General features: G+C 36.8%; 2 protein-coding genes and 1 long non-coding RNA gene across 5 annotated transcripts; all 3 read left to right on the top strand.

Moving 5' to 3' along the window:
- The first annotated feature begins 3,056 nt into the window (after positions 1-3,056).
- Positions 3,057-3,808, top strand: LOC115923038. The gene is made up of 2 exons (XM_030983114.1): positions 3,057-3,216; positions 3,433-3,808. The coding sequence occupies exons 1-2, from the start codon at positions 3,083-3,085 to the stop codon at positions 3,725-3,727; spliced, it is 429 nt and encodes a 142-aa protein (XP_030838974.1). The 5' UTR covers positions 3,057-3,082; the 3' UTR covers positions 3,728-3,808.
- Positions 3,809-9,575: 5,767 nt separating this feature from the next.
- Positions 9,576-23,748, top strand: LOC100888657 (T-cell differentiation antigen CD6). 3 transcript variants are annotated; one of them, XM_030983111.1, is made up of 8 exons: positions 9,576-10,061; positions 11,545-11,705; positions 12,967-13,182; positions 13,840-13,914; positions 15,006-15,299; positions 18,404-18,568; positions 20,367-20,454; positions 21,113-23,748. In XM_030983111.1, exons 2-8 carry the CDS (start codon positions 11,618-11,620, stop codon positions 21,810-21,812), a joined length of 1,626 nt encoding a protein of 541 aa, XP_030838971.1. In that variant the 5' UTR covers positions 9,576-10,061; positions 11,545-11,617; the 3' UTR covers positions 21,813-23,748. The 3 variants fall into 3 exon arrangements, with proteins under 3 accessions (XP_030838971.1, XP_030838973.1, XP_030838972.1); XM_030983113.1 differs by lacking the exon at positions 15,006-15,299 and having other exon boundaries at positions 9,582-10,061; XM_030983112.1 differs by lacking the exons at positions 9,576-10,061; positions 11,545-11,705 and having other exon boundaries at positions 13,031-13,182; positions 13,840-13,954.
- A 772-nt stretch (positions 23,749-24,520) lies between these two features.
- LOC115918207 lies at positions 24,521-31,355 on the top strand. Its single transcript, XR_004063733.1, has 3 exons — positions 24,521-25,156; positions 29,926-30,074; positions 31,146-31,355. It is a non-coding gene; the product is annotated as an uncharacterized LOC115918207 (long non-coding RNA).
- Positions 31,356-72,089: the final 40,734 nt, after the last annotated feature.

The raw sequence follows: 72,089 nt of genomic DNA on the forward strand, positions 1-72,089 counted from the left end.
CCTACCGAGAGCTGTGGTGGGACATTACACATAGCTGTCTTTAGAAGTGAGTAGGCCTATTCTTTGATATATATCTAAACCTCGCGCAAGACTAGTCTTGCGCGAGGTTTAGATATATATCAAAGAATAGTAATAGTAAAGAATATTAATAATTATTAAACTGGAGATACCGGACGGAATACAAAACATTGCCAAAAGTGATTGAGTGACTTGTAAATAAAACTTCAGTTACACCACTAACCCGATTTTAAATGGTCTCCAAAGCCGACCGAAGATCATTCAGCCAGGGGCGGATCCACCTGGTCGCAAGAGAGGGGGCCAAAAAGGACCCCACTTCAATCATGATGTCCAATTTTTCACTCAGCTGGGGGGGGGGGGGGGGGGGGGGGTAGTGTTTAATTTGAAAATCGCGCCGACCGACTTTTCGCTCAGTGGGGAAGGGGGGGGGGGTATATCTTCTCGGGCCCCGTCTTCTTTTTTTAAACAAAAAAGAGTTAAATTTAAGTGTTTTTTGGCCGGGGGAGGGCGCCCGGGCCACTGACTTCAACCATTCCACTAACCGATTCTAAACCGACTCTAGCCGTAGCGATTTTTGACTATCCGTGTATAAACCTCAATCAAGGTATTAAATTAATTTTAAACCGACTCTAACTCGACCGAGGCCATTACGTGCAACACCTCAATAATATCATTTTCATACCGGTCTTTCATAGGCCTTTGCAACGCATTTTGTCATGTGGAGTCGGACTTAATCGGAGTTATGGCAGAATATTTGGCCTTATCTGTTCACTTTTGGATATTCATTGTCCTTAAAAAAACAAAAACAAAACAAAGACCGTCTCCCTGATTGCATGGTTGCGAGTATGTGACCGAGAACACGTGAACCAAACTTTAACAGTATGTACTTAATATTGACCCGGCCCCCCACTTAGTGTTATTTAGGGTACGCATATGCTCGTACCCTCTTTTTGAAAGCACCCCCTATCTGAGGACTGCCAACATTTCCGAACCCCCCCTCCTTTCGCGGGCTTTTCGCGGGCTTTTCCTGCCTTGCAGACCCCCCTAAATCAGGAAAAATGCTCAATGTAGCCCCCTAATTTCGGAATAATTTCTCAGGAGTCCAGAGAGATGAGAGAAAAAAAGAAGAAAAACACCCCCTTTTTAAAGAAATCTCCGGGTGAAAAGTCATATACACCCCTTTTTTTTTTTTTTACAATTCTCGGGCCGGACTTTGTCGCACGAAAGGTACCCCTTTACCGGACATTTTGGCAACACGCATGCGGTCATTCCGACCTCTGAGTGGGGGGGGGGGGGGGGGGGGGGGGGGGAGGGGGGGGGGCGGGAATATTGATCGTTCAACACAGCATAAATATTTGGGCGTAATTGATATTTGCATGGTATCATGAGCTATCACTATTATAACATGTCATATTCAAAAATATGGCATTTGTAGAATGTGTTTGAATCTATTTCTTCACCCACTTCTTCTGCTGAAACAACAATTTTGTATTCATTAGAAGTAGTTTTCCAGTCAACGCCTCCTCCTACTACGGTTGCTGATACTTCTTCTACTTTTGCATCAACATCGTGTCAAGTGGATGCTAAAACTGGTAAGAATCAAAGCAATCGCGATCAAGCTCGTCAACATCGGGATTTTCTCTGAATTGCGTGCATTTGAAATATTAAAGGCCTTGTATTTTACCGATATCGTTCCCCGGCTGCTGTAATGTTTTTTTTTTGATTGCGCAACATTTCGGTGAAAGCGTACAATAAATGGATTTCTGATTCCTGGTACAGAAGCATGATCACGCGAATTCGGGTATTTATCTGATAATAGATAATAATAGTTATCAAACTCTGGAAGTGGCCTTCAATTTTTCGATCAACATGTCTTATGTAATGCACTATGCACTTTCCACCTATCGCCTCATTATGAAAAGCCATCATCATATGTTTCGTCCACGCAAAGACTCTCCGAGAGACCGGGGTGGGGGACGGGGTATTTCTTGGGGGAAAATCTAATTCGCTGCGCGTAATACTCGTATACCATCAGTAGTATTTCCACCAAGTCTGCATGGTCTCAGCGAATTAGGACATATGCAAACTGCCGATCATATATCTTTAGGTATGGCGACCTCTCTATATTTCACACGTGACCAAACTTCACGGTGAACATAAAACAAAACAAATCAATGAACCTCAGTTATTGTATAGTTAGCCATGATATAAAAAGTAAGTTCTTTGGTCCTATAACGGTTTTTAATACAAAGATTCGATTATGATGATTTTAATAACTGTCAATTCTAGTATACGAAATTGTATATTAAAGTGACTCGGTAACATTGTTGTAGGTTAATAAAAAAAACTGCGTAATTTTTGTATGAAATGTTACTTAATATATTCCTTATACTATACTAACCCTCTAACATGAAAAGAATTCTGAAAAAACTCAAACCACAAAGATATTTATGGTTTTCTTTGAAGGCGTTGAATAGTAAACTCTCACAACTTTTTCTGAATTTTTCAAACCGTTTTTCTATGAAAATAAGACTTAAAACTGGCTTTAAAAGATCGTTTTAACCTAAAATGTCTGGAATGGTATATATAGCTGATTCATTGCTTTGTTACGATTTACATCCACCCAAAATCGAATTAAATTGTAATAAAATAGTTGGGAGAGTTATGGAATTCATCAGATCAGTTTTTCCCAATTTGTATCATGAATAGTGATCTGTTTTCACTCAAACTTTCAGATTATCTTTAATTGTACATCTAGCATTAAAGTCATTACCTTAGCACCATTATCTCTCATCTGAACAATGTTAACAAGCTAACAAAATAGAACAACTAAAACAATAACAAAGCAATGGAAAGGAAGTAAAACTAAGCTATCATTATAATTTATTGTTTTCAAATGTAATTTGTAAAGGGGAAGTCCACCCTGATTTAAATTGAACTTTTATAGAAGCAGAAAATTAGAGGAATAGGTAAGTGAAAGTTTGAGCAAAATCCGATTAAAAATAGGATGTAAAAGGCAGTACCAAAAAAAAAAGAAAAAAGAAAAGGTGTAAACGATGTGTAAATGGGTCTATTGTCTATAAATCCTTTCCTAATTTTTTTCTCTTCAGAAATCGCCAGCACTCTCGCTGTGGGCATACTACTCGCTTTTGTTACCTTGTATGGTATCATCATAACATTGATGTACCTGCATCTCAGGTGAGATATAGACCAAGCCCACCGCCCCCGTCTTCCATAGCGCCCCAGCATTCATAAACACCCACAATCGCCCGATACGCATAATAATAGTTATATCATAGTTATAATCAAATTCATAAAATAATAATAACAATTTGACTTATTACACAGGAGACGCTGATGCTATAACACAACTATGTTATGTTTCCCTAATAATCTTTCTTTCCTCCATGTCAGACGCTCTAAAATCGCTCTAAAACCGTCAGTCAGTGACAGGGAAGGCCAAGAACTCGATCCCTACACATCATTAGATGCAACAACTATGAAGCAACCAGCCTACGAGGACATCAACGCAACTAGACACGAAAATAGAGGCCACACAACTTCAATCGAGGGCGTAGAATATGGTAATCAAAGAATAGTGGAGCAAATAGCTAGAGTGAAGAAATCAAACTTGGGAGTAGCAAATGAGAATACTGAGCCGGAGTACGAGTTGCCGATTGAACCGAGTATGACCCAGAACGAGCTTTAAAGCTTATTTGTACTAGTTTATAGGAGGGATTAGAGCACCCTGCAAGGTCACTGCACAGGTGGTTATCTCATCAACTCAGCTCTCAAATAACATAAGAAAAAGAGGATCATGGGGGACCAATGGTCACCGATTAAGCATTGTTTTCTATATAGAGGGAGCAAGTAGCTACAAGTAGGACAGTGTGGCTTTAAATACAGTTAAACCTGTCTATTAAGGTCACTCAACGGAAAAAATGGCCACACGCTGTAATAGGGTTGCCTTTCTATAGACAGCTTCTACAACACACTTAGCTTGCATAAGGGACACAAGATGCATAGCAATACAGATAGGTGGCTATGAAGACAAGTTTGACTGTATATCATGAAGTAAAGTTATACATGTAGCGAGTCTTGTCAAAATATTATAGGCTGTTATATAATCGTTGATGTTGTTGTTGTTAATTTTGTCATTCTTTTTATAATTAATAGGATTTAGGGTGCGTTAGGCCAGTAAATATCAAGGTTTCGAATAGATTAGGTATTACAACTGTGATAAACAAGGATAATTTTTATGATTAGTTTTATTAGTACTGATCTTGCAAGAGGGAGTTTTGATTGAATATGTATCATTACAGTATTAAGCCGAAGCAAGGGTGAGCTTTAAAGCCAGACTGTACTAGAAGCACTACTGCAAACTCCCATATAGTCCCATCTCAGGTCAGCTGCAGCAGTATGGTCCCAAACGAGAAATTTAATTCGTCATCGGAACGAATTAGGTGATCTGGCCTTACCTGCGCTGTTGGTTTTTGCATCGAGTCCTGTGTCTGCTCAGTGGAAATTAGGTATTGGGTAAAGCACTGTTTGTAAGTTGACCATGCGATGGCGCTGGACAATAAACAGTTCGCTGATTATTATCATTATAATTATCAATATAATTATTTTATTATCATTAATATTATCATTATTATTATTGTTATTTCTTTGTTTGTTAGTTTGACTTACTTGGACCAATGTATTTCGTTGATCTCTGTGCTTTGCTTACTCTCGTGTTTGTCGCCCTCCAACGTCACTTCTGAATGCGGGTTCCTTGCAAATCAAAACAAGAGTCGTCTTTCAAAATACGCGTTTTTTGCACAGTAAACATCTGATACCCTATTTCTATGAAGAAAGGAAAATTTCCACATTCAAAGGTTCGAGTTATCATCAAAAGGACTTGCCCTTACGCAAGAATAGAAAAAACCATAGTCAAATAAAATAGTATTGAGTATTGAGGCCTACCGTTTGAGTTTGAGGTGCAAACTCTTAATATTATTCCTTTCAGTATTGCACCAAAGGAAATTAAAGCCTCGTTTCCCGCACCCCCTCCAAATTATGGGTCAACAGGGGTCAAATTTGCCGCAGTTAAGATGACGACATAACACGTGGTCCCGATCGGATTGCCAATATGGCTGAGGCGATGAGCCGTGCTTAATTAATGCAAAATCAAATTGAATATTGTTTCGATGCACTCTCCTGGTTATAAATGATTCTAAGTTGTTATTATTTTTTATTTTAACAGTTTGTTGTCATCCATATGATGATAAATCTAAACCGGATTTATTATTTCTATGTAAACTGAGTTGATTCATTTGATTTAATATGATTTAAATCGATTTGATCTGAATTGATTTTATTTTGATATGACATGACATGACATGATATTTTGTATGATAAGATACGATATGATGCGATTTAATAGGCCTATGTTAAAATATGATTATCAGGGCCCGCGGAACGACGGGGGTCGGAGTGCTCGAGCCCCCATCTATGTAAATACTGGACCGGTGTAAATAATTGTTTTTTTGTGCGAAAGCTGTTCTCATTCGAGGAGTGTGGAAGTGGTTCGACTGTCTAGTGGGGTATGAATGTATCTCGTTATTTTTAAACTAAAAATGGAGGAAATCGGGAGAGGTAACTCGTTATTAATTAGTTGGAACATAAAGATGCCGAGGTGCCAGGAATACGAATCAATAATTTTTAAGAATTTTGTCTTGTAAAAATAAGTGGTTAGTATGGGAACGAAAGTAGACATTATGGATTATTCTTAATGCACGCTTATATATATATATATATATATATATATACATATACCTGTGTATTGAACAATAGTTAAATGCATAGATGGATGTTTTTAGCGGTATAATGGTATGTTTGTAGCAGATGGATACTTAATCATTCTAGTCATAGAGTTGTTTGACTTTTGTATAATGCATGACACAAAGAGTCATAATTTCACTGAAATATTTCACAAAAACTATCGTATCATTTTCTCTAATCATTTACTTTATCCATATATTATACAATGTAGCAATTATGATAATGTTAATATCTTATAACTAAGCGCATTGGTCAAAGATTATCGCATATAATATGAAATACATTAGACATAATTTCTAATACTTTCGTGAGTTATTAGTAGAAGAAGATATACTATACAATGTAGCAATTATGATTATGACTAAGCGCAGTTGTCAAGGATTATCGCATAGAATATGAAATACATTAGACATAGTTTCCTATAATTTTGTGAGTTGTACAGTAGAAGAAGTTATATATTCGATTTTAGAGCACATGCAGTGTTTTTTATCTTGCACTTTAAAAGGGGTTATGAAGAATTAAGATTGTTATTTTACTTTCATCATCAGGTGTATATTCATTTTTGTCAGCTCTCCCAACAGATTTAAAATTGAAGGTGAAGGAGGTTCCATTATATACATGTATCCAGTAGACATACTAAGTAAATAAACAAAAACAAAAAAACACGTTGCCCGTTTGGTCCAAAATGTGAAAGTTTAAATGAAATACACAGTATATTTGGGACCAAAGTTGCCAAGCAGAGAGTAGGTGGGTCGAGGCGGAGTGGTAATAAAGAGAGAGAGAGAGAGAGAGAGAGAGGGGGGAGGGGAAGAGATGAAGAGAGAGAGAGAGAGAGATAGCGAGAGAGAGATGGGGGAAGGGAGAGAAATAAAGAGGTGGAGAGAGAGGGGGAAGAGAAAGATAGAGGGGAGGGAAAGAGAGGGAAGGAGAGAGGGATAGAGAGAGATAGAGAGAGAGAGAGAGAGAGAGAAGGATGAAAGAGACATGCCTTACCAAGTATTGCATAGTTTGATTTGATTTGATTTAATTTGATTTATTGGTTTCTGCATCTTTTTTTTTTTTCATCATACATTTGCATCAACATAATATGGTTTGATACAATATTTTAAGTGTATATAATTTTATACAGATTATAAACAAAATTAAACAAATATATTTAATGCATAATTAGATGCAGGAGGGCTACATAAATAAGCAAAGTAGCTTGAAGTGCCCGCAGCCCTCATACAAATATAAATAAAAAAGAGTGTGACTTGCAGAGAAGAAAAGGAAAGGGGAGAGAAGGAGCGTTGGTAATAATACAATAAATCTCATAGATCTGCTGATTGAACGCAGGTTCAACCATGAATGGATAAACGATGCTAGGTCATGGACGATTACACATCATTGTTGAATATACAGTCAATGTACACACGAACATGAATACAGTAAAATTACCCACGGGTTAAAAAAGTAATTGCTATCATATGAATCACGTTATTTCCTTACGTGGCCTAATGCAAAGCTACCTGGTAGGCTTTCTACCGACGACTGTTATGGCTGGCGAAACAAAATACTCCCTCTGAAAGTGTGTCCGCCTCTATTCAGAATGGCTTAGCTCCACCCCGTCTCACTATAACGTATGCAAATTATTACATGCTAATGATTTTCATTCGATTTGATATGGTTTATTTCTGTTTTAAATATAAGCATGTATACAATACGTATACCATCAAATGATAGATATAAAACAACGTAATGAACAGTCAGCTCATCCCAGAGCCCTATTTCAATCATAATGGCCCGAATTCTCAAAGGAGGTTTGTCGACAAACCTTGGTTTGAAACGCGTCGAAATGCGTCATATAACGCACATAAACTTAGGTTTGTCGACAAACCCCCTTTGTGAATTCGGGCCAATAGCTTTGTCTAATAGTAGATGGAGTTTGGCCAGAGGAGGATTGGGGATAATTTTTTCCAACCATAAATGTTTACCAGAAACACGGTCCAATTTCTCGAAACCGCTGTAAGTGCAACAGGTCATGGACATTTTATGACATCAGTTTAATAACAGAATGCCTTTTAAACTCGATCTCAAATTCTGTGAAGGAGGTTTCGCATATTTCCTCTAACCAGACGGAGTTCGGAAGCAGTCTGCAGGCAAAGTGAAAGAGGAAACGTGTCAACCATCCCTCATTCTACACCATTACTGAGTGCTACAGTGCAAAATCAACCCAACGCGGATATATAGGTAAACAATAACAAATTGATAAAAATTTGATCAATCTATATAGCGCAGCTACTATAGAAATATACACTGTGTTGTGATGAGAAAGAAATCCCAACCAGTGCTACTTTACAGTCACAAAACAAACAACAGATTGAAAGCTTTTTGAAAACAAATCCGTCTTCAACAACACTTTGAAGACAGCAACAAATGAGGATTTCTTGTGTCTAGTGGTAGGCAGTTTTGGAGTGACACACCTTAAAGTGTAATAGTTACAAACAAACCGAGAGAAAATTTTCCTAAAAATGAATTCTTAAGTAATCTAGGAATTTCTCTCCCAGTGCGTCTATGAAACACATCAACCAAGAAAAAATGAAAAGAAAAATTCAACCAAGCAACCAAATAACCCACTATGGACCAATTGACCAACCAACCAACTAACCATTTCCTCAACCAACCATCTAACCAACCATCCGACCTTCAAACCAACCAGTCAACCGATCAACCAACCTCCAAACCTACCATCCAACAAACAAACAAGACAAATACATTTCTCTTTTAACAAACTACAATATATCCTTCGCTTGGAGCTCATTACAGAATAGTAATACAAAAATCATCTCGTAAGATTATTTTACCCGCATTAATTTCAACCAGTCTATCTTTATTCTCCAAAATGTTGAATAAGTTAGTAAATATAACGAGATAGAGGCTGTACCACAGGCCGCAAAAAAAGAAGAAATAGATTACTATCTTCTGACATTATTAAGTACTGGCTTATAACTTGAGAATAACCATGGACGTTGACGTTCAACGCAAATGGTTGGGTTTAGGGTTAGGGTTAGGTTTACAGTACGGTTTACCGTTATGTATAAGGATACGGTCAGAGCTAGGATCAAAGACTCAAAAATTGAACCAGTATTTGGATTTTAATTGCTCCAATGATGAAGAATTGGGCAACAAAGGGATAGTTGGAAAAAAATTTGAGTTAGTTTATTCTGAAATTGCTCTTAAGTCTCTAAAAGTGCTGTGGTATAGTGGTTTATTCACTTGACTCTCAATCCAAGGGTTGGGGGTTCGAATCTCATTCTGGCACTTATGTCATTTCGCACCCTCCACCCGGGTGTAATTTTGCAGTCACTGGGGTAATGATTAAAATTGCAGGGCAATCAGGAAGCCCGCATTGGAGCTGATGAGGCTTCCCTTGGCAAATAAAATCATTGTTGTTATAAATTCCCAGCGGAAGTCCTCGAAAGGATAGTTCCGTAATTGACACCGTACTGGCAAGCCGTCTACCAAAAACAAGGTACTTCCAGTTCCTCTTCTAACATGCATCCAAGACTCAACCGAAAGTAAAACTTGACAAATTACTATTAGCAATGTTTAACGGCATTGTTATTATGACCCCTTTTGTTAACGGGTTCCTGAATAAGTACCGATATACAATACTATTTTCTTGACGAGCTCATATACTTTGGTATAGTTCTGTGTATAAAAGTGACATCCATCAGCTCAGCACCTCTATTGTGAAAAGGGGTTCTTGAAAAGGCTCCGATATACAATACCGTTTTCTGTACAAGCACGTACCTGTACGTGGTGTATACATTGTGTATGTGCACAAGCAGATTTTCAAGAGCGCTCGTACGTAGTACGTTGTATATGGAGGCTGTCGGGAATGCCATGGTTGAATAAAGAACAACAAACCACCGTCTCGCACTTTGAAAGAAAACTATTTGAATAGACAGTCTAGATATATATACACCCCTGACAAAACAAAGAAAGTAAACCGAAAATGCACCGAAAATCACCGGGCATGATGTATTTCCGTGTTGACTGCGAACAGGAAATACTATTATACCCGAACTATAGCCATATGTGATGATATCACACCGTTGCCAAATGCTATTGAAAGTGATACAGAAGTTTGGTGCGATTGGACTTTACAACATCTCGGACATGAATTTAGGAATTTGGTATACCAGATGAACCAATGTGTTCCAAGTCACTGCAACAAAGTAAGTACATATGCCTATAGAGTTAGTTTGTACATTTAATAAGAGATTATGATAGCTTTCTTTTTACAGTGAATCATTGACCAGTCTGTTTAAACTTGCATTTACAGTATAGAATGGAAAGTTGAGAAAATAGGCCTACTTTGCCGTTGTATTATTATTTCCGTACAATCATATCAAATTTAGAAACTAACACGGCACGTTGTCATAATTTAGTAATGGTTTAGTACAAATCAGACAATAACTCGGAATTGTGATGCCTCATATTGTGATATCATTATAATTAAAGGGACATATCCTGGTGAACCGAAGTGCAATTTGGTCTACGCGTGTACTCATCGTGGGGGTACTTATACTTATAGGGTATTATCTTCTTCACAGTATATACATGTAAGTAGTGCACATTGCTATTGTCCCAAATGGGTTAATTGTCCGAAGTTAAATGTCTGGGGTAATTGTCCGGGAGCAGATGTCTGTAGTAATTGTCAGGGAGCGAGAGTTGTTGGCCGAGGGTAGGTGTTCAGGTATATATGATTTGATTCGTTGAAATACATTTTCATCTTGTATTATTATGAGTATTAGTCGTCGTATAGTGGTACTTTCAGTTGACTCTCAATCCAAGAGTTGAGAGTTCGAATCAGATAGCTCATGGATAGTGGCCGGTACATTCACTTGACCCTATACAATTCCAAGGGTTGTATATTCGAATCTAAGCCCACACTAAGATATTCTGGTAGGACATTAATCCAAATTTGTCACTCTCCATTCAGGTGTAAATACATGGGTACCTGGCACTTGCTGGGGATAATAACAATAATTGCATCGCTCCCTGCAAGAGCAGTATTAATACTAATGTGGCTACCCTGGATAAATAAGACCCAGTTTTATTGTTATAGTTATTGTTATCATTCTTATAACTATTATTATTATCATTATTATGATCATTATTGTTACTATTGTTGTTGTTATTAGAATTATAATTGTTATTACTATCACTATAATTTTTATTGTAATTATTATTATGATTATCTTTATTATCATTATTATTATTACTATTTGTTTTACCTTTACATTTTTATGTGTAACAAAAAAGTTTATATCATTAAATTCAGATCACAATCGACCCACGTACGTTGTGTCAAAGAAGAGGTTGAGTTCTGGTAAAATTGACAAATAATTTGTGAACACTTTTCTCATTCTGTATGATGTTAGTTAGGCAGATTATCATAGAAGAAATGTCCCTGAAAATGATTGCTCTTGATGCCCTATCATTCGATTTATGATGAGAAATTGCTGACAAATTTGGACCGAACTTCCACTTCGATCTTGCCACATATTGTGTAGCCCTATATGCACACTTCTGTGTGCAGTGGCCATATTGGCTTTCAGCAAGATTGAGTCAGTCTTATTATATTTGTAACATTACAAAAACCCCAAAGTATATCAATTCTTCTACGTAATCAACATTTTTTCGAATTGCTTCCAGGCATTTTCCTTCACAATGAAATCGCTTGACCTTATATGACTGCCATTGACTGAGATTGAGCTGTTGTGGAAACATGGCTTCCGTCGAGAGGTTTACCGTACTCATAACATTAGTTCTTGTGGCACATTGCGGGGAACACATCGTCAATGGTGTGATATCAGGTAAATATCTGAACCCTCAACAAAGTATGGGAACTCAATTTGTATTGATTATATCTATGTTATCATGGGATAATTATCGCTTTGTCTAGCATGATCAAAAATTATGTTTTATTCCTCTTTAAGATGATAGTATAGGTGTTATGATTATGCCGCCATAGGAGGAGCAGTTCATCATAATGCAGGGTCAAAAGTGCAGTTACAAAATGCCCTGGTAAAGCACTGGTTTGATCATGTATTACACCAGAGGCGGATCTAGGGGGAGGAGGGTGTCTCGGTGGTTTAAACCCCCCGGCCAAGTGAAAAAGAAAGAAAAAGTAAAACAGTAAAACGGCACGATTTTTGTGTTTTTGTGTGTGTGTGTGTGTGTTTTTTTTTTTTTTTTTTGGGGGGGGGGGGGGGGGTCAACCCTCCCCCTTGGCTAAAAGCTAGATCCGCCCCTGTACACTACATAGCATCCGCACATACACTCTCTTCTTAAAAAGAAGAATGCATAGTCGAAAAAGAGCAGTTTATTTTGCAACTTTTCAGGTTTGCCCTTGCCCCTTATTTTGATGTAATGCACATTCCATGACTGAAGAATCATACCAAAAGGGGTATAATTGAAAAAAGGAATAAACATACCTTCCAATGATACTTAACATAGTGAAGAATATGCTAGAGAGATATAATCAATCAATGAAAGTTCAGTTTTGGCTGTTATATATATATATATATGATTATATATAATTGGTATATTAGTATAACAATAACTATTTTTGCAGTGTCGACAACTATGAACTGAAGCGAGCGAGCAAACATTTTATCTAGTCTCTTCTGGATGACAGTTTTAGGCGTACGAATTAAATAATGCATGCATCATACATCAATTCATATGGCTAATGATTTAAATTCAATTATATTTCATCAATTAAAAAAAGGTATTACATACATTGTGAGGTCTTTACAGCAATGGAATGATTACTATATTGGAACTATTAGCTAATTTCACTGGAAAGTCAGTCTTCATATTTTTCAATGATTGGAAATTTGTGGGGGGGGGGGGGGGGGGGGAGGGAGCAAACCGCCTCTCACCTCTTTAAATGAGCTAGTGATTTAGTGATTCTAAATACTTATTTTCTCTAGCAAGACAAAGGCCCCTTCTTTTTTCGTATATGTATAATGAATCTTATGTAAGTATAATCATGATAATTATATAAGAATACTGCTCACAGTTATCCTTTTTTAAAACGAGTATTATTTTTGGGTTCAATTCTTGTGATAGATGTACGTCTTGTTGATGGTCCAACGTCCAATAAAGGTACGGTTGAGATCAGGCAAAACAACGGGACATGGGAGACAACGTGTGGAATAAACCTTGGTATCAATGACGTCATTGTCATCTGCAGACAGTTGGGATTCGCAAGAGCGAACATAGCAATAACAGACACACCGTATGGACAGAATTCAACTCCCACCGGAGGGCTGCAATGTAATGGTGGTAAGCATTTCCTTAATTAGCACAACAAACTCTATTTCTTTATATCATTCATTATATTTTGGGAAGAAAAGTGAGTAAACTTAATTATTGATCAAACTTGCATAACGAATGAGACGCTATTTACCCCAGTGAAAAACCGAGTTATTGGTAGATACAGGGCATTACAAATGATCTATTGGACAAAAGTTTAACACGAAGAACGTAAACATGTGTTGAAATATTCTCGTTTTAAAGATAAAACACAAACAAAATGCATGTTATGACGAAAAGTTCAATAAATCTACACTAAAATCACGAAGGTTTCCCTAGATATATGGCGTCATGCAGTCGTTGTATTTTGTTGCCTGGTTTGAAAGATTTGTTCATACCCGACTTGCGGAAGCATGTGTATGGTTGAAAGTAAGCAACCAGGGACCAACGGCTTCAAGTCCTCTTATCAAGTCCTCTTATCAAAGCATACTGGCACATCGATTGTGTTTCGGGATCTTCCGGTTGCGAGACCACTGATATACCCTCGATTTTATTTATGTTTAAAAGTATAATTTGTTTATTGTACATTAACAACATAAAATAAACTGTACAGTAATCTGTAATGATTATGATTCCAAGAGAAAATGACACAAGTTAACTCAGAAGCGTTTTTTTCTTCTTCTTCAGATGAAGATAATTTGGCTGGGTGTACGTTGGTTTCCAATGGAATGTGTTCAACAGCAGGAGCAGCTTCGTGTCATGGTAATGACATTTCATTCCACTCAACATAGAACTGTGTACCGTAAGCTCTTTTATAATCTGCGGAAAATGGGTTCTTGACTTGGCTTAACACTTATGCGAAGGTTGTTGGTTCGATCCTCAAACGGCACTTATGTCATTGAGCAAGGCGTTTTCTGGTAATTGCTTCTCTCCATCCACGTGTTAAATGGGTTTAACGGTAGGATGCTATCATTATTGTGGTTGGATTGACACGCGTGCGCTTGTATTATATAAGGGCGGTTGGCCGGAATTCTGTTCAAGGAACGTTAATTGAGAAGCCGGGGTACTTTTATGACAAGATCCAACGTATTCTATTTTGAAATGTTAAATATCTTCTATTTCAAACGTCAGAGGTGGTACGGGTAAGCATATTTTGTATCCCTTTTTTTAAGACTACTTGAATATGTTTAAAAGGGAATACAACAATGGCCCGACTTTTAAAGGCTAATTTAAAAAAAAAAACGAAACTGATTCAAGTTTCATTTCCAAAATCATTCTTAAAACAAATTACTTTCATGTTGGAAAAACTCTAAAACCTTTTTATAATAAAAATAATAATAATCTTTTAGTCCACTCCAAATTTTATAAAACCGAAAAGGGAAATTCTTTTTGCCCAATTGATCACTGAGCAGCGCCAGATCGACGTTGCTCTATCCCCTTATTGTTGAACACCAATCATGGGTAGCAGCACCTCCCGTCTTTTAACGTCTTTTGGTATGACGCGGCCGGGGTTCGAACCCACGACCTCCCGGTTGTGAGGCGGACGCTCTACTGACTGAGCCAACACACCGGTATATTTGTATATGTGTACTATATTTATTACAACGGAATTTTAACTGAGTGTAGTGTTACCCTGACAATGAGGAAAAGGATATTCATATATTTATGAAATTTAACGAGAATAAATATGATTGCATTCTCAAAATAAAAACACACCTCAACACACATCACAAGTGAAATAAACCTTCTTTCTCTACGATGACTTAATAATACTTTGTTGTGTGAGAGCAAGGCAATGAAATGCGGGACGCGTTTGGTACCATATTATGCTATTTATTTCTAATTTTGTACAGGTGAAGGCTATCTTGGATGTTTTGTGGATGTAATTGCTGATCGAGTTTTATCCGGCAATAATTTAGTTACCGATCCAGATATGACCATTTCCTATTGCATCCAGTATTGTAACGAGTCAACCACAGCTAACTACGTATACGCTGGAGTTGAAAATAGAAATGAATGCTACTGTGGTGAGGCGAGTGATAACTATTCTAAATATGGAGTGGGAACAGATGCTAACTGTCAGACTCCTTGTTCAGGAGACCCTACCGAGAGCTGTGGTGGCTCAGGATATATAGCAGTCTTCAGAGGCGAGTACAATTACAGCAATGGCATGATTGGCGAATCTATTATTGGGTAAAAAGCCCTCAATGTGACTTCCGGACCGCATGACCGTTACCACAAATGCATATAACCCCCTTTTGCGGTCAATTTCAAGGACATTTTGTAACATTTAACCCCCTTTTTTACGTCAAAACAAGGACATAATCGTACTTTGAAATACCCCTATTGATAAGATTGCAAGGACACTTTCGTAAATTTACCCCTATTTTACCATATTTTAAGGACAAGACTCGGCTCCAAGAATTTTTCTTCCTGGTTTTCGCTTTTCCCTTCTCGGTTTTCTCTTTTTCCTTTTTCTGACCCCTATTTATCAATTTCGAGGACACCTGCGTACCCCTATTTTCTTTATTTCGAGGAATATTTTGTCCGCGGACATTGCTTGAAATTGACCCCGTTATCCGCGATTTTGGTAACGGTCATGCGGTCCGGAAGTCACATTAAGTGACCCCACCGGGGTTAAAAGGGGTGTAAATGCACGATAAGGCAGCCTCACGTGACTACGAGAGCCTCGTGTGACCATGTAAGAAACGCCGTAAACCTAGGAAATGCCCTTCCTCTCTGGGTAGGGTCTAGATTATGTCAGTCATAATCAAACATATTATAATAAAACATAATAAATAATAATAAATAATAAAGAAACTATAAATTTATAGCCATTCTTTAGCATTTGCATTCTACCATATCATACATGATACATATGATACATATGCTTATCACTTGTAGAACACCCTACGCGATACACAGTCTCTTTACAGGAAGACGGGTGCAATCTAATAAGAAGTTGATATAGGCTTGTAAATTTCTGATTTTGATAATTATGGCTCCAAAATGTCATTAATAATGGTATAACTGAGGTTAAAAAGCGATTTGAAATATATCTGAAGAAAGAAAATCTTAAAAAACATTTTGGACGAATTTTGTCTCCATGTATTTGCCAAAATGATGAAGAAGAGAAGGAAAGAAACTTAAAGCAAATTGTGTCATACTTTGATTTAAAAAAGAGGACATTCTAAATATTATCTTTGGGAAAGAAAAGGAAAGAAAAAGTTTTCAATTCTGATGCGGTAAAAAGCTTATTTAATTTATGAATTGAAGTTTAAATGTTTAACAATGTTTAAATACTAAATAAACACACAGTACCGAATATACCGAGTACATCAACTGCAGTGCCTACATTGACTTCAACCTATCAAAGTACTGTACGTCGTACAACAGGTATGAGCAACTTCAAAGTAACATTTTTATGCTGGCTTTCATATCATTCCTTATTGGTTTCACTTCTCGCATTTGGCAGCCATTTATAAACACGATTATCATTTCAGTTACATCGGTAATGGGAGATGTATTCTATATTTTCCTTGAAATTCCCAGTTGGGTCAGGTGTCATTCATATTCAGTAAACACAGATGCAGGGGGAAATGAGGGAAGAACGCGTGCAAACCCAATTGAATGTTAAAAAAAGTATAAAATAAAACAAACATCGAGAAAAGAGAGAAAGGGAGAAGGGGAAGAATTCGAGAAAAGAAGACGCCTGGACCATCCCCTCACCTTCCCCTCTAATCGGGGGCCTTGTAAAATTCGAATTTAATTTCCCTATTAAGTCAGTGCCCCCCATTCTATCATGCAAATGCCCTTCAATGTATGGATTCACACTACACCACTGTTCATTTCAATAACAAAATAGTCGCTTGTTTACTTTTCACTTAAGTCTGTTTATATTTTCCCGCTAATTCTTGGCTTTCATTTTTTTACAATTATGGTGCTGACACTTACTTGCAACTTTATCAACAAAAAGAGTACTTTCTTAATTTAACATGGAAAAAAGGGCTCCTAATTTCAGTCACATTGATCACGTTGGTTGTCACCTTTCTGAAGAGGTGATTTTTGAATTTCCTACACTGCGAAAACCCTCTAAACATAGTCTGATAAATCATGTTCATATCATGCCTTCGTTAAAGGTTATTATCAGCGCATTTCTTCACATCATCATAATAGAGGTTGGAGATTAGGTGCTTTCGTTCCTTTATGTTCTAATTCGTAAATAACACCTCTAAAAATATGCAAAGAAGCAAACACGACGCCATGATCTTTCGTATCAACGCAATAATATCCAGCATCTTGTTTTTGTTTATTTAGTTCGTCCTATCCGTGTGACATCTTTCATAATTGTTTTGGGCTGGTAAAAATAGGGTTGAATATTCATGGCCCTTGAACTACAAATTTAAGATATTATGCAATTCTTTTCACTAAAAATGTACAATCTTTACAATGCACATGTCATAAAAAAGCAAAGCAAAGAAAATAAAATAAAAAGAATCGAAAGAGCTTATAAATGTTTATTTAGGACTGTAAAGTTGATCAATAGACTTTATAAATTTGTTTTGACAATCTGAAGCGATGCCATTGATTAAGATTGTATACATGACGCAACGCTTCATTGGAATCATAGCATTTTATTCCAAATGAAAAGCGCATAAGGTAAAATATTTTTTTAAATGTATCCATTATAATTGAAATTCGGTAAAATATTGGATACATTTTGACCTATCTTCCTCGATTCTTCAAGGTGTCAGCATGCCATATTTGAAAACATCCTGATAAATAAGATTAAAAAGAATATCAGCTTATTTTAAAGATATCCGCTTCGCTTAAGAACACTGCTTGCATCCTCATCACTGCAATTAAACATCTTGCAACAACTCTCCTCACTCATGTCACATGTGCAGTATCTGATAACAATAAAACATGTTAATCTGTTTTTCTTCCTTCCTCTTAACGATGTTAACAATGTGTTCCATTTTTATAATGGATTTGATGTTTATCAATATTTTGTTGTTATTCTTCCTCCTGTTCTTCTTCTTCTTGTTATTATCTTGTATAATACTGATAATTATACTGATAATAATGATGATAATAATAATGATAATTGTATTGATGATAATGAGAGTAATAATAATCGCAACATCAACAAACAATAATAATCATTACCATAATCATTTGTAATACTGTTATTATTATCACTAATTACAATTGGGGTTATCAATACTTTTTTTTATTATTTTGTTTTTAGTTAATATTCAGTCTCCAACGACTCCAGGAGTGGGGTCAACAGACTCCATGCAGATAATGACGCTCAGCCCAGCATCAGCATCAGCATCAGCATCCCCGCCAGTAATGACTACTATGGGTACATCACAAGTTCCCCCTAGGAATGGAGATAACCAAAATAATACAGGCGAGTAAACATGTATATGCTTATTTATTCATTTATCTATTTAAAATCGTTCCCCCTTGGGATCCGTCGCCGATCCGAAAGACCTTGCCAAGTTGAACCGGGGGGGGGGGGGTATAACTGGCCCATCCCCCTTTGAAACCGAAGTTGCATACCATCATTACATAAGGCGAACAAGGCACTCCTCACTCTTAAGGTGAAGATTTTGTTGACTTATTACATCTCTTTGTTGCCTTTCATATAGCTTTGTGGGGCCGTATGGGCCTGTGTCTGCGTGAGTGTGTATTTGTGCGTGAATGCGTGCGTGCACGGGATGTGCATGTTTGTGGATGTGATCACAGTTGGAACTCTATGATTTATATTAGGGGCTTTTCGTTTGTGTGGACGAGGACGGCGTTCACGTCCTCTAACGATGCAAATTGACGTCAGACACCCGTCCTGTTCACTACCTTATAACCCTTTTCGTTTTAAGTTGACACACGTTCTCTACACGATGACGTAATGGCCCCGCACGCGCTTATTCATTTTCTCCTTCTTTCACTTCTTATTTTGTTCTTCGTTTATTATTCTATTATACTCTCTCTATTTTTCTTATGATATTCTTTGTTTTTCCTTCTTCCATCTTCTCTTCTATCTTTCCATTGTCTATTCTTTATCATTTTCTCTTTCTGTCTTTCCTAATGTTATTGTTGTTGTTATCATTCTATCATTTTTCCTTCTATCTTTCCTCATATTATTCTTTGTTTCTTCCTTCTATCATCTTCTCTTAAGTTATTCTTTGTTTTTATCATTCTATCACTTTCTCTTTTTGTATTTCCTTACGTTATTCTTTGTTTTTTCCTTCTTTCACCTTCTCTTTCTGTCTTTCCTTATGTTATTCTTTGTTTTTTCCTTCTTTCACCTTCTCTTTCTGTCTTTCCTTATGTTATTCTTTGATTTTTCCTTCTTTCACCTTCTCTTTCTGTCTTTCCTTATGTTATTCTTTGTTTTTTCCTTCTTTCACCTTCTCTTTCTGTCTTTCCTTATGTTATTCTTTGTTTTTTCCTTCTTTCACTTTCTCTTCAGTCTTTCCTTATGTTATTCTTTGTTTTTTCCCTTCTTTCACCTTCTCTTTCTGTCTTTCCTTATGTTATTCTTTGTTTTTTTCCTTCTTTCACCTTCTCTTTCTGTCTTTCCTTATGTTATTCTTTGTTTTTTCCTTCTTTCACCTTCTCTTTCTGTCTTCCCTTATGTTAGCCTTTGTTTTTTCCTTCTATCATCTTCTCTTATGTTATTCTTTGTTTTTATCATTCTATCACACTTTTTTTCTGTCTTTCCTTATGTTATTCTTTGTTTTTTAATCATTCTATCAATTTCTCTTTCTGTTTTTACTTTCTGATTTACGCTGCGATGTAGCAAGATGACGTCATTCTGACGACGGTTCACTAGTTTTCTGACGAACCTCAAATCATCGATGAACGGGTTCGCAAATGTGGCCTGACGACGCCAGACGACCCGACGCATGCGCAGATCGCGGAAATGACGTCACATATTAGACGTCGACTATGTCAACGTGACAAACGAAAACCCCCTATTATCCCACGAATAGAGTATGTTCGCTTAGAGAAAATGACATGACTGTTCTCAAGTCACTGTTAAGAGTGTCTTCGGTCTGAACTTGTAACTAATTGTCTTCACAAAAATATTATTTGAAGATGGTAATATTTGATTAAGTAAAACAGCATGGAACTCCAAGTTTTCCTTTGGGAAATTTGGCCCTTTTCCTATGTTTTCTTATACTCGAATTAAACCTTTCTTACAGGATTATATGCAGGCGTTGCCGGGGGTGTGGTTGCCATCGTCATCATCGTCGTCATCGTCATCGTTGTGGTGCTTTTGATGAGAAAAAGGTACGTATAAATCCTTCAGTACAAGATTCCAAAAGAAATAGAATGTGGAATAAAGTACTACCATGATAGCAAGGTACAAATGAAGTTAATTGTTATTCATGCTGACTTTGATAAATGATGTTGAAGATGATGGTGATGATGATAATTCGCGGAATTACAAACAAAAGTTTAGTTTTGTTATTTCGCACACATAATGTACGCCTACAGAAGAAGCTTGGTCAAAAATAACATTTTTCCCGTGGCTGTATATTTGTTACAAACTGTAAATTCAATGTATTTCTACTTTAATTAGTCATGCCAGTGGTAATGCTAGTAGTAGTAGTACTAGTACTGTTACGGGTACTTCTACTACTTCTACTACTACTACTACTACTCCTACTATTACTACTACTACTACTAGTACTACTACTACTATTTCTACTGTTATCACTAAGACTAACTAACTAAATACCTACCTACCTATTTATATATTTACTATACTACTACCACTGTTACTATTAAGACTAACTAATTAACTTATTACCTACCTATCTACCTATCAAATTCTATTTTCTACTACTTTTACTACTTCATATACTACTACTAGTACTACTACATTGGCACATAAGGATATTTACGAGTTACTTACATATTGATTTAAATGACTTTTTAACTCCAGATCGCGAAGGCAACAGAAAGACGGATTGCAGTCACACGATATGACAGTGATGCAGCCTGCCAGCCCAAATGGCACGCAGGATAATCTTTACCATGACATGTTCCAAGACAACTCCGACGAAACACCACACGGTTTGCAGTTGCCTGATCCCCCTACGGACGGCGATGTTACCTACTACTCATCGGTTAGGGACCATGCACTTCCTGAAGGTGATGCTACATCCTATTCGTCAGTGAAAGACCAGAAATCGAAGAATACAGATTCGAAACTGAATAACACGATGCCTTCAGATCAGAATGACGGGTTCCCAGAAAAACGAGTATCCCGACCCCCACCCAATGGCGATGTTGAGGCGATGTACGCTATGCCGGACAAGCCAAGGAAAAGCCAGGGAGAAGAGGATTTTGGTTCGCTTTACGCAAAACCTGACAAAACTGGGAAAGGTGGCGATGGACAGGGTTCGGAAGACTTCGGCGCCCTATACGCGATGCCCGACAAAAGCCGAGGAGTTCCGGAAGGTCGCGAAGACGTGAACCAAGTTGGACCGGAGAGTGAGGGTAACAGTGGGGAAGGGTTATACTCATTAGCGGATGATGATACGGGACTTTATGCCATGTCCACTGCACCAGGGCATACCGTCAGCAATGACGACAATGAATATGGAACTGTCATGGTTGATAATGAACTATATGCAATGTAACCACGTGCTGTTATGATAACCTATGGCCTGTTTTATGTTAAAAAGAATCATTGTTGATGAACTACTTACTTCGCCCATTTTTCTATAGGTAAAAAGAGTTTTTGGGAATGAGTGTGTTTATTGTTTGTGTATGCGTGTGTACGTGTATAAGCGTATAACGGACAGAACGAGAAAGAGAGACGAGAAAGAGAAAGAGAGGGGGAGGGGGCGGAGGAAGAAGAGGAGGAACTGAATATGATTCCATTTCGTCTTTGGATTATATTTGTCTTTAGCAATGACTCACGTATATGTGTAAGGTCTGTACTATTCACAAGGTACATAAATATATATGCGGGAATTATACGCTTACAATGTTTTGATGACCTTTTTTTATGATCTTTTTTTTTTGTCATTTATTTTTAATAAGTTGGAAGCAAATATATTTAGGCCAGCACATTATATATTTTATTAACAAATTATTGTAACGTTTTGTATTATCTTGATGATGGAATCTTATATTATGGTGCTATTATACTGAATCGGATAAATGCAGAAATCCACCTGATTTTAGTTTACATTTCATGATCACAATTCATGACACTTGTTTTTATGCAGTAAAATAAACAACTCATTATGGATAACATGTATATACACATGACAGATGTTGGGTTTTTGTTATAGGCGATTTTAAACGATCGTGTCAAATGTTACCCCTTCTAATTTTATATATTTTCTTATAAATCTCAATTGTTACACTTTAGGCAAATTAACGATAATTCAATGTAAAAAACGGGAACATAAAATAGCGCCCCCACGAGTCAATATATATATATATAAATATCGTTATGAATCTTAGAAGTTACGTTTAAGGGTTGTTAAGGATACTTTAGATTTAAAATTTTACATGCGTTATAATATGGTCATAGAATATTTGTTAAGATGATCTTTTTAAGATCATCACTTTGCTTGTAAATCTCAAATATATTCTTAACTTTAATAACCAAACGATCTCTTTAAGATGATCACTTTGCTCGTAAATTCCAAATATATTCTATATTAAAATTTAAATCCTAAGCTTTCGAAGACTTTTTTTTAATTCTTAAATTTATCTTTTGTTGACCAAATTCAAGTCACGGTAAACTAGACTCTTTGTAATATACTGTCGCCCATAAATTTGTAGTAATATATTTCTTGCCCTTTTTATGAAGTGATTGTGACATTATGGTTTAATTCTGATAGATAAAGTTTATAAATATCTTATGATAACTTTATTGATTATTGAGTAATGAAGATTGATCCACAAAGCTCTGACAGGTGTAAAACTTTATCAGAAATAAAACCATATTGTCACATTCATTACATGGGAAGAGGTTAGAAAACATATTCTTTCTTTATGAGCAACGGTGTAATTAAAGGATACCCCCTGTGTAATACTTTCGAAGTTTTCTCATCGTTTTTTTAAAATATTTTTATTTAAAAAAAAGTCTTTTAAACTCTTACATGGTATCGTTGAGTTCATATCTTGGTTATTTATTGAGGACGGGACATAAATACGGCTAATTTCATGGTCCTCTAGTATATGATTCCTCATTGCATATGAAGACATTTCTTTAAGAATCATTTTCGGTTAATATAGATGTATGTGTGCTTAGCCAGAACAATTCCTGTTCAATTGGTACTCTATTATATTAAAACTTTGCTCAATAAAGTTTTGATTTGTTTTGTAATCTAGGATTCCATTATGAAGAAAGATGTTAGCGGGGCTCACCGTTACACCATGTACACTTTCGATAGTGGTTAGCCTGCCGTGATGAGGGCTTTTACATTCTCGGAAGAATTCGTGATGTAACCGCAACCTCGCCCACTCTTTCTTTTTAACATGGGCATCTCATTTAATTTTGCATATTACTTTCCAGTCAACATTGTTATAATCCATTAAAATATGCATGTAAAATAATTACCCGTGTTGTTTCAATTCAATTCAAGTCACTTCAATTCAATACAATTCAATTCTGGTTTATTGTTAAATAAACATGCTCAATAAAAAGCCCAGAGACTCATACAATTCAGTTTAGAAATATATTTACATTCAGGAATATAAGGAATCAATACTTTTAGCAATTTTGATATTTATTAATGATTCTAATTAATTAAATAACTAATATCAAACAATCGTAATATAACACATGTTGTAATTATTCAGCTATATCATTTAACTAGTTAAACATGTTCTAACCATTATTATAATTAACATATTACCACAATTTCAAATTAATAGCTATTCATTTTTTGACAGAATCAACATTTATTTTAGAATCATATTTCGACATGGATGATTATCACAAGAAATATAGTAAAACATAACATAAAATGTTTGATTACTTACAGAGTACTCCTATCAGATTACTATTAAATCTTATTAAATCTGGTTAATTGGCATGAAAATAAACTAGTCGCATCTTGATCCAAACACCTGAGCATAAAATGGTCTTAATATGGTGAACATAACTATATATTTGAATTCAAGATACGTGTGAAGCGAAAAATGGGAGATTGCCTGTAACATTCTGTTCTCATTTAGGGGGGGGGGGGGGGTATTGAGCTTGAGAAAGTTGCGAAGAGTGCGTTATGTGTTAAGCTGCTAAAGCAAAAATTCCGTTAAGGTGTAACCCGACGCCTAACTTTTTGAAAAAGAAGTTCACCTCAGCGAACAGCCGTTATACGTGTTTTCGGCGCGCGCGGAGGCGTAATGAGGGACTGACCAGTGTCCAGAACTCTTTGCATCACAGTGACAGTCATATTAAAGGAATTAGCCTTCATTTGCACATTCTACAGTTGCTCCAAAATCTTAAAAGGTGATTTGGTAAAGTGGTTCATTCACTTGACTCTCAATCCAAGGGTTTGGGGTTCGAATCTCATTCTGGCACTAACATCATTTGGCACCCTCCACCCGGGTGTAAATGCGTATTTGGAAATTGCTGGGTAATATGAAAATTGCAGGGCAATCAGGAAGAACAGCATCGGAGCTGGTGAGGCTTCCCTTGGCAAATAAAATCATTGTTGTAATCAATTCCTACCGGAAGGCCTCGAGAGGATAGTTTCGTAATTCACACCGTTTTGGTAATTAAGTCGTCTACCAAATACAAAATCACCAGGTATGATGTATTTCCGTGTTGACTGCGTACAGGATAGGCCTATACTAATATACCCGAACTATAGCCATATGAGATTATATCTCATTGTTGCCAAATGCTATTGAAAGTGAAACAGAAGTTCGGTGCGACTAGGCTTTCCAAAATCTCGGACATATATTTAGGAATTTGGTATACCCGATGAACAAATGTGTTCCAAGTCACTGCAACAATGTAAGTATATAGGCCTATAAATTAAGTTTGTAAATTTAAAAATGAAATTATGGCAGCTTTTTAAAACATTTTTGACAGGGAATCATTGACCAGATAGTTTAACTTGCATGTACAGTATTGAATTGAAAGTTGAGGAAGTAGGCTTACCTAATATATACATTCTTTGTAGTATTGTCATATTTGTACATTCATATCGACGTACTAAGAAACTTACATGACACGCTGTCATAATTGTTTTAGTAATCGGTCAGTGTATCTCAGACAATAAACTCGGGATTGTGATGTCTCAGATTACGATATCATCATTATCAACGGGACATCCTGGTAACCCAAAGGTCCATTTGGTCTACACGTGTACTCATCGTATGTTAATACTTTAATATGGTATTATTATCCAATAATTTTGGAAAGGGGAGGGGAGAGGGCAAATAAAAGACAGACAGAGCTTGCGTGGACAGAGGGGTGTACAAAGGGGCATGTCCCCCCCTTAGCTGAAGCAATATTTATTTTAAAACTCAATTCACCCGATTTGGTATATAATTTTGTCCACTTTTTCATTATATTGGCTTCATTGTTTTTCTACAGTTGAAAAGAAAACTTGTGAAAATCGTACTTACTGTCAATCCCTGACCAGCGGTCCATTAGATTTAAGCTGAATTTATCCTCGAAACGCGACGATACATTCGCGGTACACTGTTTTTGGCATATGGAAACGTTTGCTTGGGTTTGTCTCATAAAACAAGTTGACCACAACTCTCACACAGTGTTGACTGCAGGGGCCATGGGCCACTGCATGGCTTCATCGGACAGGTAGTTCCATTATGTGAATGGGTAAATTCTGACAACAAAATACACCAATCAAAACAAGTTTAATACCAGAAGAAAGCTAACGATAAGTATATTCATTAGCCGCTCAACCTAAAGCCACCTCAATTCATGAGGAAGTGCAATTGAAACTCACCATTTTGCTCTTCTCCAACGCAAAAAGAGATGATTGTGCTGGATTACTATGTTTTTTCCGACAAAAGTACAGAGAAGTGCATATTATCTCTTTATATTATACTTTTGGAAGGTTACCCAAGTGACTCCCGGGCACCCCATTGCTGGAAATAGCCTATTCAACTAAAACCAGATGGATTTCGATTCTTATAGGCCCACTTAAACGGAGTATTAATGCACTTCTTACTGTCGTCATGGTCAAGGAATCCACTCAAGGAAACCAGACTGCACGCACAGAATCCGATTTGACACTTTACCACAAATCCTAAAGTATTTAGCAGAATCTAGCTCTACCAGTCTCTGGCTGCATTAAATCGACTTAGTAAAGCCTTTGCAGTATGTCCTAGCCTTGTCCCAGTGTGCAGAAACTATTACGCACAGCGACTGGCAAGGCTTTATGTCTGCAAACTATCAGGTCTTTTGCCTAGTAAAAGTAGGCAAAGATAGTATACTTTGTTTGCAAGATTAAGTTTGGGGACTTTCCCTATATTTTCACAAAGTAGGCCTAGGCCGAATGCGAGGTGGGTGTTATTTCCTGTTATTTTGAACTCTCGTTATCTGTTTTTCCGCATCCGGGAGCAGAGATCAACAGAGTCTACAAAAGTCCCAGAAAAAAAGAGAGACATTGATAGAGGGAGGAAGGGGGGGGGGGGGGGTATAAGAGAGAAGAGTGAGGAGGGGGAGGGAGAAAGAGAGTGTGAGAGTGAGATAGGGGGATATAGAGAGAGTTTCAGAGAGAGAGAGAGAGAGAGAGAAAGAGAGTTAGAGAGAAAGAGAGAGAGAGAAAGAGAGATAGAGAGAAAGAGAGAGAAAGAGAGAGAAAGTGTAAGGTAATATTGCCTCTGACAAAGTCTACCAAGTCAGAACAAGTTAACATTGGTCGTATTCCTCTAAACTAAATGTTATGATGATTCAGTTTATTTGGCATTATACAAAACTTTAGATATCATTAATACATAATAAATAATAGGCCAGGGAGTTGATTCACTAAAATCTAGAATTAATCTCAAATAGGATAAAATCGCCCTTAGGCTCAATATCACTCTTTAGAGCAATATCGCTTTTAGTAACTAATTCACTAAGGCGTTTGGGATTAATGTTAGCATTACAATCGCTTTTAAGGGTAAGGTTGATCACGATCACTTTGAGCAAAACTTTCGGGAAGAGACAAACCGAAGCTAAATTAGAGCAAACACGAGAAAGATAGATATTGTTAGTCGCTGCTAAAGTGATATACCAAATCGTTTTGATTTATACTATGCTAGGGTAGGCTTAACTTAGTGCCAACAACATGTAAAACATTAAAGACTTTGGACTATATCTACATCAAGACTGTACGATGATGCTGCATGCTAGCTGGGGACAATAGGTCTAACTTACGTATATTACCTACGTTCAATCCGGCATTTCACTCGAAACAAGTGTAAAGAAAGACAAACTATATACCCACAGAAAATTGATTTAATCCTCACACTGCTACAATGTACATTTAAGCGCTTAGAGACATATTTTGTGATAAGCGCTATACAAATGTTGTTAATTATTATTATTATTATGAAACAGTCATGAATGAATTCTTTCTATCTTATGCGAAATTTCACTCAGTTTTCTCTCATGTTAGAATTAAATCAACATAGAAATGAATGTCAAGGACAAATTATGTCGGCCGATTGATGACGTAATAATGCCCAGTGACCAACACTTGAGTCTGTTGATTGGTTGGATTGATCGCGTGCATGAATATTCATATCGCGCATGATTTTTCATGTTGAGATTGATCCCAGCCTAAAAGCGATTTAGTGAACCAGTCAGGTAGAATCAATTTTAAGCTGGGATTGAAATCAATCCCCAAAATTAATTTGAGGAACAATATCGTTCCTAGTTAGTGAATCAGGACCTCTAAGAAGCAACTTGTGCTTTGTGCTAGTACATGAGGCCCCATCGAAGTAGGCACAAAATTAAATTAAATAGCGAAATAAACAAAACTTACTAGGTAAATATACGTACATTAAGAAAAAGAAATATACTAAAAAGACCGACTAAAAGCTATCAGCAGCTATCACCTTTGTTTATGCATACACCCACAATTACCCACAAACACACAAGAGCAATACAGACACAAGAAAGTATAGAATGAGGAAGAAAAGAAAGGGACGAGGTGAAACAGAGAAAGAGAAGGTTGGGAAGAGTTGGAAATGAGAAAAAGGAAAGGAAAAGAGGTGAGCATGAGGAAGATATAGGGCTGTTCCCCCGCCCTAATCCGTGCCAGATTATCTTGACAGTAAAATTGCGGATTGTTATCGTCCCAATGGGATTAATTTGGAGTAATGCCCCGTGTCCACACACAACACTTTCCGTGATTAGCCGTGATTAGTTATACCCTTACGGGATAGTTATACTGTTTCGCGATGAAATTGTGTGTGTGGACGCTTACTAATTAGGCGTGATTAGGCGTGATTAGTTATTCGTCGTATAACGAAACGATGCAAAAACCTGTGTTTCGTCATACGACGTATAACTAATCACGCCTAATCACGGAATGTGTTGTGTGTGGACGTAACTAGTATAACTAGTCCAGCTAGAGCGGTATAACTGGGCGGGGCTTAACGTGACCTCGTGCGAAAGGAGACCTGACCTCTCATTTTCGCTTCCATTCCATGACCGCAGTAGCAAACTGCGCACCTATACGACTTTCGCTGTAGAGTTTCGTGATTACTTTCTTGTGGGTGTGGACACGTACGATGATTCATTATACGACGTTTCTTGTGTGTGGACACCCTGGAATTTATACGATGATTCTTTATACGACGTTTCGTTATAGAGTTTCGGGATAAATTATTTTGTGTACGAACACGCTGATGGTCCGGGGAGGGGTATATTTGTCCGGGGGGAGATGTTCGGGTATACCTTCCTTGATTCGTTATGCATATGTTCACAGAATGTTTAACTATTAGTAATTTTAGTCGTACGTGGTACAGTGGTACAGTGGTTCATTCACTTGGCTCTAAATACAAGGGTTCAGGGTTCGATTCCGAGCCCCGTACCTAAGGTCTTCTGACAGGACATTAATCCACTTTGTAATTCTCCACCTAGGTGTTGATGGGTACCTGTCACGTGCTGGGGGTAATAATAACTGTATGGTTCCCAGTAGGAGCAGTATTAAAAGAGATATGGCTACCATGGATAAATCAGATTTAGTTGTTTCATTATTGTCATTATTATTGTAATTATTATCACTATTTATGTTTTTCTTCTTCTACTTTTACTCCTTGTTATTATCATTGTTTTTATTGACATCATTAATGTTACTGTTATTATCATTATTATAAGTATCTGTATTTCTATGATTATTACTATTTGTTCTACCTTTACACTTTTATGTGTAACTTATATAACTAAATTCAGTACACAGAAGACCCATGTTGTATTAAAGAGGAGGTTGAGTTCTGGTAAAAGTGAGAAAAAAAATTGTGAGCTCTTTCATTCTGTATAATGTTAATTTGAAATATTACCATAGAAGAAATATCCCTTGAAAATAATTGCTCTTGATGCCCTCACATTCGATTTATTATGAGAAATAGCTGAAAATTTGGACCGAACTTCCACTTCGATCTTTGCCACGTATTTGTGTAGTCCCATATGCACATTTCTGTGTGCAGTGCGCATGACTTTTAGCTAGAATAAGTCAGTCTCATTCTATTGTTAACATTCTAAAACATCACAATATATCAGTTCTACTACATAATAAATATTTTCCCGATTGCTTCCAGAAATTTCCCTTCTCAAAGAAATCACTTGACCTCTCTTGACAGCGATTGAGCTGTTGTGAACATGGCTTCCGTCGAGATGTGTACTGTACTCATAACTTTATTTCTTGTAGTACACTGTGGGGAAAACTTCGCCAACGGCGTGATAACAGGTGAATAACCCCTCAAAAAAGTATGGAAACTCAAGTTTGATCGATTATATCTCTTTTGCCAGGGGATAGTTGTCGCTTTGTTTAGGACTATTAGAAAGTGTGTTTATTCTTCAATACCATATGTGTTATTATTTTGCCGCCATAGGAGGAGCAGTTCATCAGAATGAGGAGAAGGGTGAAAAATGCAAAGTTGCAAAATGCCCTAGTAAACCACTGGTTTTTATCATGCATCACACCACATAGCAGCCGCACGTACACTTTTTAAAGAAAGAAGAATGCACAGTCGAACAAAATGAGTTCATCTTGCAACTTTTCTTTTCAGTTTTGACCTTGCCCCTTATTTCGATGAAATGCACATTCCATGAGTAAAAAATCATAACAAAGGGGGTAGCATTTTAAACAATAATATCAGACCTTCTAATGATACTAAACATAAGGAGGATTGTGTTAGCACAAGAGAGATATAGTCAGTCAAACGTGAGAAGTAGTGCGGAGAATAAGGACGATGGAAGTTCAATTTTGGCTCTTAAATATATACAATTGGTATAATAGTGTAACAATGACTTTTATTGTGGAATTAAATCCACTGAATTAAGTTATTTGCGAGGAACTGAAACGACCGAGCAAAAGTTTTATCCAGTTTGTATTGGATGACAGTTATAAGCTTACCACTTAAAAAGAATAATGCATGCATAATATATCATTTTATATGGTTGATGATTTCAATTCAATTTTATTTCATAAATTTTGAGAAAATATTTCACTAATTGTGAGGTCTTAAAGCAATATGATGATTACTTAATACATTTTAAGTATTTAGTCATGTCACCACAAGGTCAGTCTTCATATTTTCCCCATGATTGGAAATCTGTGGTGGTGGGGGGGGGGGGGGGCAAACTGCCCCTCGCTCTTTCAAATGAGCTAGTGATTCTAAATACGTATTTTCTCTAGCAAGACAAAGGCCCCTTCTGCTTTCGTATATGTATAGTGAATATGATATTATATACAAGAATACTGCAAGCGGTTACCAATTAGTATAAGGATTATCATTTTGTGTAATTTTTGTGATAGATGTACGCCTTTTTGGTGGTCCAATGCATGATAGAGGTACGGTTGAGATCAGGCAAGACAACGGGACATGGGAGACAACATGTGGAGTAAATCTAGGTATCAGTGACGTCATCGTCATCTGCAGACAGTTGGGATTCGCAAGAGCGAACATAGCAATAAGAGACACACCTTATGTACAGAATTCAACTCCCACCGGAGGGCTGCAATGTCATGGTGGTAAGCATTTCCTTTATTAGCACAACAAACTCTATTTCTTTATATCATTCATTATATATAGTATATTTTGTGAAGAAAAGTGAGTAAACTTAATTATTGATCAAACTTGCATAACGAATGAGACGCTATTTACCCCAGTGAAAAACCGAGTTATTGGTAGATACAGGGCTTAACAAATGATCTATCGGACAAAAGTCTAACACGAAGAACGTAAAAATGTGTTGAAATATTCTCGTTTTAAAGATAAAACAAAAACAAAATGCATGTTATGACGAAAATTTCAATAGATCTAGACTAAAATCACAAAGGTTCCCTCGATATATTGCGTCAGCCGTTGTATTTGGTTGCTTTGTTTGAACGATTTGATTTTTCCTGACCGTGGATGCATGTGGATGTTGAAAGTAAGCAACGAGGGACCAACGGCTTCAAGTCATCTCCAAGAACTTAGTAATGAGGATTGATGTCTTACCAAAGGGCACTCGCGAACCGACTTTGTTTCGAACCCGAGATCTTCTAGTTGCGAGACCACTGCTCTACCATCTACCTCTGAGCCATCGCGTCTGTAGAGTATAAATAGTTGTTTAAGATGAATTTATATAACCATAAAAAAACTTACAAACAACAATAAAAATACAGTATGGAATATATTCCAAAACAAAAGCATATGAGTGTGATTGTATTCTGTGCCGTTTTAAACAATCAATCACACACAATACTATTCGATTTTCGGTACATGATTTATGTTTAAAGGTACGATTTCTATATTGTAGATTTGTCCATGTCTCCTGATTTATTTCAAAAGCGTTAAGAACATTAAACACAGTTTTACAGAAATTTTTAATAGTTAAGATTCCAAGGGAATATACAATAATTTATCTCCAACTTTTTTCTTCTTCTTCAGACGAAGCTAATTTGACTGAGTGTACGTTGTTTCCAACACCAGTCTGTTCAACAGCAGGAGCAGCTTCGTGTCATGGTAATTACATTTCCTTTTACTCTACATAGAACTGTGTACCCTAAGCTCTTTTATAATCTGTGACTGTGGAACACTTACCTGCGTATGCGAAAATCGTTGGTTCGATCCGTGACAAGTGACTTATGACCTAAAGAAAGGCCTTTTCTCTCAATTGTCTCTCTCCACCCACGTGTTAAATAGGTTTAGCGGTTGGATGCGAACATTAATGTGCCTGGATTGACACGCGTGTGCTTGAAAAATGGTGATTGGCCGGAATACTGGTTAAGGAATGATAACTGAGAAGTCAGGGTAATTTTATGTCAAGGTCCGCCATATTCTGTTTTGAAATGTTCAATATCTTCTATTTTAGATATCAGAGGTGGTACGGGGAAGCACATTTCCCCCCTTTTTTAAGACTACTTTAATATGTTTAAAAGGGGAATGCAAATAATGAATTTCTAAGGCTTATGCAAATAAACACAGGTCACCGTGAATGAATGAATTATACAAAAAATGGAACTGATTCAAGTTCCGTTTCCAAAATCATTCTTCAAAAAATTATTTCATGTTGGAAAAAAATTACCTTTTTTGTATATGTGTATTATATTTTTTAAATTTCAAATGAGTGCAGTGTAACCCTGACTATGAGAAGCAGGACATTCGTGTATTTATAACATTTTACGTGAAAATATAGAATTTCATTCTCAAAAGAAAAGTAACACTCAATATACGTCACAAGATAGATAAATCTTCTTTTTCTACGATGACTTAAGAATAAACGTTGTGTGAGAGCAAGGAAATGAAATGCGGGACACGTTTGGTACCATAGCATCATCCTTTTGTTTTTGTATTCTTTTTATACAGGTGAAGGTTATCTTGGGTGCTTCATGGACAATCCTAATGATAGGGTGTTTGCTGGCGATAATTTACTCTATGATCCAAAAATGACCATTTCAAGTTGCATCCAGTTTTGTGATAACACTGTTACAACCAACTATGTATACGCTGGAGTTGAAAATGGACATGAATGCTTCTGTGGTGTGTCGAGTGATGTCTATTCTCGACATGGAGCGGGAACAGATATACACTGTCAAAGTCCATGTTCAGCAGATGATACCGAGAGCTGTGGTGGGCAAGGATACATAGCTGTCTTTAGAAGTGAGTATATTTCAACAATAGCATGATTGGCAAATCTATACTTAGGTAAAAAGGGGGTGAAACGTACCAGAATGGATAATGCAGTCCCACGTGACTTCGGGTGCAGTACCGTGAATCTAACAGATTCCCCCCTCTCGGAAGGGTCTTGATTATATCAGTCAACATATCATGATAGAACGTGATAAAATAAGGATGAACTTTTAGTCATTGTTTCGCATTTGCATTATGCGTTATCATATCTCATACAATTATGCTTATATCACATGTTGAAAACCTTACGTGATACACAATTCGTCGCTGTTTTCACGAAGTGACGGTAGTGAAAAAAAATTGCATTCACTTTGCGTAACGATTTTCCTCACTACCGTCACTTCGTGAAAACAAGGACGAATTACTTCACAAGTAGGAAGACGGATGCAATCTAATAACAAATTTTAAAGGTGAATTGTGTGCTAATTTGAAGTAAAATAAATTATAAAAAAATTCTCAATATTATCGTTGGTGAAGAAAAGCAAAGAGCAAATTTTCATCTCTGACATGATAAAAAGCTTATTTCCCTTTTAAATAGAAGTTTATGACTACGTTTAAATACTCCATACACATACAGTATCCAATCTACCGGCTACATCAACTACTATGTCTACGTCGACTTCCACCTATCAAAGTACTGTACGTCGGACAGGTTTGAGCAATATCAAAATATCATTTTAATGCTGGCATTCATATCAGTTGTTATTAATTAACTCCTCGCATTTTTGCAGCCATGTATAAACACGATTTTCATTTCAGTTACATTTACATCGGTAATGGGAGATGCATTCTCTATTCTCCTTGAGATTCATTCATATCCAGTAACAAAGCTGCAGGGGAACGTGGGAAGAGCACATGCACCCCAATTGAATGGTGAACAAGAAACAAATAAACGAAAATCGAGAAAAGAGAGAAAGGGAAAGGAAGAAGAGAAAAAGGGTGAGAAAAGAAAACGCCAAGACCACCTCCCGCACCATTCCCCTAACAAAGTCCTTGCGAAATGTTATTTTCTTAGTAACACCAGTGCCCCCCCCCCCCCCCCATCGTGCTAATGCCTCTCAATGCATGGACCTACGCTACGTCACTGTCATTTCAATAACATAATATTCGCCTGTTTACTTTTCATTTTGTTATGTTTATAATTTGCCATTAACTCTTGGCCTTCTTCTTTTCCAATCATGGTGCTGAGAACTACTTGCAGGTTTATCAATAAGCAAAGCAAAGAAAAGTAAGGCAAAGCACACACACACAAAAAAAAAATCAAAAAAAAATCGACAATCTTAAACGATGCCATTAATTAATAATCATTGATTGGAATCATAGCATTTTATTTTAAATGAAAAGGGCAGAAGGGAAAATAATTATATTAATATTGGGATACAGGTATACATTATGATTAAAATTTGTAAATGTATTGGATATATTTTAGTCTATCTTCCTTGATTTGTCAAGGTGTCAGCATGTCATCTTTGGAACCATCCTGTTAAATAACAATACAAAGAATATCAGCTTAATTTAAAGATATCCGCTTCACTTATGGACACTGCTTGTATTCTCATCACTTATATAGCTATGAAACATCTTACAACAACTCTCCTCAACCGTGCAGTATATGATTAAAATAGTAAAAGTAATGTTAATCTGTTTTTCTTTATTTCCATTAACGATGTTAAAAATATGTTCCCTTTTCGTAATGAAAGTGATGTTTAATGATATTTGTTGCTACTTTTCCACATTTTCTTCTTCACCTTTCTATTATATTAATTATAACATTTCTCTCACTTATATTGCAGTGAAATATCTTGCAACAACTCTCCTCAATCGTGCCTTATAATATGCAGTAAATGTTTAAAAATATAATAAAGTAATGATAATCTGCTCGTAAGTATCAGCTTGCAGCGTGTTGATGCAGATTTACAGTAGGCTTGCGGGTGTACCATGTGTGTGAGAGAGAGAGAGAGAGAGGGAGGATTGAGGGGTCCTGAAAAGGATTCTCGGTAATCTTCCTTGAGGGTGTGTAGTCATGAAAAGGACTATTGGTATAGTTTTGAAAAAGACTGTTGGTTATCTTTCTTAGCTTATAGTTCTAAGAAGAACTATAGCGCTTGGAGAGGATGAGGACTAAACACCCTCAAGAAAGATTACCGAAAGTCCTTTTCAGGACCCCTAAATCCTTCCTTTCTCTTACACATGGTGCACCCGCAAGCCTACCGTATAATGATAATCTGTTTTTCCTTACTTCTCTTAACGATGTTTATAACAATATGTTATTACGTTGTTATTCTTCCGTCTTTTCTTTTCTTCTTGTTATTATATTTTATAATTATATTGATAAAAATAATAATACTCGTATTGATGATAATAAGAGTAATAATACAATCCGCAGCATTAACAATGATTATCATTATCATAACCATTATTCATTACATTATTATTATTATTAATATCATTATTACGATTAGTATTAATACTATTATTATCATTATTATCTTGTCTAGTTCATAGTCCAACGAATCCGGGAGTGGAGTCAACAGTCTCCGGGGAGACGGGAAGACCCGGCCCAGCATCATCACCATCGCCAGTGATTACTACTACTGATAATATAGGCGAGTAACATATATGTTTATTCATTTATCTATTTAAAAGTGTTTTTCACTTGGGATCCGTTGCCGATCCGAATAATAGCAACAGCATCAACAAAAAATATTCATTATCGTTATCATTATTCATTATCATTATTATTATTATTTTTATTAACATTATTACGATTAGTATTTTTACTATTATTATTATAATCTTTTCTAGTTCATAGTCAGTCTACAACGAATCCAGGAGTGGAGTCAACGGACTCTGTAGAGACAGGGAGACCTAGCACAGCATCATCACCACCGCCAGTGATGACTACTTCTATTAACATAGGCGAGTAACATATATATGTTTATTTATCTATTTATTTAAACAATTATTTCGCTTGGAATCTGTTGCAGATCCGAATAATAGCAACAACATCAACAATAATAATCATTACCATAATCATTATTCATTATCATTATTATCATTATTGTCATTATTATCATCATTATTACGATTCGTATTATTACTATGATTATTATAATCTTTTCTAGTTCAAAGTCAATCTACAGCGAATCCAGGAGTGGAGTCAACAGTCTCCGGAGAGACGGGAAGACCCGGCCCAGCATCATCACCGTCGCCAGTGATTACTACCACTGATAATATAGGCGAGTAACATATATATGTTGATTATCTATTTATTTAAAAGCGTGTTTCACCGATCAGAGAGAACTGGACCAAGTTTTGAACCAGGAAGGGGTTAGGGGAGGGGATCTAACTGGCCCGTCCCCCTTGTGTTACCCAATTGGCAAACCTTTACTCTTGAAGGCCGAAAAACCCTCCTCATTTTTTAGGTGAGGCCTTTTTTTTCGTGTGTGTTTATGAGCGTGCATGTGTGCGTGCATGGTGTGTTCATGTTAGTGTGTGTCAGCACGCGCTGGTTCCTCCACAGTTCACCTTCTCCCCAAAACATGATGCGTTTGTTTGGATGAATGCGTTGACTGTTCACAAACCGTTTTTTAGAGTGTGACTTCTGTTTGAACTTGCAACCTAATTATCTTCAACAAAAATGTTTTTTTGAAGATGACATTTTTTTATAAAACAGCATGGAAGTCCAAGTATATAATTTCAAAGATTTGCCCTTTTCTTATGTTCCTTTAAGCTACAGTCCCATATACGTCCCGGACCGTCCCGGACCATCCCGGACCCCATCCGGGGTGATCCGGGATTCGGTCCGTGTTGACACCGTGTTGGCACCGGGGTGGTCCTGGATGGTCCTGGATGGTCCTGGATGGTCCTGGATGGTCCTGGGCGGTCCGGGAGTCGACCCCGGATGTTTTTGACGGTCAAAAACTGCCGGGGTGGTCCGGGACGGTCCGGGACAATAGTTTGATCCGGGATGATCCGTGTAGCCACCGTGCTGGGTCCGGGGTCATCCGTAGTGGCGCCGGGGCGGTCCGTGTTGATCCGTGGCAGTCCGGGAGTGAGTTATTGACCGCCCAGGACCATCCAGGACCATCCAGGACCATCCAGGACCACCCCGGTGCCAACACGGTGTCAACACGGACCGAATCCCGGATCACCCCGGATGGGGTCCGGGATGGTCCGGGACGGTCCGGGACGTATATGGGACTGTAGCTTTAAGCATCACACTTTTTTGAACAAAACATCCCGGACCATCCCGGATCACCCCAGACCATGGTCCGGGATGGTCCGGAGTGGTCCGTGCTCGTCCGTGCTGGTCCGGCTTTATATGGGACTGGGGCTTTATATTCGAATTCAACCCTTCTTACAGGATTATACGCAGGCGTCGCAGGGGGTGTGGTTGCCATCGTCATCATCGTTGTCAGCATTATCGCCGTTGTCATTTCGACGAGGAAAAGGTACGTATAACACCTTCACTATGGGATTACAAATTAAGTACATGTATAGTATGAAATAAACTACATGTACCATGAAAGCAGGGTAAAAACGATGATAATTTTTATTCATGCTGACTTTGATCAATTAAAGATGATGATGATGATGAAGATGATAATGATAATGATGATTACATTAATTACAACTAAAATTAATTTTGTTATTTCGTACGCCTACAGGAAGAGCTTGGTCTAATAATGAACAATTTCCCATGGTGGTATATTTTTTTAAAACTGTTAATCTGATGTATTCCGACTATGATTAGTCATGCTAGTGGTAGTGTGCTAATGCTAGTAGTACTGCGGCCACGGCTACGGCTACTACCACTACCACTACCACTTCCACCACCACCACAACAACAACTACTACTACTTCTACTACTACTGACTATATCTTTGGCACATTGGGATATTTATGATTTACAACGATTGAAACTCATTTGCTTATCAATTTAAACGATTTTTTAAACTCCAGATCACGAAGGCAACAGAAAGACAGATTGCAGTCACACGATATGTCAGTGATGCAGCCTGCCAGTCCAAACGGCACGAAGGGTACACTTTACCATAACATGTTCCAAGACAACTCCGACGAAACACCACAGGGTTTCCAGTTGCCTGATCCCCCTGCTGACGGCGATGTTACGTACTACTCATCCATTAAGGACCATGCACCTCCTGAAGGTGATGCTACATCCTATTTGTCAGTGAAAGACCAGAAATCTAAGAATACAGATTCGAAATTGAATAACACGATTCCTTCAGATCAGAATGACGGGTTCCCAGAAAAACGAGTATCTCGACCACCACCCAATGGCGATGTTGAGGCGATGTACGCTATGCCGGACAAGCCAAGAAAAAGCCAGGGAGAAGAGGATTTTGGTGCGCTTTACGCAAAACCTAACAAAACTGGGAAAGGTGGCGACGGACAGGGTTCGGAAGACTTCGGCGCCCTGTACGCGATGCCCGACAAAAGCCGAGGAGTTCCGGAAGGTCGCGAAGACGTGAGCCAAGTGGGACCGGAGAATGAGGGTAACAGTGGGGAAGGGTTATACTCATTAGCTGATGATGATACGGGACTTTATGCCATGTCCACTGCACCAGGGCATACCGTCAACAATGACGACAACGAATATGGAACTGTCATGGTTGATAATGAGCTGTATGCAATGTAGCCACGTGCTGTAATGATAGCCTATGGCCTGTTTTATGTAAAAATGTTTGTTAATGAACTACTTACTCCGCCTATTTTCTATAGGTGAAAAGAGTGTATGGGGATGAGTGTGCGTTTATTGTGTATGTGTACGTGTGTACGTGCATAAGCGTACACCGGACAGAACGAGAAAGAGAGACGGAGAGAGAAAGAGAGAGGGAGAGGAAAGAGAAAAAGAGAAAGAGAGGGGGAGGGGGCGGAGAAAGTAGAGGAGGAACTGAACATGATTCCAATTTGTCACGGGATTTTATTAATATTTTGCATTGATGCACTTATATATGTGGCATGCTATAAACACATTTCATCGTAGATTTCTAAGGCCTATATATTACTATTCACAAGGTATGTACATAATATATGCGGGAATTCTACGTACACAATGTTATGATGACCTTTGTTTATGATGTTTTTATTTGTAAGTTATTTAAATAAGTTCGAGGATATATAAATATAGACACTGTACATTATACGTTTTAAAAGTTATTTCAACGTTTGTTATCATCTTGATGATGGAATCTTATATTATGGTGCTATTATACTGAATCGGGTAAATAAAGAAATCCACCCGCTTTTAGTTTACATTTTATGATCATAATGTTTTTATGCAATACAACAAATAACTCATTATGGATAATATTCACATACGACAGATGTAGGGTTTTTGGTGAACGCGATTTTAAACTGTCGTGTCGAATGTTACCTCTTCTAATTATATGTATCTCCTTATAAATCTCAATTGTTACACTTCAGGCAAACTAACGATATATCAATTTAAAAAACGGAAACAGAAAGAGCACTCTCACGAGTCAATATATATATATATATATATATATATTTATATATATATATATATATATATATATATATATATATATATATATATATATGAATTTCGTTATAAATCTTAGTAGTTGCATTTTAAGGTTGTTAAGGATACTTTCGATTTAAAGTGTTACACGCGTTATCAGACGGACATAGAATATCGTATAAGATGATCTCTTTAACGGATGATCACTTTGCTTGTAAATTTCAAATATATTCTTAACTTAACCAAACGATCTCTTTAAGATGATCACCTTGCTTGTAAATTTCAAAATATTCTATATCACAGTTTAAATCCTAAGCCTTCAGAGACATTCAATTCAATTCAAATTTAAAATTTGAATTTGTACATTTACCATTTGTTGGCCAAATTGAAGTCACGGTAAACCAGACTAATTGAAGTACACTGTCACCCATAACGTTGTTGTTGTATATTTTTTGCCCTTTTTTCATGAAGTGATTGTGACATTATGGTTTTATTCTGATAGATAAAGTTTATAAATATCTTATGATAACTTTATTGATCAATATAAAGAGTAATGAAGATCAATATAGCTTTGAGAGGTGCCAAACTTTATCAGAAATAAAACCATATTGCCACAATCATTACATGGGAGAGGTGAGAAAAAATATCCTTTCTTTAAGAGCAACGGTGTAGTTAAAGGATACTCCAATGTAATACTTTCGAAGTTGTCTAATATATATATATTTTTTGATATATATTTTTTTTTTATAGAAGTCTTAAATGATATTGTTGAGTGCATATCTGGGTTATTCCATGAGGGTTGGACAAAAATATGACGAACTTCATGGCCCCCTAGTATTCAATTTCTCATTGTATATGAAGACATCTCTTTAAGAATCATTTTCAGTTAACATAGATGTATGTGTGCTTAGCCAGAACAATTCCTGTTCAATTGCTACTCTGTTTTATTAAAGCTTTGCTCAATTAAGTTTTGTTTTGTTTTGTAATTTTGGCTTCTATACTGAAGACAGATAATAAAGCGAGGCTGGCCGTGACACCAGGGCCTCGTCTTACAAAGAGTTGCGATTGATCCAAATCAATCGCAAGTTTGCAATCTCCTATATTTTATGTACATAGTTGCGATTGATATCAACTCTTTGTAATACAGGACCCAGGTATTCTTTCGAGAGTGATTTGGCATATCAGACTAACTTTAACGTTGGCGTTGTAACAATCCATTAAAATATGCATGCACACTAAAATGCCTGCGTTGTTTTAAATCTGATATCGTAATTTGGATAATTGTTGTTGGAGTTAATATAGGAGAAAGCTTCTTAGCTATACAATTTCACAAAATTAAATCTCACCTTTATGGCATGACCCGGCCCGTGTATGCCCTGCATGCATGCGAGACTTGAGATTCCAATCTCTCCAATGCGCATACAATTGTAGCATTTGTAGTTAACTATTGTAGAGCCTATACATACAGGTTCATGTTCGGGGGAATCACATTCTTACCCTTCGCTCTTTGTGGTTTTGAACGGTCGGTCGGGATATATTAGGGCCCTGTGCGTTGTTTCACGAAACCGTTGTAAGTACAAGTTCGCCGACATCCCATTGAAATGTGTGTGAACTTTCATACAAGCGTTCAATACGATTTTAACAAGTTTGTAATTATGACGGTTTTTTGAAACGCTGCCCTGGACGATAACATCATTTTTTTCCTTCAAATTTTTATATCAGATTATCCATTCAAAGTTGTATTGTGACGTCATGACCGTTAATAATTCAGATAGAGGCAAGTATTTATGTTTTCATACTGATAGAACGAAAGAGACATAATTAAGGGGTGAGATAAAGGAAGAGAGAGAGAGAGAGAGAGAGAGAGAGGGGGGGGGGGGGGAAGAAAGGAAGAGCGGAAGAGAGAGAGAGAGAGAGAGAGAGAAAGATAGAGAGAAAGGGAAAAGACTGTGTTTATGACAGAGAGAGAGAGAGAGGGAAGGGAGAGAGGGAGAGAGAGAGAGTGAGAGGAAAGAGAGAGAGAGAGAGAGAGAGAGGGAGAGAATATTAATGAAATTATTTCGATTGAATGACAGTGACATTTTATACAAAATACCTATGCTTTTACAAGGGTGTATTAACAGAGCAAACTCTATATTATTCTTTGATCAAAAGACAGCCATGGTTCAAATCTATAACATAATGTTCCTCACGGTGCTAATTCGACATTTAAAACTTTGATTACAAACCGCGAAACCGATGTCTACTAGAAAGATTACATATTCACCTACACAAATGGTACATCATATTTTATGATAGTAATATTCATGTTAAAACATGCAGACTTACCCACTCTGCATACAGTACCTGAAAGCGGAACTTGACTCTGAAAATGACTCATGCCGTCAACTCTTCATACAATACCATTTCAGTTCATTTATAGAAATCTAACAAAAGAGTGCCAGAATGCAAACATTGTTCTGGGCCCCGTTTCACAAAACGTCTCATCCGTCGCAATTGATATTAACTGTTATAAGGTACTGTAATCATCGCATATGATTGGTTGAGAGCAGATTTGTCATAGAATTTTCGCACGTTGTTATTGATTGCAGGTTTTATGAAACGAGGCCCTGCGCACAGAGTCTCCCAAGCGAAGAAGGGGAATTCAGCATGATCAGTCGCCTGTGAACTTGCGTTCACAAAATCAAAATCGAATCTTACGAAACTCTTCACAGTATTCATGTTCACATCGCATTTCACCTGATCAGTGAAGTAGCTCTAATAACGTGCAGTATCATCATGTATCATTGTTGTATTAATTGAAAAGGACATTTGTTCAGGATCTTCACTCATCTATTGTGATAATATTGGCTTTGTTCGAGCCACGCAGAGCATAGATGTACTGGAACATGAATTTGAGAAGTTGGTAATTACGAATTGAAAGTTAATACATATTTGTAGTGTGTATTAGCTTATGAAATGCTAGTACTGAAAGTATGGTAAGAAGTAACTTACGGTGTCTTTCATCACTTTACTATCGGCTTCTTCTGGCGGTCATTGAATGTCCCAAAACCTTCATATAATGTTTCAAGTAAGTATTTCAAGTATTGGGGACGATAGGGGAGGGGTGTTAATCACTGCGCTATAAGCCACTTAGGAGATACCAGATGTACAAACGATCCCCAAAATATCCATAGATGTTTTACACATGAAGACTTCCCACTGCATGTTAGAATAATCACTGCCAAAGTGATGGGGATGTTTCATTAATACTTTTTGTTTGTACTCTTGAGAAGATTAATTCCACTTGTGTATCATCAAATGTACTGCCGATGGATAAATGAATAATTATTTCATTACTATAACAAAAACATATCCAGCAGTCGTCTCGATGAACTTTACATTTTTATATAAATGACCTATGTGCCCGCGGATACTTGAGGTCATTGAATTGAACAAGTGCTATCTTCGAACTGGCTTCTCTACACAATTACTCAGTAACGTGTGAGACAACAAATAACTAAATACCTAGTAATATCCCTCATGAAATATTGATACAATCAAAGTAATTAGCAACTACAGTTCATTCACTGAAATTTGTGGATGGGGATGTAGGCCTTTATACTTTCTTTCTCTCACGGGTTTCATTCCTACAGCAGGTCCTAGCCACTCAAGCATCATTCTTGTTGCTATATACTGACTGTGATCTTGTACGTGCGGACGTGTTTGTATTGCGCTCCCAATTCAGGACATTTTATACCTTAATTGCCTGAATTCTTCCTGTGATTTGGATATTCTAAGTTTTTGGAAAATAACTATTGGAATCCAGTGGAAAAGAACTTCACTTCATATCGTCAGGAAGACACTCATTTTAAGCTATTCCAGTGGATGATTCTGGCTACGGTTTTTTTCTTCTTCCCACTGTTGTGGTGAACTACATGGGCCTACGGTGTAAGGATCCTACGACACAGTCGCTCCTGATCTGACGTAAGATCACCAACCTTGTTGCAATTTACTCACTGGAATCAAACCTCATGACATATTTTATCATCAGAAACCAGAACAATATCCCAATATAAGTATTTTCAGGAGTTTCCTGTGATTTCATGCTATTTCTCTGTCGTGTTGAATTGTTATAGCGTATGTCTGTGAAGTGTCTGTGACTATGTGATACCATTTGCCTCCACACTACTTGACGGAGGAAATGCCTGTCCGTGATAGGAGAAGCTACCTAAAGTGAGCCATTTTCATATTCTACATCTCCTACTTGGTGTTTTTCTTATCTGTATCGTCATCACTGGACATTTTTTTTTTTTTTTTTTTTTATACCTATCTAATATGGCGTCTTCAGCAAAGAACGATGACGTCACCCAAAGAGTCATGAATGAAATGTTTGAACGTTTTCAAAATGAGAACAAAAAGCTAGTTGAATCAATCCATGTTACAATCCATGAGGCTGTGCAGAAAGAATTTCTTTTGTTACATAATCGATTGGATGATCAGGAGGCTCGATTGTTTGATGCTGAGTTCAAGAACAAGTCGCAGGCTGAGGAGATCCAACGTCTCTCAACCATTGTTACGGATCAACGCACCACGATGAACAACCTTCGCTTATCTGTAGCTGAACTTGATCAGTATTCGCGAAGAAATTGTCTCCAAATATTTGGTGTTGAAGAGCAGGTCAATGAATCTACGGATGACGTCATCTGCCAATTAGCGCGGGATTCCCTTGGAGTGACTATTTCCAAGGATGACATAGATCGTTCGCACAGAGTCGGTGACCCGAACAAGCAACCGAAGAGAACGAATGGAAAACCCGAGAGAAGAGCGCGCCCCATTGTTGTCAAGTTTACATCGTATCGGACCCGGCATGCGGTAATCTCTCGCCGTCGGAGATTGAAAGGCACTGATGTTGCTATTCAAGAACAGTTAACAAAAGCCAACTTACAGCTTTTGAAGAGCGTGAAGAAGATCAAGAATGTTCTCACTGCATGGTCTAGTGATGGTCGCGTGATTGCAAAACTCCAAGCATCAAATGGGAAAACAATAAATAGAGCTATCAGGGATGAAAGTGACCTACATACTCTGGAACTCTCCTCGTAAAACCTGAACTTTGTATTTGAATAAAAGGAACTATGGCATATACCCTCTGTCACTATTTGATATTATACTCTCGTTTAAGTTGTATATATTGAATCCTTTGTACATCTGCGATTTTGTTTTGTTCATCATATGTGCACTTTTCTCTTCCAATGCCTCCCAAATATCCTTGCACTTTTTGTAAAAAACCAGTAAGAAATAATCAAAATGCCATGTTATGTATTAGCTGTTACAAATGGGGTCATTTGAAATGTTCCGATGTATCAGATTTCTTTTTCCGATCAAACTCTGACTGGAAATGTGATGTTTGTCTCTGGAAAGAGTTGCCCTTCTCCGAGTGTTCAAGTCCTTCCTTTATAACGAACAATGACACGAGTAGGGAAATAGAACGTATCAATGAATCAATCGTAAGTGATGATTTAGACGTTGTTAAGAATGAAATAACTAAATTACAATTACAAAAGGGACTAAAGTTAGGCCATTTGAATTGCCTATCTTTAAAAAAACATATTGATGAAATAAGATCTTTGGTAAATAGTTGTGGTATGGACATAATGACACTTAGTGAAACCCATCTCTGTTCTGATATTGATGACAGTGAATTATGTATACCAGGGTACACAATCTTACGGCGTGATAGAAACAAATTCGGTGGTGGTGTTGCAAATTTTATTAGAAATGGTATCGAATTTTTGAAAAGAAATGACCTGTTGCAAAATACAGATATTGAAATGATTATAACTGAAATTAAACTTGATAAACAGAAACCATTTCTAGTTGTTTGCTGGTACCGACCACCGAATTCGAACATGAAGGTGTTTGAGGAATTTGAGCAAGTTATTCAAAAAATAGATAACTTAAAAATGCCATATCATGTTCTTGGTGATTTTAATTGTGACGTGATGAATAGCCCTATACTAAACCACACAAAAAAACTTCTTGATATAATGGAGTCATACAACTGTACTCAGTTGATTGAAAAACCTACTCGGGTGACACAGAGATCCGCGACAATCGTTGATCTAATTTTCAGTAACTGTAATGAAAAGATAATTGACAGTGGTGTTGTTGAAGTTTCTATTACTGATCATTACATGATTTATTGTGTCCTTGGTAAATCCAGAGCTGGATTCAATAATTATCATAGGTACAAAACTGGAAGATGTCTGAGAAATTTTGATAATGAAGCCTTCAAAAGAGACATTGGTGATATAGATTTTGATGTTGTCTATACTATTAGTGACCCAGTAAAGGCTTGCTCAGTGTTTCTGTCTCTTTTATTAACGGCCATTGATAAACACGCGCCACTCCGGAGAACACGAGTTAAACTTAAATATTCTCCATGGATGACGCTCGATATTTTACAATTGATTCGCACTAGAGATCGCTTAAAGAATAAAGCGAAGAAATCAAAAAAGGATGATGACTGGGCCAAATATAAAAAAGCCAGAAATAATGTAACAGCACAAATTCGACAAGAGAAGCGAAGTTTTGTCTCGAGAAATATTGAATCTGCTTTGGGAGATGTCAAAAAAGTCTGGAAAACTTTACAAAATCTAGTGCCCACAAAGAAGAATGATACTGAAATTCATTGCATTAAAGTTCAAGAAGAAAGTCTACGAGGTCAGGAATTGTCAAATGCCTTTAACAATTATTTCTCAACTATTGGTAAGGCTTTGCATGGTACATTTTCTACTACTCAAACTGAACCTACACGATTTCTGTACCCTCATGCAACTTTGTTCGAATTTAGGGATGTACTAACTAGTGAGGTTGAGAATATATTAAGGACACTCCCAGTGAATAAGGCTACTGGTCCGGATAATATCCCAGCAAAACTCTTAAGGCCGATTGCCACAATTATTGCTCCATTGTTAACACATATTTTGAATCGATCACTGCGCATGGGCGTTGTGCCTAGTCAATGGAAACATGCACGTGTCACGCCAATTTACAAATCAGGTGATAAAACTTGCATGGAAAATTATCGACCTATATCAGTTATTCCTATATTTGCAAAAATTATGGAAAAGGTTGTCTACAATCAGATTCACGATTATCTAACCAATAATGCAATTCTATCTGATTGTCAGTCGGGATTTAGGCCTTTACATTCCACTGTGAGTGCCCTTCTTAACGTTACAGATAAATGGTTGGATGTAATTGATAAGGGAAATATTGTTGGCTTGGTGATGATAGACTTAAAAAAAGCGTTTGATACGGTCGATTACTCTATTTTATTGCAAAAATTAGAAATGTATGGATTTGATCAATTGTCTTTGGAATGGTTTAAAAATTACTTCAATGAAAGATTTCAGTTTACATCTGTGAATGGTTACCTATCTGAAAAGAGACAAATTATTTGTGGTGTCCCGCAGGGCTCCATTCTGGGCCCACTGTTATTCACTCTTTTTGTAAATGATATGCCAAAATGTATTAACTGTTGTGAAGTCGCACTGTACGCTGACGATACATGCATATATACATCAACAAAAGATCCACAGGAAGCTGTACTTAATTTGAATAATGACCTTATAAGTTTATCTAATTGGTTGTCTGAAAATAAGCTGACAGTTAATCTGAAAAAATGTGAGGCCATGTTCATGGGAACAGCTCAACGTCTGAAGAAAATGCAACATGTATTTGATAACTCTGATATCTTTATTGATGGCATAAAAATTCAACAAGTCGAATGTTGTAAATATTTGGGAGTCGTTATTGATAGGAATTTGCAGTGGAAAAATCACGTTGAATATGTTAAGAAAAAAGTTATAAAATATATTTATCTTCTGAGAAGACTCCGACCATACATTAACCAAAATACGGCACTGTTGTTCTACAAAACCATATTGCAAAGCCATTTTGATTACTGCAGTCCGGTTTGGACAAATACCTGTAAAACATATCTTGGAAAATTACAAATTCTACAAAATAGAGCTCTCCGTACAGTGTTAAAAGTGGATTATTTGTTTCCTTCTAATGATTTATACCGATTACTTAAACTAGACCGTCTGAACGAGCGATGGTCAAAACACCTAGCTTGTATCATGTACCGATCAATTCACCAACTCTGCCCAACCTATCTTAGCAATTTTTTTCTTTCCACCAATCAAAATATAATACAAGATCTGGCCCACGTAAATTAAAACTTTCCCAACCCAAAACTAATTACGGTAAACGATCACTTGTCTATCGGGGTTCAAAGCTGTGGAATTCACTTAGTAACATCGCTCAATCAATAGTCTCAATTCAAGCATTTAAACACTTCCTTCAGAGTAACCCCATCAGATGATTTGTTTTACTATGTTTTGATTGTTTTATACGCAACAATTTTATATTTGGTTTTCTCTCTCACCTCTCTATTCCTTGTTTCTTTCTTTCGCCTATCCTGCACATTTCTGTTTTTCTTAATGTATATATAATGATTTGTTTTTGTTTTGTTTGCTTGTTTATCATTGTAATCATATCTCAAATGTATTTTATCAACAATTTGTATTTTTATCTTGTGGATGGACCCCTTTGAAGACCAGCTTTTAGCTGAAAAGGGTGATCCTTCCCATATGTGGAAAATAAATAAATAAAAAAAAAAAAATATTGATTTGGATTATAACAATATGTACTGTTGAGAATAATTTACCAGTTCATTTGAGAATCATAACTCCCTTAGAGACCTTTAAATCCAAGCTGAAATCTCATCTTTTTAAAACAATACCTGTACTTGGCACTACGACACTTATCCAAACTCTCTTATTCTTTCTATTTTTGTTGTGCGCCTCGGAATAGTTTACAAATATACATTGTCTTGAGAGGTTCTGGTTAAAACTATGCGCAAGAAGTGACTCCAATAGTACTATTTCCTTAGGGACGCAGCCCCGAAGCAAATGGTACTTTTAGAGTCACCGAGGCCCATAGTTTGAACCAATACCTCGAATAGAAGGCATGGTATATTTGTTTTATATCCTGCATCAAAAATTATTTAATAAATAAATAAATAAAAAACATTTTTGGGAAAAATAATTAAATTTAAAATAAAACAAATGTCAATTTTTATCAAAAAAGATTTAAGATATTTTGTTATAATTAAATTAAGATTTGAAAAAAATAAAACAATTAATTCAAACAATTTTCAAATCCCAAATGATACTCTCATATACTACTTTTTCAGAGCAACCTTCAAATAGTTGAAATATTTCTGGTCACGTGACGAGCTCTCAACCAATCAAAAACCAATACATTTTTCATGCATGATATATAAAATTGACTAGATCGACGGCGCTATATATTAATGCCTATTATTATTATTATTATTACATGATCTCATTGTTACAATCAACCACCCACTTTTTACTAAATAAAGTCATGATCATGACGAAATGAGCTGTTAACTATTCGACCCCAATTTTAATCTGCAGATTCAACACTAATTCGTTACTATTACCCGAAATGGATCGTCAGCATATCATCCTTGTATTCCTGGGGATTCTTTTGACGCAGTGCAGCAATCACATGGTCAGATGTGTCATGACAGGTAACCAATGCATGTTGCACATGAGACGTCATGTGCATGACGTAGTACTAAGTTAGTGAATGATGTGGTCTCTAAAACCCCATGTTAAAGTGATATCGTACGAAAAGTGTTTGTAAAATAAACAATATTTTAAAATAACCTGTGTATGGGCTAGTTACCTTGATGGTCCCGGTTAGCGCAGGTAATAATGCAATAAAAAATAACGCCTTGTTTACAACGGCGTTAAAAAGCCGAGAATGATACTAAGTTGTCATTGCACACGAGATGCAAATTAGCAACGAATGTGCCCTAATTTTACGTAATATTTACCCTGTACATTTTTGCATTGCCTAATTTCCCAAGTAACTCTCACATGGCGCTTCAAAGACTTCTCCAGTCGTTGATGCCCCGGCCCCCCCACTTAGTGTTATTTAGGGTACGCATATGCTCGTACCCTCTTTTTGAAAGCACCCCTATCTGAGGACTGCCAACATTTCCGAACCCCCCTATCGCGGGCTTTTCGCGGGCTTTTCCTGCCTTGGAGACCCCCCTAAATCAGGAAAAATGCTCGATGTACCCCCCTAAATTCGGAATAATTTCTCAGGAGTCCAAAGAAATGAGAGAAAAAAAAGAAAACACCCCCTTTTTAAAGAAATCTCCGGGTGAAAAGTCAAATACACCCCTTTTTTTACAATTCTCGGGCCGGACTTTGTCGCACGAAAAGTACCCCTTTACCGGACATTTTGGCAACACGCATGCGGTCATTCCGACCTCTGAGTGGGGGGGCCGGGGTTGATGCAGTCCTTTAACAGAAAATAAAACTTCGCAGGCAACATGCTTATGGAATTAATGATTACGGATATCAAGTCATTGGCCAATAGACCTATTTTGTATCGCTATATCATGTTTTCTCTATTGAGTTATTAAATACAGTAGATACTTAAGCAGAGAAGCAACCTATCTAAAGAGATCTATATATTATATGACCGTACCGATAGAACACAAATTACACCTTGTTTGAACAAACAGTTTCACATGACTATCAGTCTCCCAACTCTCATACTCTCACATTAAACATAAACCCAAGAAACGATCTATATATGAACCAAATATTTCCCTAATGATGAATATTCAAACCCGCCTTTTCAAGAAACATTTGCGAATTCAAAGCTATTGTCTATATGAATCAAACTTTGCCTTTGACGTAAAGTAAAATCTGATTATTTATCTACGGAATTATCAGCTCTTATTAAACTGGTTAGACATTAGATTGCAAGAAAAGTATAGTACTTGCTGTTTCTAGCTCAGGATTGCTCAACTTCTTTGTAATGTTGGGATATCTGAAGCTGGGAGCTAAAATAACCCAGCAATTGCTAGGCTATTTTTTTTTAACGCAACTTCACCATTGTGTTTTGCGTGTGTTCACAGATTTACGTCTTGTTGGTGGTCCAACGCCTGATAGAGGCACAGTTGAGATCAGTCAAGGGAATGGGACATGGGAGACAACATGCGGAAAATATCTTGGTATCTTTGACGTCATTGTTATCTGCAGACAATTGGGATTCACCGGAGCAAGCAGAACAATAACAAGTTCACCTTATGGACAGAATTCAACTCCCACCAGAGGGCTGGAATGTAATGAAAGTAAAGACATATCAGTTATACTTTCGAAAATTGTATTGCCTTGCCCTAGTCTGCCTATCACTACTAGAAAGATAAATTACAACTTATATATATATATATATATATATATATACATGTACATATATACATACGAGCATTTGACAGGTCCTCGAAAAAAACACATTGGTCATGTTGGTTCGTATTGCCAAAGGCAGAAGCGGTTACAAATGGCTTATCTTTAATTTCGCAACGTGTCAAGATCTCATTTAAGCTGGAAAATACTATAGAATCTGTAAGGAAACTAATAAGGCTCATGAAATTATTTTACATGTTTTATTGTTTGTTTCGCAATCTTTAAAACAAAGTGATGAATACAAGTAAACAGCATTAATTTGAATTTGATCGATGGGGCTGTTGCCCTTTTCCAGATTATTACCTTTCAGTATGTAAGGAAAGTCGACCCTAGCTAGTTTGAGATTGGAAGGGTGAGGGGGGGGGGGGGAGGGAAGTAATGTATCGCTTGATGGTACATAGCTTTAAAACGTTGATATTTCTTTTTATCATTTTAATAAAATGTGTTTTGATTTATTGTATTTAATATCATTCGACTTATCCATACTTAATGAAGTGAGTATGACGCCTTTGCTCTATAAAGGTGATTCCCTTCAGCGCACATTCATTTCACATAGTTTATTTACTATAATTATTCCAATGTAATTTGAATATATTGTTGTGAGACTGGAGTTACAATAGGATCGTACATTCATATAATGTTCTTTACAATTTGATATATTTTTAGATGCTACTGACTTGTCAGAGTGTAGATTGTTTCCATCGGCAAGCAAATGCCCGGATGCAGGAGGAGCTTCGTGTCATGGTAACTTTTTCTGGTGAATTGTATTACCACCTTCAGCTCGTGAAATAAGATTACACCAAAATGTAGAGAATTATTTAATAATAATGAGAAGGTCATTATACAACTTGAGTAAAAAGTATCTTCCCGATTTATGACCGGGGGGGGGGGGGGGGAAGGGAAGGGGGACATCACACCAAAATTAATAACATACCCCAGTTGATGAAAGTTTCTCCAAAATGAACTTAAGAATTTTGTACTCCCATGAGTGTTAACGGAAATCATGCTCTGTGCCAAATACCAATTAAACAATGATCTGAGCATTCGATAAAACAGACCTCCTTGTCCATTAGAAAATATGATAAAAAAATCGAAATAATGGGAAAGCGTGTCAATCTATGGCCCTAGGTTATAGGTTCCAATGTTCCATGATAGATTAGTGTCTAGCAAGAGTTCATAAGGAGACGGGACTTTTTATATATTGTCCCATTGCAGCCTATTTTTATTGGGTTTATATAGGTTCCCCCACAATGTCATATATTTGTCACTCAAATAAAATAACTTGCTTTCAAATTTACGCAATTTCGTCTCACGATCGATATCGGTCTTTCAATTATAACATCTGGGCAATAAAATTCATTCGGAGACACTCGAATAAATTTATGGGCATTTGAAATAATTCATCCGCCAAATTTATCACTTAAGGGCATTCTAATTTTTGTTATCTGCATTCGATTTAATTTTAGGGCAAAAACGTCTTTAACATGCGTACGAAGTCCTGCATGTACATACGACTTCAAATTTCGTGCATTGAATTTCGATGTTCGTGTATTCAAATTAACGCAATAGGCTCGAGGAGCCTGTTTCGGCGTTCCCTTTATTTGGCGGTTGTCTCTTTTGGAGTGTCATACGGTTTGGAAAAAAAAAAAAATCGAAAAAAAAAAAAAAATCAAATTTTTATGATTATAATGACATCATGAATTTTTCCCATCAGTGTTCTTTCATACATTTTGGAGGGTCTGTTTTGAACCATTGCATTACTTTTTCTGCCTGTTTTCTTAATTGTGTGTAAGCCCATAACTGACATGTCAAAGGTACAGGCTATTTTTGGTTTTCTTTCTATTCATATATATATATATATATGTATATTTATTTCTTATATGGAACCTTAAATCAACTGCTGCAGGCCGGCGAGCTGTATGGACGACAGCTGTTGGGTGAAATAAACGCGGTCATTGTCGCTTCGCGACAAACAGCTACTACTGTATGGAACCTCAACATCAGTACTTTGATGGGTATTTTTTTTAATATACAGGTGAAGGTTATCTTGGATGCTTTAGGGATCAACCGGATGATCGAGCTTTACCTGGTGATAAATTAATTCTCGATTCAAGTATGACTATTTCCTACTGCATCCAGTTTTGTGTTGAGTCAACCACAGCTAACTATGCATACGCAGGAGTAGAACTTGGATCTGACTGTTACTGTGGTGAAGCTGATGCCATGTATTCTAGACAAGGAGAGGTATCAGATGCTTTCTGTCAGACCCCTTGTTCAGGAGACCCTACCGAGAGCTGTGGTGGGTTCGGATTCATCGCTGTTTTTACAAGTGAGTACCATCATAAATATATCTAAACTACCCGGAGTGTGTCATTGAATTGGACATCCAGGAATACCTGGCATTAACAAAATACTATATAACAAAAAATAGCATGATGGTATGGTAAATCATATTTTATTCAATATTTGTATGTTTTTGTCGTATTCAAACAACAAAACAATATTTTACTACTTTCAGATTCAGGATTTTAGAAGTTTCGACTCGCACAGTTTAATGGAAAAGAAACCCAATAAACTTTAGCTGATAGCCTCATTAAAACTGTGAGCCAGTAGAAAATATCTTGAAGTTACTCTGAATTGATTACGTAGCAAGGAAAGCAATCTCTCTGCTTCTTCCTTGCTAGCCTCTGTCCCATGGGAGAATTCAATGAATAATGACGACCTCCTCACAATCCTTGTAATTTCAGGGAATGTAGCCCCTTCCTCCATTTCTGCGAATGTACATTTCATTTTGTGTTCATATCATTATCAAAAGGGAATAAATGTGTTTAGAATCTCGAAATACTGAATCCTAATACACTATAAAGCGCTTTTTATAAATTTGTATATAAATAATATGAATGGGGAGGCATCGTGTACGAAACAGTTATTATCATTACATTTTGCTATTTTCCGACTACGTACCTGAATTTACAGTTCCCATTTTCACGCCAACAACAGTTTCTTTACCGATTAGTCCTACGTCAACAGGTATGTACCCGTAACCCATGTTTATCTCTGATTATTCCTGTATATTGATTATGTATGTGGAAATTAAAAGAGAAGAATAGCCCATTCTTATGAACAATAAACTTGAACTTTGAATATTTTGATTATGCAATTAGAACACTCTTTTTAAGTTCAGAGGGCTCAACTTACCTCCAAATCTTCAGTCCTTCATAAGAAATGATTTTATTATAATACGAGGTTTCATGTTCCTCCATTTTGAATAACTGAACTCCTACGGTTAGGAAAAAGGTGTATCCTTACAGCAAAATATGCAAAAACTATGGTCCGTATTTTACGAATATAGTTAAACTCGACCCTACGTCTAAGATCACGTTTAACAAGGAAAACTTACACCACAGATTAGCCTCCTTTGTTAAATCCTTTGAACCAAAGCCTTAGCCCAGCGTCGGATTGATGTCTTAGTAGAATTTAGGCCTACATATTTAGGCCTATGATAATTTCAAGAACTGTTTCTACTATAATAGTCCTCACAACGTCTACTTCGTCATTAGAGTCAACTTCACCCGACCAGGTCACGATAACAAATGACGGAAACAAACCTGCAACATCATCACCATCAACGACATCTATTGCACCTCAAACAACGCCTGCTTTTCCTCTGACTGGAAATAACACAGGTGAGGGTGAATATAAAATTCAGAGTCTCATTATTGAATTTACAGCAAGTCTTACATTATTAAAGGTAATACAAAGTTTTGGGAAATTTTGAAAATTAGGTGGATAGTGAATCTTTACAATTTTGATATATTTGGATGCCCCTGTGGATTTATTATAAGCACTAAAAAAATCAACCCCTAATATACTTCTGTTTTCGAAAAAAATTGATTATAAAAATTTACCGGTACTCTCGGTAAATTTTGATAAATTTCAAATAGCGCCTACGGCCGTACAATTGTAGCTGCGACCATGAAAATCTCAGAATATGTAGTTAGGATTTATAATTTCAAAACGGGAATAGTTAATTGGTCGATTTTAATCAAGAAACATTGTTTCATAGCTAAATTAAATATCTTGACCTTGAGAGGGTGCTATACAACATAAAGAGTTTATTATTTATAATTTCATAACTTTAGACTCGATTTCAACCGGGACAACGATCAATGAATATTGTAGGAACGCATATGCTTCCAATATGTTGATTTAAACCAACTTCATGACCCCATAAAACCAAAACTTTGTAATACCTTTAAGTTGCTTTCTACATCAGTCACACTGCTAGACCGACTCTAAAACGACAACTTCCTTGCCATTCAGGGTAAGGAAATAAGATAAAACAATTTCCAATTATTAAAAAATAATAAACTTATGGCAATCTTAGTTCCATTAACATTTAAAATACGTCAACATCACAACAACATCCTACATTATCCGAACTCGATTTGTATAGGTAATGAACACTTTGCGATCTTGTTTTTATTATGTTTGGTCTATTGTATGGTTTGTGACGGTCTCGATGCTGTAACTTGAATGTCAGAATGAATTTTCACAGGCTTGATAAATACATGTAATGTTACCACCAGGATGTGCTTTACTCTTGCTTTTATGAACGCTTCTTCATTTGCTATCTTGGTTATCGAAGAATAATCGTCTTATCTTTGGTAAACTTGATACCTGTAGGTTTATATGGAGGGATCGGTGGAGGTGTGGCTGCCTTTATCATCCTCCTAATCATAATTGTCATCATCTTCATCATGAGGAGAAGGTTTGTAGCTATCCTCAATTCTGCATCCTTTCTTAATGGGTTGATCAATCATGGTAATAGAAAATGAAAAGCTAAGCCCAATTTTTTTCTCCATTTTTTAAAGACATGTTAAATAATGCTCAATCCTCCCTCTCTCTCACACGGTGCACCCGCAACCCTAATATTTCAAAAAGTTTTGTCAATAATATTTTTTAAGGCCTAAGGCTTGAACAAAAAAGATGTTGTATTGCCCTTTAGGTGCCAAAACGTTGGTCGGTCGGTCCGAAATCGTTTGTTTTTATTTCATTTTTGTTGTAGTAGGTACTCCCTCTTTCCATATATTTCTTAGTTTTGAATGTTTTAAGATTTTTTTTTTGTTTAAACAGATTTTGTTGTTGTTTTATAGCCGACCGTAGATTTCAAGATTTTGGGGTTGGTCGCACAGGGCAATACAACATCTTTTTTCAAAGGCTTATATGGCATGGAATTTCTTTGAAATTAGTCTTCTAAATACAATAAAATCTATGATATTCCAATTAATTACTACCAAGGTAAGAGTAACATTTTAAACGAAAATCGACTTCTATAAAGTTTAGCTTTTTAAATACTACACGTTGAGAATTTCTTACATCTTTTTTCTTTCATCACTATGCTGTTAAAAAACAAATTATTGGGAAATTAAACAAAAGCTTTCCCGACCTTCTTTTCCCGATGAAGAAACATAGCCAGTACGACCTGTATTCGAAGCTTGAACCAAGTAAGATAAGCCTCGTACAGTATTGTGTTCCTTCCCCGACGCGGCACTAATTAGGCAATGCATTAATGTCTTTTGTCATTCCATATCCAGGAGAGAAATATGCACCTAGTAGGATGATGAAAGCCTTAGTGTTAGTAATTACAATATGCCCTCACGTACGGTAACTAAAAGTTTGGAATACTCCCAAGAGAGTGAAATGGTGCATATTGTACGTGAATCGGTCCGATGACCGGGGTAATGAGATCTGTTAAGGGCTTACAGACGGTATTTTCGTATGACGTTTACGCGCCATTTAAATCCCGATGATTAAAGGTAAAGACCAGTTATGTTCATGCGATTGCATTGTGAAAGAAACGTTGTGGAATCGATCAGAAAAGGTTGATCATCTAGCATCTAGCATCTGCAAGGTTCTGGAATCATCAAAATGATAAGAAATTTGGCCCATTCTTCGTAAAGTTACAAGCACTATACACAAAAAGATGTATATGGGACTACCCTATATCTCTCACAGACCATGAGAAAAACAAATTTACTAAATATATGAATTAGTAGGCGGTTTCCCGGCAAATTTTTTATCATCATGTATTAGTCAAAACATATTCTTTCACATGATTAGTAATGAGAGCTTCCATTTTATATTTTGAAATTCGGGCGTTTCCAATACTGGTCTTTACCTTGAATGTTATTATTATCAAAATGTTATTTGTATCCAAATTTCTCAATTCAGGTCCCGGAAGGGACGAAAGGACCCCACTTTCTCACAAAGGATGTCTTTGGCTCCACCCAGCACGCCTACAGGAATCAATGGCCTAGGTATCACCAACGCCGCAGTTGAAGAGACGTCGGCTGCAGGAGGTTCCCAGGTTGGGTTACACGCTTCAAATAATGCGGCGGCCTCTGTTCCTACTGCTTCCGGAGGAGACAAGAGTGGACTTCTTGTAAATTTGAATCCTAACAAGTCAATGAATATCTACGGGGGAATTGATGATGAAGTGCAAGGCGATGAAATGATGCCTTACGCTTCATTTGACACCATTGCCACCGTGCAGAACAACAACGGCCGATTAAGCGTAGTTTACGCCATGCCCGACAAGAATGGACATGAACCACGGAACGATTACGAAGGAATAACCAATGAAATGGCACCCTATGCTTCTGTTGACAATGTTAGTCCGATGCGTCCGCGAACCATGCCGAACATGAACGACAGGCTGAGTGTAGTTTACGCCGCGCCCGATAAGAATGGAAATGGACATCGGAATGACACTTCGGAAGACTTCGGCTCTCTCTATGCAATACCCGATAAGCCCCGAGGACAGCCGGATGGGAACGATGATGGCAAAGTGCATGGTCTTTATGCTAAAGCTGACGAATCGTTGTCTGGCGATCAATATGAGCCGGATATGGTTGAAAATGAACTGTATACCATTTGAGAGACGTCGCTTTACCACAAAACAAATATAATAACGAATAAATATTTGTTGTTTTATGTATTAATGATATCTGTTGATCAGATATCATATAAGTGAGAATTTTGTTGAAACAAACATATTAGTTAAAAATGGACTATGAAACTTGAAAATGCGGTTGTATTCATCGAAAGGAAACTCAGATGGTAAGATAGTTACAATTTCTAATAAATAACAGTGTTTCTAAGGAGGAAGTCTGATTTGCCCGGTTTTAACATTATTAATCCAATTTTTTTGTTGTTAAACATGTCACTGCCAAAATCACAAACAAAAGAGGAGGATTACAAAAAAAAAGACTATTTAATCAGATCAGACAGTTTTTATTGTCGAATTATATATATATATATATATATATGTGCACTTGTTCGTTTGGTGATTTGATTATATGCAACTATCAATAAGCTGTCATATAGGTTAGCAGGTTTTTTAAAAATCTTTGTACGGATTATGCTATTCAAGGGTTATCATTATTTTTCAACATGACTGATTGTGGTACAGTGAATGTAATTGATGCTGTTCTAAAGTGAATAGCTTCTCATTTTCATTCAATATTATTGTGGGTGGTTTGGTGTAATATTATTCTGGTGTTAAATGTTTTTCTACTCAGATTTGTTTACGACATGTGAATAAAATGGTTATCTCTTCATGTTGTTTTGAGTGTCACATATACTCACTTTGTCAAGGTTTTGGTTTTATCACGCGGTGTACGCTACTATTAATATAACACCGTCCTAAATTGTCATATTTCATGCGTAATCTTACAGTGTAATATGTTACTCAAAATACTCAGTCTAGTAAAACGTAATAAGCTTGCCACGTTTCTGGCTTGACCCTACGGTATATGCTAATATAAAGTTAACACGAAAAGTGAGTTCTGGGAAAGATCACAAATAAATTTGTGAGCCTTTTCATTTTTCGAATATCAGTTTAGAAGAATATCACGTTAGAAATATATCCCTGAAAAGATTCGCTTTGAAAATACCCTTTCATTCGAAATGTGACAAGAAATACCTGAAGAGACTGAACCAAACACTTCCATGAATATACTAATTTCTGTGTGCGACGCATGTGATCATCAATAATCCTGAGTTATACATCATATTATATATAAATAGATCTAATACTATTAACTCTGGATTTTGAGAGCGGAATATTTTCTCTTAGCGCCTTTGCATATATTGTCATTATCCCGGTCATCGGATTCATTTACACACACAGCATGGCACAGTCTTTTACATATATTTGTATTATCCCTGTCATCGGATTTATTCATGCAAACAGCATTACACAGTATGGACAATTCTACTCCATGTTGTGCATTCCAACATATGGTCATCGTGAAGGTATATGGCGATGTCTTTCACAAGTTTTTCGTCATCCTACCGAGTCCCCATTTTTCTCCTGGGTATAGAGTGGTGAAGTGTGACGTCATCAAAAATCTATTTTTAGAATTTCCCAATTTTTTTCTTTATTTTATGAAAGAGCATCAAAAAGTATGGTTCTGGGCCGGTATTCAATTCAATACTTAGCATAAGTAAGAAATTTACTAAGTAAATGGCTAAGTTAAGTAATTTACTTATCTCGTATTCAAATCGCATTTTAGACTTATACTTCCGTAAGACAAAATCTAAGTAAATTCAAAACATATATTTTTATGATGTCACAGCTTCGGTACTCTATGAACTGGCAAATGTAGATTAATGTCTTGCTAAATGACACATCCGTCCGTGTAATGCACCATCTACCTGTCCCAAACATGCAAATTGTTTCGAGTTGTTTTCATCATGTAATCGAGTTATGATATTTGTGATAAAATATACCACCTTTAACAATTATTTCGCATAATTTAGCATTAAATGTTGTAATAATGTTTTGATTTCCTTACCCCAGATTGGAAATTCAGATCTTTCAAGTGTACATCGCCTTTGTAGGATATTATATTTGTTTCACCAAACTTTCGTAATTACGAGTTCGGCGTCATCACGTTGAATGCGTGCGAACTTTCATACACGTGTTTCAATGGGATGTCAGCGATCGTGTACTTATGAAAGTACTTCGTGAAACGCTGCCCTGGATGATAACATAAGTTATCCGTTCAAAGTTTTTATAGTGACGTCATGACCGCAAATAGCGTAGGTAGAGGCTAGTTATTATGGTTTCATACTAGAAAAAGAAAAAGATAGATCGGAAGGCGAGAGAGAAAGGAAGAGAGAGGGAGAAAAAGAAAGAGGGGAAAGGGGAGGGAGAGAACAATAGAGAGAGAATGAGAGAGAGAGAAAGAGAAAAAGAGAATATTGTGTATGTCTGTCTGTAAGAATGAGAGAGAGAGAGAGAGAGAGAGAGAGACATAGAGAGGGAGAGAAAGAGAAAAAGAGAAAATTGTGTGTGTTTGTGTAATAGAGAAAGAGAGAGAGAGAGAGAAAGAGATAGAGAGAAAGAGAGAGGGAAGAGTGTGTGTGTGTGTGTGTGTGTGAGAGAGAGAGAGAGAGAGAGAAAAAAAAAGTGGACAGTGCAAGAGACAGAGAGAGAGAGAAAGAGGAAGGGAGAGAGAAATAGACCTAGATAGGCCTATCTAGAGAGAGAAAGAAGGGGTGGACTTTTCTTTTTGTGAATCCTATTTGTGGAAATAGTAGTGATATTATGTCTATTGAACGGTAATATTAATTTGCTACAATGTATCTAAATTTCTAAGCTATAACAAACAGAGCAAACTACAATTTTTGTTTAAAATTTATTACATGTATTCCACATGGTGCTAATTCGACATCGACAATTTTGATCATAAATCACAACACTGACCCTTGCTCAAGGGATCTGTCTGATATAAAAAATTACTTATTCACGAAATTGGATAGAATTCATGATATAGGAATTTTAAAAGAAATATTCATGTTAAAAGATTCAGAATTGCCTGACGTACATGTACCTGAAAGCGGAACTTGACTCTGAAAATGAATCATGCCGTCCATTGTTCATTCAAAACTTTTTTAGTACATTTATAGAAATCGAACAAAAGACGGTTCCTTTGTGAAATGAAAACAAGGAGTGCCAGAATGAAAAGCCACACACTGTTCCGGGGCCTGTTTCACAAAATGTGTTTTCCACAACATGTGACAATAACTGTTATAAGCCACTGAAATCATCGCATTTGATTGGTTGAGAGCAGTTTTGTCATAGGAAGTTCGCACAATGTTATTGATAAAAGGTTTTATGAAACAAGGCCCTGCCTTAAAGAGTCTTCGAAGCAAAAAAGGGGAATTCAGTGAGGAAGCTATCATAATAAGTCGCCTGAAGTCATAATCAGATCTGGCAAAAAAATTCACAGTATTCATATTTATTTTGCATTCATCTGATCATTGGAGTAGCTGTAACAGCGTTTAGTATCATCATGTATCATAGCTGGGCTCATTGAAAAGGAATATTGTTCAGAATCTTCACTCATTTCTTGTGGATGATACCGGATGGCTTTGAGCGAGAAACAAAGATATACTGGAACATGAATTTGAGAAGATGGTAATTACAAATAGGACAATAATATATATATAGAAATTCTAGTGTGTATTAGTTTATGAAATATTGGTACTGAAAGTATGGTAAGATTTAATTTACGATTTCTGTCGCCGGTTTTCTATCGGCTTCTTCTGGCGGTCATGGATGAACCCAAATCCTTTTAATTGAATATTTAAAGTATTGGGGACGTCGGGGGGGGGGGGGGGGGGGGAGGTGGATGCGTGTTAATTACTAGCCTTTAAGCCACTTCGAAAATAGCTCTTGAACAAACGAGCCTCAAATATCCATATATCACTGCCTAAGTGATGGGCATGCTTTAAGACTAACTTTGTTCTTGCCTTCTTGAAAACAATACTCCGACCAGCGTATCGCAGAATGTACCACCGATGGATAAATGAATAATGATGTAACTACTTTCAAGAACACTTATCCAGCAGTGGTCTTGATGGACTAGGATCTAGGAATTGTTCTCATTCAATATAGATGCAATCGCAGTAAACTTAGCGACTACATTTGATTCCCTGAAATGTGGGCCTATACAAATCTCTCACAGGTGTCATTCCTACACCATATCCCATGTAAGCATCATTACTAGTACTGTTTTTATGTATTGATTAGTATTATAAAAGAAATGTTTAAATATGATCCCATTATCACAATGAATCTCGAAATTTGACTGAATAAGCTCACGATCATGAAAAAAAAAGATTTCTAAACTTCGACCCCAATTCAATTTGCAGATTCTGCGGTGATTCATATAGTATAACTCAAAATGGATTTGCATCATTTTATCCTTGTATTCCTGGTGATTCTTTTGACGCAGTGCAGCAATCACATGGTCAGATGTGTCATAACAGGTAACCAATGCACGCTGCACACGAGGCTTTATTTACGTCTCAGTGGATGGTGTGGTCTCTGAAACTCCATGTGAAAATGAATTGTAAAAAAAAGAGTGCAAAAAATACTTTCAATACGTTGTGTATGGGCTAGTTACCTTAATAGGCCCGATTAGCGCAGGTAATAATGCAATAAGAAATAACGCTTTGTTTACAACGGCGTTAAAAAGCCGAGAATGATACTAAGTGGTCACTGCACACGAGATGCAAATTCTAAAGCAATGAATGTGCCCTAATTTTACGTAATGTTTACCCTGTACGTTTTTGCATTTACTAATTTTTCGAAGTCACTCGCCCACGGTGCGTCAAAGATCTCTCCAGTCGTTGATGCAGTCCTCCGACAGAAAATGAACTTCGTAGGCAACAAGCGTAGGGAACTAACGACCAAAGATATTCAGTCATTGACCTATAGACCTGTTTGGTATCGCTAGCTCATGATATTTCTCTTGAGTTATGAAATACAGTAGATCTGTAACCAGAAAAGCAACCTATCTAAAGAGACCTTAACATAATAAGACTATACATTTTATTGTAGTTGCCCAAGGGTTACACCTTGAACAAGCAATTGGATGTCATGTCAATCTTTCAATTCTTATATTCTCACTTTAGGCATAAACCCATTTCTGTGAAAAGTAGTGCATCTTTCATAAACATCACTTATCACATGCTGCCAAGAGAAGATCTATTGTAAAGCTAATGTTTACATGGTCAGATTGCATATAAAATTATTTTCTTCTTTTCCAAGAGATAATTCAATAAACTGGTTTTATTTACGGCAACAAAGTTTAATGAATGAAAGCTTAAGATTTTACCTATCATAGTAGAATATATTAATATGCTGGCATTCACTTACAAGTAACTAGTCTTATGTATTATTGATCCATTATTGACTTTTCTGTTGACAGATGTACGACTTGCTGGTGGTCCAACATATAATAAGGGCACAATTGAGATCAGGATAGACAACGGGACGTGGGAGACTACATGTGGGACCAACATTGATGCCGTTGATGCAATCGTCATCTGCAGACATTTGGGATTTAAGGGAGCAAGCATAGCTATAAAAAGCTCACCTTACGGACAGAATTTAACTCCTAGCAGAGGGTTAGATTGTAATGGTGGTAAATATGTGTACATACACAGTTAAAATTTTAGTGAACATGTTGTTTAAAAGTTTAAACAACTTTGGATTAACGGGTGACCTGATCTAAGAGTTGTTTAAAATGTTAAGCAACTCGAGTTGTTTAAAGTTTAAACACTTAGTTGATCAACATTTTGAACAACTTGTTTAAAATCACAATTTAAACAACCGGTGTTGTTTAAAGACGGTTATTTAAAACGGAGCTGTTGTTCAGTGGGGGTTGTTTACACCAACTGGGTTGTTGAAAGAAAGTTGTTTAAAACGGAGCTGTTGTTCAGTGGGGCTTGTTTACACCAACTGGGTTGTTTAAAGAAAGTTGTTTAAAAAGGAGCTGTTGTTCAGTGGGGGTTGTTTACACCAACTGGGTTGTTTAAAGAAAGTAGTTTAAAAAGGAGCTGTTGTTAAATAATAATAATACTATTGGATTCGTATATAGCGCACGTACCGACCTTGCAAGGTCCTCAAGGCGCTCCAACATTACCCGGCTATGCTAGGCTGCCAAAGGACATTAGTGCCGCGGCGGGACTCGAACCGTGGACCTTGTGATCGACAGTCCGGCGACGTTTCCACTCATCCACGACACCTCTACAGCTTGGTCGGCCATGATGTGAAACAAAGCTTTTAGCCAACGCGCACTTTACTGGCACGTGACACATGACGTCATATGTAAACAACACTGTCTAAAAGCTCTCGTGTAGTAAATATAGCAGTCATTAAATTTTCGTTTCGAGCAACATTGTTTACAATTTGTTCAACTGTTGTTTAAGATAGTGTACAACTGTAAGTGAACATCACTTTTTTAAGCAGCGTTTTTACTGTGTACATTTACATTTTAGAAAACTTTATTGTCTAAAATCTATCTACCGCTACTAGGAAGAAACATATACATATTACAAGTATGCTACAGGTCCTCGAAAACACATTGGTCATATTGGTTCTTATTGCCAAAGGCAGAAGAGGTTACACATTGCTTACCTTAGTTCGCAAAGTGCACTTTTGTAAGAAAACTAATGAGGCTCTTTATTTTGATTTGACATGTTTTATTGTTTGTTTCGCAACATTTTAACAAAATGATTAGTACAAGTAGACGGCATTATTTGAAATTTGGTCCAGGGGGCTGATGTCATCTGCCAGATTATCATCTTGCCAGTACGAACATCAAGAAGACGATCCTGGTTTGCGATTGTAAAGGCGATGGAAGTGGGGGGGGGGGGGGAGGGGGAGACATTAATGTATCTCTTAATTGTACAAAGCTTTAACGTTTTACTGTTCATTATATCAATTTAAGAAAATATATTTGGTTTAACGTATTCAATATATTTCCACTTATCCACCCTGAATGAAATGAGTATTAAATAATGATGCATTTGCCCTTTGATTTAAAGTGACTTCCCCAGCGCGCATTCATTTCACATAGTTTTTATGTAATGTAGTTAATTTCAAATGTAATGTTAATATATTGTTGTGAGACTGGAGCTAAAATTTGATCATACATTCGTATCGTGTCCTTTACATGTTGATATTTCAGGTGAAGTTGACTTGTCGGAGTGTACAATACTACCATTGCCAGGATGCTCAACAGCAGGAGGAGCTTCGTGTCATGGTAACCTGTTCTAGTGAAATAAGATTAAACAAAATTAAGAAAATTACGTAATGATAATGTGAAAGACATTATAACTAAAGTTACAAATTATAAAGGCAATATTCATTTTCCGAGAGCTTAAAAGCAATATCCACCCATCCATGAGGGGGGGGGGGCATCAAACTAAAACTAACAACAAACTCCAGTTGATATATTTTCTTTAAAAATGGAGAGGAAATGCTACTATAATCCTTCCACTACTGAAGAATTTCCCATAGAAACCTATGATCGCCGTTTCCGCTCTCCAGTCTCTCTCTTTCAACACAAATTATATAAAAATGTTTACATCTAGTTTGATCGAAATCAGCTACCACGCCACCTATGGGTCAACTTTAGAACTATGAAAGAAATGTTGGTCTGGGGCTCAATTATGTTGGAATGCGTCCGCAGTCGGACGCGTCAAAATTGTACTAAAACATTTACCGTCATAATTATAGAGAGTATTTAAAATGTATGCACTGAAGCAAAATGTAAAACTGGTGTTTTGAATTATATCAGCATTTCCACCCGTAACATTGAGAGCTAAATATGCTTTCCATTTCTACAAAGAAAATCCCGTCAAAAATAAAAAATGTACGAGTAGGGCAGAAATTCTAAAGGTTTATTGAAGTGAAATATTATAAGAACATACTATAGAATATTTCTTAACTACATATTTCGCAGTTTGGTAGCTCAGGTATATGGTGGTCAAATTATTGCTTTCTATCCAATCTTTTCGAGGGCTGTAGCCCAGAGTCCTCAACCTCCTACAGCAATGTTTATTACTTTAGTCGCATTAGCAGGCGTTAATATGCTTCATCAGAGGTGATGGATATCTTTGATGTTTTGAGGATAATAAGAATGACAGAGTGTTACTTGGCGACGGTACTGTCTGTATATCGATGAGTATTTCCTATCGCATCTAGAATTGTAACAATTCAATTCAAGCCAATTTAATGGGGGACACGTTTGTAACCATACCATCATGCTATTGTTTTTTCTATTGTTGTACAGGTGGAGATTTTCTTGGATGCTTTGTGGACCTAACCAATGATCGAGTTTTGAGCGGTGATGAATCAATCAGAAACATAAATAATTATATGACCATCTCCTATTGTATCCAGTTTTGTAACATAAGTAGCTATACATACGCTGGCGTTGAAAATGGACAAGAATGTTACTGTGGTGAAGCGAGTGATAACTATACTAAATATGGAGTGAGATCAGATGCTAACTGTCACGTCCCTTGTTCAGGAGACCACACCGATAGCTGTGGTGGGTCAGGACACATAGCTGTCTTCACAAGTGAGTACCATTGTAAATATATCTAAATTCCCCGGATATGTCACTAAATTGTACATAGGAGTACTTCATTCAATATGTGGATGTTTATGTCGTTTCCAAACAACAAGACAATATTGTATTACTTTTCCGGTTTTTGAATTTTGAAGTTTCGACTCGCTACCTTTAAAAAAAATGAAAGCCAACACACTTTGGCTGATAACATCATTAAAAATTTTGAGCCAGTTGAAAAAAATATCTCCAAAATTTGCAGTTTCTTTGCTAGTCACCTCCCATGAGAGAAGCCAATGCATAATGACGACCCACAAAACATGTTTCGTGCTTTTAGGGAATCTAGCCCCCTTCCTCCATGGCTACAACTGTACATTATATATTGCGTTCATTTGATTATCAAAAAGTACTAAATGTGTTTTGAATCTTGAAATGTTGAATCTTAAAACTCTATAAAGCGCTTTTATAATTTGTATATAAGGCTTATGTACGAGAATGCACTGTACAAAACAGTTATTATCACCACATTTTTTGCTATTTACCTGAATTTACAGTATCCATGGTCACGCTAACAACAGTTTCTTCAACGATTATTCCTACGTCAAAAGGTATGTACCCGTAACCAGAGGTGGATCCAGGTGTGTCGGAGTGCATATCCCAAATGATCTTATAAATTGCCATTGTAAATTGTTATCACTTTTTTTAATTCTTATTATTCCATTCTGTATTTGTATGTTTTAAATGTTTTTATGAAGAGTGTTGAATAAACTTTGAATTGAATTGAACATGTTTTTGATCCGCCGTACATTCCGAGATCCTTGGGAAGCATAATGAGCAGCAGCTAATGTATGTAAAGTTAAATTCGGGGGAGGGGGGGGGGGAGGGGGGGGGGGGCTCTCCTTGAGTGGATCCACGCCTATGGCGATGCCGCCACAATCGCTTTCCTGTTTTCTATGTTTATCTCGGATTATTTTTGTACATTGACCATGTATGTGGAATCTGAAAGAGAAGAATTTCCCAATCTTATGAACAATGAACTTGTACATTCAATATTTTGATAATGCAATTTCCGAATTCCGAGGACTAAACCTATTTTAAGATCTTCCGTCCTTTAAACAAAAAAAGAGATTTATTACAATAGGGGTTTCATATTCCCCCATTTTTAATAACTGAACTTCTTCAGTCGGGAAAGAAGAGTATTCTTAAAGCAACATATGCAAAAAAGTATGGTCCGCATTCTACTATTTCAGTTTAACCCAACCTTGGGTCTAAGATCACGTTTAAAGGTGAAATTCAAAGAAAATCACAAATTTGTCAACTAATGTATCACTAGAAACTGGTAAGCTAACAGATGGCCATCGTACAAGTTATAGGTCAACTACATATCGGGTGATTAATAAAAAATAAAAATACAACCACCTCCATAGCAGCTGGGATATACGAGAGATTCGCCGGGAAGATAACGATGTTTTAATGACGTCACTATATGGACCAACACTGCCCAAGCAGACGACATCTCATAGAGAATGAACGTAATTGCAAAGCTATTATTTGTCAAATTATAATGAGTTTAGTTTATATAAATGTAATGGCATGTCAAACCATTTAAAACGGGATATGACCCGATTCTGATAACTAACATCTTTTGCTTGTAAATACACAGGATAGGGGTTAATTAACAATCAAAGAAACCAGACTTTCAAATTGAAAAACCCCGGAATCATATCAAGGACGGCATTTGTTCCCTCTTGAAATGCCGAACATACCCCGGTGTGTGCAGCTGAATATACAATGGCGTCTTATTTTGTTTACAAGCGACAAATTCCTTTATTTTTGTATCGCTGCATTTGTCATCAAAATAAAACCATGCGCGGGGTTTAGAGTGAGGCAATAGATTCTACATTTAGCCTGACGGTAGTGAAGTAAGAGAAAGAACTCAAGAAAAGATGAAAACACAGGCACTGAAAATGTGTGAGATGTCATGGGGCATCGTCTGCTTGTGCAAGTCATGTCCATACTATGATCTCACACATCTCAGCAGCGTTCGGAGAGCTCTTCAGGTGCTATGCCCGGGCTGTATTTAAGCGTTTTGTAATTTATAATAATCATTACTTCGAATGTTTCTAAGCATTAAATTTTGATAACCTTGTCGAATCAAAGTTTAAACTTTGCAATAATGAACATAAAGTTAGTTTTTAAAATCAATGAATATCTACTTTAACAAGGAAGAATAAGACCACAGATTAACCTCCTTTGTTCAATCCTTTGAACAAAGGCCTTAGCCGAGCGTCGGGTTGATATCTTAATTTAGGCCTACATGTTTAGGCCTGTAAAAATGTCAATGACTGTTTCTACTTTATCAGCTCTTGCACCGTCTACATCGAAATCAGAGTTAACTTCACCCAACCAGTTGACAACAAATAACGGGAACACATCTGCCATACTATCATCAACAGCACCTACAACAACGTTTGCTCCTCCGCGCACTGGAAATAACACAGGTGGGATTATTTTTTGAAAATTCAGAGTCACATTTTTCAATTTATAGCTAATCTTAAGAGATAAGGTTGATTTATACCTCAGTCACACTGCTACACCAATTCTACGCGACAGATTCCTTGCCATTAGGGGTAAGGTAATAATGTTAAAACGATCACAACGACTTACAATATATTAAACCATTCCAATGTCAGTAGCCCCGGCCATTAGCATTTCAATTATGTAAACATCAGAACAACATGTTACATTATCAGAACATGATTTTTTTTAGGTAATGCAAACTTTGTGTTCTTGTTTGTTAAGTTTGGTCTATCGTATGGTTCGTGAGGGTCTCAATGGCGTTACTGGAATGTCAAAATGAATTGTCACACGCTTGATAAATAATGTAATTTACCACCCCGATGTGCTTTACTCTTGCTTGTCTGAACGCTTCTCCATTTTTTATCTTGGTTATCGAAGAATAATCGTCTTATCATTGGTGAACCTCTTTCATGTAGGTTTATATGCAGGGGTAGGTGGAGGTGTGGCTGCATTTATCATCCTCGTAATCATCATTGTCATCATCTTCATCATGAGGAGAAGGTTTGTAGCTACCCTCAATGTTGCATCCTTTCTTAATGGGTTGATTAATCATAGTAATGGATAATGAAAAGCTAAGCCTAATTACTTTTTTTCTTGCACAGAGTTAACATTCAACGCACTATTCATTTTTTTAAAGACATGTTCAACAAATAAAAAGTTTTGAAAATAATATTTTAAAGGTTATCATAATGGTATGAATTTTTTTTAAATCTAGTATTCTAGCTATATTAATATCCATGACGTTCCAATTAATTTGTACCAAGGCATGAGTAACGTTTGAACCGAAAATCGACTTCTATAAAATTTAGCTTTTAAATACTACACGTTGAGAATTTCTTACACCTTTTTTCTTACATCACTATGTTAAATAACAAATTAACGGGAAATTTAACAACTAGCTATCCCGACCTTCTTTTCCCGATGAAGAATCCGTACCTGATTAAGAACATAGCCGGTACGACCTGTATTCGAAGCGGATCTTGAACCACGGTAAAGATAAGCCTCGTACTGTATTATGTTCCTTCCCCGACACGGCACTAATTTGGCAATGCATCAATCTCTTTTGTCATTTCATACCCAGGAGAGAAATGGGCACCTTGTAGGATGATCAAAGCCTTAGCGTTAGTAATTAAAAAATGCCCTCACGGTAACTTAATGGTTGGAATACTCCCCAGAGAGTGAAATGGTGCATATTGTACATGAATCAATCCGATGACCGGGGTAATGAGATCTGTCAAGCGCTTATAGAGTCGGAAATCCGTATTACGTACGCGTCATATAAATTCAGATGATGATTGTTATTATTATCAAAATGTTATTAATATCAAAATTTCTCAATTCAGGTCTCGGAAGAGACGGAAGGACCCCACCTCCTCACAAAGGATGTCTTTGGCTACAGCCAGCACTCCTACAGGAATCAATGGCCTCGGTATCAGCAACGCAGCACTTGAAGAGACGTCGGCTGCAGGAGGTTCCCAGCATGGGTTACACGCTTCAAATAATGCTGCGGCCCCTGTTTTAACTGCTTCAGGAGGAGACAAAAGTGGACTTCTTGTAAATTTGAATCCTAACAAGTCAATGAATATCTACGGGGGAATTGATGATGAAGTGCTAGGCGATGGAATGATGCCCTACGCTTCATTTGACACCGCTGCCACCGTGCAGAACAACAACGGCCGATTAAGCGTAGTTTACGCCATGCCCGACAAGAATGGAAATGAACCACGGAATGACTACGAAGGAATAACCAATGAAATGGCACCCTATGCTTTTGTTGACAATGTAAATCCGATGCGCCCTCGAACCATGCCGAACAAGAACGACAGGCTGAGCGTAGTTTACGCCGCGCCCGACAAGAATGGAAATGGACTTCGGATTGACACTTCGGAAGATTTCGGCTGTCTCTATGCAATGCCCAATAAGCCCCGAGGACAGCCGGATGGGAACGATGATGGCATAGTGCATGGTCTTTATGCTAAAGCTGACGAATCGTCTTCTGGTGATCAATATGAGCCGGAAATGGTTGAAAATGAACTGTATACCATTTGAGAGACGTCGCTTTAACCACAAAACAAATAAAATAAAGAATAGATGATTGTTGTTTTATGTATTAATGAAAGCTGTTGATCAGATATCATATTAGTGGGAATTTCGATGTAACCAAAAACTTAGTTAAAACGGAACTTTGAACCTTGAAAATGCTGCTGCATTCACTGAAAAGATACTCAAATGATGAGATAAGACAGAGAGTATTCCTAGTAAAAAATAGTGTTTCTAAATGTTTCTCTTAAAGTCAGATTTGCCCGGTTTGATAATAACATGTCACTGCCAAAATCAACTAATTTTTTTCTTCAATCTAGATCAACTAGATAATCTAACAAAAAGGAGCTTTTTTAAGACTATTTAGTCAGATGTAGTCATCAGGCACTTATCATCGAATTATATATTTGCACTTGCTCGTTTGTGGATAACATTATATGCAACTATCAATTAACTTGCATGCAGGTAGGCAGGTTGTTTTATCTTTGTACGGAATATGCTAATCAAGGGTTATCATTTAATCATTAGTTTTGACATGTCTATTTTTGTTACGGTGTATGGTATTCATGCTATTCCACAATGCATAGCTTATCATTTTCATTGAATGGTAGATTGTATGGTATAATATTATTCTGGTGTTGAATGAATGTCTACTCAGATTTGTTGCAGAATGTA

Source organism: Strongylocentrotus purpuratus, unplaced genomic scaffold (assembly GCF_000002235.5).
Source record: "Strongylocentrotus purpuratus isolate Spur 01 unplaced genomic scaffold, Spur_5.0 spur5_scaffold_13, whole genome shotgun sequence".
In the NCBI taxonomy this organism is placed as follows: domain Eukaryota; kingdom Metazoa; phylum Echinodermata; class Echinoidea; order Camarodonta; family Strongylocentrotidae; genus Strongylocentrotus; species Strongylocentrotus purpuratus.

Excerpts from the sequence above, each read along its gene's own strand:
- LOC115923038 (XM_030983114.1), top strand. The coding sequence starts at position 3,083 with ATGGGTCTATTGTCTATAAATCCTTTCCTAATTTTTTTCTCTTCAGAA. Across the intron at positions 3,217-3,432 it reads TTGATGTACCTGCATCTCAG|ACGCTCTAAAATCGCTCTAA; the intron begins GTGAGATATAGA and ends CCTCCATGTCAG.
- LOC100888657 (XM_030983111.1), top strand. The coding sequence starts at position 11,618 with ATGGCTTCCGTCGAGAGGTTTACCGTACTCATAACATTAGTTCTTGTG. Across the intron at positions 13,915-15,005 it reads AGGAGCAGCTTCGTGTCATG|GTGAAGGCTATCTTGGATGT; the intron begins GTAATGACATTT and ends AATTTTGTACAG. Across the intron at positions 18,569-20,366 it reads AGATAACCAAAATAATACAG|GATTATATGCAGGCGTTGCC; the intron begins GCGAGTAAACAT and ends CCTTTCTTACAG.